General features: G+C 39.8%; 1 protein-coding gene across 1 annotated transcript; it reads right to left on the reverse strand.

Annotated features, from left to right (window-relative positions):
• Positions 1–3,103: 3,103 nt before the first annotated feature.
• Positions 3,104–33,142, reverse strand: LOC140390599 (prefoldin subunit 6-like). Its single transcript, XM_072475823.1, has 4 exons — positions 32,966–33,142; positions 5,069–5,139; positions 4,515–4,639; positions 3,104–3,263 (listed from the first exon to the last, which is right to left on the reverse strand). The coding sequence occupies exons 1-4, from the start codon at positions 33,027–33,029 to the stop codon at positions 3,143–3,145; spliced, it is 381 nt and encodes a 126-aa protein (XP_072331924.1). The 5' UTR covers positions 33,030–33,142; the 3' UTR covers positions 3,104–3,142.
• Between the last annotated feature and the right edge of the window lie 38,947 nt (positions 33,143–72,089).

Genomic DNA, 72,089 nt, shown 5'->3' on the forward strand with positions numbered 1-72,089 from the left:
GTCCGTACTGAGTTAGGAATGTGACACTGACTCCAGTCCGTACTGAGTTAGGAATGTGACACTGACTCCAGTCCGTACTGAGTTAGGAATGTGACACTGACTCCAGTCCGTACTGAGTTAGGAATCTCTGACACTGACTCCAGTCCGTACTGAGTTAGGAATGTGACACTGACTCCAGTCCGTACTGAGTTAGGAATGCCTGACACTGACTCCAGTCCGTACTGAGTTAGGAATGTGACACTGACTCCAGTCTGTACTGAGTTAGGAATCTCTGACACTGACTCCAGTCCGTACTGAGTTAGGAATGTGACACTGACTCCAGTCTGTACTGAGTTAGGAATCTCTGACACTGACTCCAGTCCGTACTGAGTTAGGAATGTGACACTGACTCCAGTCTGTACTGAGTTAGGAATCTCTGACACTGACTCCAGTCCGTACTGAGTTAGGAATGTGACACTGACTCCAGTCCGTACTGAGTTAGGAATGTGACACTGACTCCAGTCCGTACTGAGTTAGGAATCTCTGACACTGACTCCAGTCCGTACTGAGTTAGGAATGTGACACTGACTCCAGTCCGTACTGAGTTAGGAATCTCTGACACTGACTCCAGTCCGTACTGAGTTAGGAATGTGACACTGACTCCAGTCCGTACTGAGTTAGGAATGTGACACTGACTCCAGTCCGTACTGAGTTAGGAATCTCTGACACTGACTCCAGTCCGTACTGAGTTAGGAATGTGACACTGACTCCAGTCCGTACTGAGTTAGGAATCTCTGACACTGACTCCAGTCCGTACTGAGTTAGGAATGTGACACTGACTCCAGTCCGTACTGAGTTAGGAATGTGACACTGACTCCAGTCCGTACTGAGTTAGGAATCTCTGACACTGACTCCAGTCCGTACTGAGTTAGGAATGTGACACTGACTCCAGTCCGTACTGAGTTAGGAATCTCTGACACTGACTCCAGTCCGTACTGAGTTAGGAATGTGACACTGACTCCAGTCCGTACTGAGTTAGGAATGTGACACTGACTCCAGTCCGTACTGAGTTAGGAATCTCTGACACTGACTCCAGTCCGTACTGAGTTAGGAATGTGACACTGACTCCAGTCCGTACTGAGTTAGGAATCTCTGACACTGACTCCAGTCCGTACTGAGTTAGGAATGTGACACTGACTCCAGTCCGTACTGAGTTAGGAATGTGACACTGACTCCAGTCCGTACTGAGTTAGGAATGTGACACTGACTCCAGTCCGTACTGAGTTAGGAATGTGACACTGACTCCAGTCCGTACTGAGTTAGGAATGTGACACTGACTCCAGTCCGTACTGAGTTAGGAATGTGACACTGACTCCAGTCCGTACTGAGTTAGGAATGTGACACTGACTCCAGTCCGTACTGAGTTAGGAATGTGACACTGACTCCAGTCCGTACTGAGTTAGGAATCTCTGACACTGACTCCAGTCCGTACTGAGTTAGGAATGTGACACTGACTCCAGTCCGTACTGAGTTAGGAATGTGACACTGACTCCAGTCCGTACTGAGTTAGGAATGTGACACTGACTCCAGTCCGTACTGAGTTAGGAATGTGACACTGACTCCAGTCCGTACTGAGTTAGGAATGTGACACTGACTCCAGTCCGTACTGAGTTAGGAATGTGACACTGACTCCAGTCCGTACTGAGTTAGGAATGTGACACTGACTCCAGTCCGTACTGAGTTAGGAATGTGACACTGACTCCAGTCCGTACTGAGTTAGGAATGTGACACTGACTCCAGTCCGTACTGAGTTAGGAATGTGACACTGACTCCAGTCCGTACTGAGTTAGGAATCTCTGACACTGACTCCAGTCCGTACTGAGTTAGGAATGTGACACTGACTCCAGTCCGTACTGAGTTAGGAATGTGACACTGACACCAGTCCGTACGGAGTTAGGAATGTGACACTGACTCCAGTCCGTACTGAGTTAGGAATGTGACACTGACTCCAGTCCGTACTGAGTTAGGAATGTGACACTGACTCCAGTCCGTACTGAGTTAGGAATGTGACACTGACTCCAGTCCGTACTGAGTTAGGAATGTGACACTGACTCCAGTCCGTACTGAGTTAGGAATGTGACACTGACTCCAGTCCGTACTGAGTTAGGAATGTGACACTGACTCCAGTCCGTACTGAGTTAGGAATGTGACACTGACTCCAGTCCGTACTGAGTTAGGAATGTGACACTGACTCCAGTCCGTACTGAGTTAGGAATGTGACACTGACTCCAGTCCGTACTGAGTTAGGAATGTGACACTGACTCCAGTCCGTACTGAGTTAGGAATGTGACACTGACTCCAGTCCGTACTGAGTTAGGAATCTCTGACACTGACTCCAGTCCGTACTGAGTTAGGAATGTGACACTGACTCCAGTCCGTACTGAGTTAGGAATGTGACACTGACTCCAGTCCGTACTGAGTTAGGAATGTGACACTGACTCCAGCCCGTACTGAGTTAGGAATCTCTGACACTGACTCCAGTCCGTACGGAGTTAGGAATGTGACACTGACTCCAGTCCGTACTGAGTTAGGAATCTCTGACACTGACTCCAGTCCGTACTGAGTTAGGAATGTGACACTGACTCCAGTCCGTACTGAGTTAGGAATGTGACACTGACTCCAGTCCGTACTGAGTTAGGAATGTGACACTGACTCCAGTCCGTACTGAAACAACGAGGAATAAATAGAGACACTTCCCAAGTTTCAATAGATTTAATATAAAAAAGCACAGAAAACAAGCGTGACCAGAAAGGACTTGTTTGAGGACTCCAATCTTAACTCATTCACCGCCAGGCTGTTGACTAATATTTCCCGTGGTGGAATATGGTTTGCGTTTACAAATCTGCCGAGTAATCTACTCAATCTCGAGTTGATGGTTAAGGAATTGGCTTGAGGGGAGGGTGCCGAGGGGCGGTGGTCGTGCGGGGCTGCAGTTGGGGGGCGGGGGGAGGGGGGGGGGCGGTGAGGGGAGGGTGCTGATGGGCGGTGGTCGTGCGGGGCTGCAGTTGGGGGGCGGGGGGAGGGGGGGGCGGTGAGGGGAGGGTGCCGAGGGGCGGTGGTCGTGCGGGGCTGCAGTTGGGGGGGGGGGGGGGGGGGGGGATTGTCACACTTTGGCGGGGGTCTTCCCCTGGGCTTTCTGAAAATCCTGCTGCAGTTTGGACAGCGTTTCCCGTTTCAGCTCAGATTTATTTTCCAAATCCTTCATCTGTCCTTCATACCGTTTTCTGAAAAATGAAAAACGGTACAACGTAAGAAATAGGTGCAGGAGTGGACCATTCGGCCCGTCAATCCCATTCAATCCCGTCATGGCTGATCTCGGGATCCAACTCCAATTTCCCGCTCGCTCCCCATATCCCGTAATCCCCCGGGGGGCCAAATATCTGCCAATCGCAGAGTGGAATATACTCATCGACGGAGCTCCCACAATCCTCTGGGATGGACAATCCCAAACATTCTAATCGCACAGTGGGCTTAGCAGCTGGTTTGTAATGCGGGGGAGGGGCGGGGGCGGAGGGAGGGGGGGGGGGGGGGGGGGGGGCAGGGGGAGGGGGGCGGGAGCAGGGGCGGGGGGAGGCGGGAGCAGGGGCGGGGGGAGGGGGGGGCGGGAGCAGGGGGGAGGGTGGGAGCAGGGGGGAGGGGGCGGGAGCAGGGGGGAGGGGGCGGGAGCAGGGGGGGAGGGGGGAGGGAGCAGGGGGGGAGGGGGGAGGGAGCAGGGGCGGGGGGAGGGAGCAGGGGTGGGGGGGGAGGGGGGGGGAAAGTTTACCCTCGTCACAGTCACACCGGATGAGATTTGTGACTTCGGTAAGAGCTGCACTGGGGCAGAGAGCTGATTGGAGGGATTCAAACGTTCCCGGGTGATGAGAACGGACCACACTCTGGGAACCTGGAGACGGGAGGTCGGAGACGGGAGGTCGGAGACGGCAGGTCGGAGACGGCAGGTCGGAGACGGCAGGTCGGAGACGGCAGGTCGGAGACGGCAGGTCGGAGACGGCAGGTCGGAGACGGCAGGTCGGAGACGGCAGGTCGGAGACGGCAGGTCGGAGACGGCAGGTCGGAGACGGCAGGTCGGAGACGGCAGGTCGGAGACGGCAGGTCGGAGACGGCAGGTCGGAGACGGCAGGTCGGAGACGGGAGGTCGGAGACGGCAGGTCGGAGACGGCAGGTCGGAGACGGCAGGTCGGAGACGGGAGGTCGGAGACGGGAGGTCGGAGACGGGAGGTCGGAGACGGGAGGTCGGAGACGGGAGGTCGGAGACGGGAGGTCGGAGACGGGAGGTCGGAGACGGGAGGTCGGAGACGGGAGGTCGGAGACGGGAGGTCGGAGACGGGAGGCTGGTTTGCACGGACGGTGCAGTTGTGAGGAAATTCAGTGCGGTGCAGTGTAAATCGTGATGGGATAATGATCTGGATTAAATGTTTGCTCTGAAACCGGATCACCGAATCAGACACTCGGTGCCGTCGAAGCTGCTCACTAACATTTCTCCGTTGATGTATTCCAACCGTTTGGCGACGGTCGACTTTGCTTCCTCCAGGTCCTGCTTGACGAGAACGGGGCCAATCAACTTGAAAACGCTGTTTGTCGATTCCAACAAGTCCAACTCCTGAGGGGAAGGAGAAAACTCAAATTAGGCAGAAGCAGGTGGGCAGCAGAAAGGTCCTCTCCACCTCGTGCAGAGGGACAGCGGGCGCTGCGCGAGGGACAGCGGGCGCTGCGCGAGGGACAGCGGGCGCTGCGCGAGGGACAGCGGGCGCTGCGCGAGGGACAGCGGGCGCTGCGCGAGGGACAGCGGGCGCTGCGCGAGGGACAGCGGGCGCTGCGCGAGGGACAGCGGGCGCTGCGCGAGGGACAGCGGGCGCTGCGCGAGGGACAGCGGGCGCTGCGCGAGGGACAGCGGGCGCTGCGCGAGGGACAGCGGGCGCTGCGCGAGGGACAGCGGGCGCTGCGCGAGGGACAGCGGGCGCTGCGCGAGGGACAGCCGGCGCTGCGCGAGGGACAGCCGGCGCTGCGCGAGGGACAGACTGTGCCTCACCTCCTTAACAATCGTGTTCTCAGTCACCTGAGCCTCCAGTTTCTGTCTTGCCGAGAGGCATTTGCTGAGATCTGTAGGAGAAAGAAGAAGAGAAAAGTTAAAGAAGAATGCGGTCAATGCTGAGGGGGAACTGGAACATCAGAGTCAATACTGGAGCCAATGGAGATCGGGGAAATCTCTCCGCTGGTTGGAGTCAGACCCGGCACAAAGGAAGATGGTTGGAGGTCAGACCTCTCCGCTCCAGGACATCACTGCAGGAGTTCCTCAGGGTCGTGTCCGAGGCCCCAACCATCTTCAGCTGCTCCATCAATGACCTCCCTTCCATCACAAGGTGAGAAGTGGGGGTGTTCGCTGATGACTGCACAATGGTCAGCACCATTCGCCACTCCTCAGGCACTGAATCAGTCCCTGTCCAGATGTGATACGAAGCTGTGGGTTGCGAATTCTCCATCACACAGTTGGAGCAGTATCTCTGGTAATCTCCACAACAATTCCTCTGAATCAACAATTACAATGACACCATCAAACTCCTGTCCAATTTGTCCCCTTCACAACAACTCTGATCAGGGTGCTGTCAACTGTGTGAGCATCAAGGCCTGGACAATATCCAGGCTCGGGGCTGACAAGTGACAAGTTACATTCACACCACACAAGCCCCGGGCAATGACCATCTCCTACAAGGGAGGATCTAACCATCGCCTCTTGACATTCACTGGCATTCCCATCGCTGATTCCCCACAATCCACATCCTGGGGGGTTCCCATTGATCAGAAACTGAACTGGACCCGGCCACGTTAATACTGTGGCTACCAGGGCAGGTCAGAGGCTGGGAATCCTGCGGGGAGTAACTCACCTCCTGACCCCCCAAAGCCTGTCCACCATCGACAAGGCACAAGTCAGGAGTGTGATGGAAAACTCTCCACTTGCCTGGATGAGCTCAGCTCCAACAACACTCAGGAAGCTCCACACCATCCCGGACAAAGCAGCCCCGCTTGATTGGCGTCCCTTCCACAAACATTCCCTCCCTCCCCCTCCGATGGACAGTGTCAGCCGTCTGCACCATCGACAAGGTTCACCGCAGGAACTCACCGAGGTTCCTCAGGCAGCACCTTCCAAACCCACGGCCACCACCATCTAGAAGGACAAGGTTTGCTGCAGCATTTTTAAAATTAATTTACGGGATGTGGGCCTCGCTGGGTAGCCCAGCGTTGATTGTCCATCCCTAATTGCCCCTTGAGAACGTGGGGGTGGGGCAGCACACGGCGCAGTGGCTAGCACTGCTGCCTCGCGGCGCCGAGGACCCAGGTTCGATCCCGAATCACTGTCTGTGTGGAGTTTGCACATTCTCCCCGTGTCTGCGTGGGTTTCACCCCCACAACACAAAGATGTGCAGGGTAGGTGGATTGAACAGGCTAAATTGCCCCTTAATTGGAAAAAGAAAAATAATTGGGTACTCAAAATTTTTTTACATTTAAAAAAAAAAGAAACTGGGGGTGAGCTGCCGTCTTGAAGTCGCTGCAGTCCGAGGCGTAGGTACACCCACCGTGCTGTTAGGGAGGGAGCTCCAGGATTTGGACCCAGCGACAGTGAAGGAACGGCTGATATATTTCATCAAATCATAGAATTTACAGGGCAGAATGAGGCCATTCGGCCCATCGATTATGCACCAGCCCCCTGAACGAGCACCCTACCCCACCTATTTGGACACTAAGGGACAATTATCACGGCCAATCCCTCTAACTTGCACATCTTTGGACTGTGGGAGAAACCGGAGCACCCGGAGGAAACCCACGCAGACACGGGGAGGACGTGCAGACTCCGCACTGACAGTGACCCGAGCCGGGAATCGAACCTTGGAGCTGTGAAGCAACAGTGCTAACCACAAGTGGAGGTGATCGCAGGTGTCCACATTTCCCCAAGACTCCTTCTTCAGCACCTTCCAAACCCACGATCTCTCCCACCGAAAGCGAGACGGGCAGCAGATGCAGGGGAGCCCCACATGGGGGCTCCCTCCAGAGGCTGAACAATAGGCCGGGGTGCGGAGAGCGGCTCCCACACCCTCAAGGCCTTTCCACCTCCAGCCCCCTTTCAAACATGCCTCAAGGGGGGCTTGTGGTGGCTTTGAGGCTGTGTGTGGCCACCATTCAGTGTTCAAGAGCAGGGTTCCCAGCCTCCTCGGCTGTTGGCTATGTCTCTCGAACAAGCTCACAGCCAGTTCTTGTCAAGGGCGAGCCGGCATGGAACAGTGTCAGGAGACACAGCAAATGCAGGATGGTGATCGTCGGAGCGGAGAACTCCGCGATAGTCCTCTCGCTCCACACTACATGGATGTGAGATTGGAGGCGGGCCGGGCGCAGCGGCCCACATGGAGGCTGGACACGGACCTCCTGGCCGACAAGGCCTCCTGTCAGAAAACATCGTGGTCCAGAGGCGAATAGGTTAGTAGCAATCAAAACGGGGAGGTCTCACCCTCCACGTCCTGGGAGGCGCTGAAGGCCGCGATCGGAGGGGAAATGTTTGCCTGCAAGGCAAGCAGAGGCAGGGAAGAGAGGGGGCGGCCAGGCAGCAGCCCATCGACTCCAACTTGGAGCGAGACAGAAAGTACTCCGAGGCCCTGACCGCGGAACTGCAGGCGCAGAGAAAACAAGCTGCTACCCACCAGGCAAGCATTGCACCAACTCTGTCAGACACGGGGGGAAAAGCTGGCCGCCAACTGGTTCACCAGCTGAGAAAGCAGGCAGCCACGAGGGAAATAGCGCAGGTAACAGGACAGAGCTGGAGGGGCTCCCTTTCAAAATAGCCCAAAATCGATTCCGATACCTGGGGATCCAGATAGCCAGAGACTGGACACAGATCCACAAGTGGAACCTGACCAGCCTGGTGGAGGAAATCAAAAAGGACCAACAGAGGTGGAGCGCACTCCCAGTCTCCCTGGCGATCTAAATTAACGTACTGCCACGGTTCCTCTTCCTGTTTATGTCCAAACCAATCGTCATCCCCAAGGCCTTCTTCCAGAAGATAGATAGCTTAATGCCAAACGAGGCAACACTTCGGACTGACCGAGATGCCCCCATGGCCCCCATCTGCGGTGACCAGATTCCCCCAGCCATGCTAGACACCACCGTTACAAAATGGAGACAGGATGGGGGCACACTGACAGTCAGGGATTTCTACGTAGGGCACAGACTAGCGACACTGAACGAACTGACGAAGGAATGGGAACTCCCGACACAACAGGAAGTGAGACAGTAGGGAACCACTGGGCCCCGGAGACCACACTGTCAGAGGACCTGACGAACACGGACAATAAGGGGGAAAATATCCGGACAGCTACTGGACAGAGCTCGAACACCAGTGGACGAGACCAGACGGAAATGGGAGGACGAACTGGGGACAGAGGTGGGATGGGGACTCTGGAGCGAAGCACTGAGCAGGGTGAGCTCCACCTCCTCCTGCGCAAGGCTCAGCCTAATGCAGCTCAAAGTGGTGCACGGAGCGCACCTGACCAGAACCCGAATGAGCAGGTTCTTCCCGGAGGTGGGGGACAAATGTGAGCGGTGCCAGAGGGGCCCGGCCAACCACACCCACATGTTTTGGGCTTGCCCCAAGCCTGCTGGGTTCTGGACAGCCTTCTCCGAGGCAATGTCCAGGGTTGTGGGGGTGAGTCTGAAGCCATGCCCAATAGTGGCAATCTTCGGGGTATCGGAGCAGCCAGAGTTACACATGGGGAAGGGGGCCAACGCCCTTGCTCTCGCTTCCCTAATCGCACGCCGGAGAATCCTGCTCGGCTGGCGATCGGCAGCACCACCCACAGCTGCAGCCTGGCTCACTGCCCTCTCGGAACCTCTCCACCTGGAGAAGATTAAATACGCCGTCCGAGGGTCAGAGGAAGGCTTCCTGGATACTTGGGAGGCACTTCGTCAGCCTGTTCCAAAACCTGTTCGAGGCCAGCAACGATCATAGAGGGGGAAACGGGAAAGTAAGAAAGACAAAGAGGAACGTTAGGGACGCGGGGGGGGGGGTTAGGGAGAGGGGGGCTACGGAGGAGGGGGGGGTTAGGGAGAAGGGGGGTTAGGAGGATTGCGTGCCAAGTCACACAGTGACAAACTGTAAGTATAGAGAGCCAAGGAAAAACCTTTGTACTGTACAATAAACAAAAAACGAACGGCAATGGACACAGTATTGAAAATGCCGATAAAAAGATGATTTTAAAAAGTAAACGCAAGATCGCTTCAAACCCCACCCTGCCATTTGACACTGAGCAGTTTGCAGGTTTGAAATCTGAGCACATCTTATTTTGAGTTCTGTTGTCCCCGATACTGGGCAGAGCAGAGGGAGCGCACGTTACCGGAACAAGTTAACCACTCATTTGCATGGAGGATATAATTAGTACTCGCATGGAAAAATGTGGGTTGATTAGGAAACGTCGGCATTGAAATCGTGTTTAACTAACTTGGGAGTTTCTTGAGGAGGTAACAGGGAGGGTGGATGAGGGGAATGCTGTTGATGTGGTGTACTTGGGAGTTTCAGAAGACATGCAACGCAGTGCCACACGGCAGACTTGTAAGGAAAGTTACACCTCGCGCAATAAAAGTGAGAGCAGTCAGGTGGAAACAGAATTGGCGGAATGATCGGAAGCAGAGAGTAACAATCACTGTACGTTTCTCGGGCTGGAGAAAGGTTTGCAGCGGAGTTCCCCAGGATTTAACCTCCTTGCTTTTCCTGATATATATATATATATATATAAATGCTCTAAGTCTTGGTCTGCAGGAGAAGATTTCAAAGTTTGTAGATGATACGAAACTTTGAAGTATTGTAAACTGTGAGGACAGTGTAGAACTTCAAAAGGATGGAGTGGGCAGAGAGGGGGCAGACGCAGTCCAATGTGGAGAAGTGTGAGGTGATGCATTATGATCGGAAGTACACGGAGAGAATATAAAATTCGGGGTAAAATTGAGCAGAGGGAGCTGTTGTGGGTGTGAATGGATCATTGAAGGTGCCGGGACAGGTGGAGAGAGCAGTGAATAAAGTGAGGAATATTCTGGCCTTTATTAATAGGGACACAGAGTACAAGAGCTAGGAGGTTCTGCTGAACTAGTACAAGTCACTAGTTAGACCCCAGCTGGAATATTGTGAGCAGTTCTGGGTCACACAACAGGAAGGGTGGGAACACATTGCAGAGACGAGCAGGAGAGGATTACAAGACCGTTCCAGGGATGAGAAACTTCAGTGATGAGGAGAGGTTGGGAATGGAGAGGAGGAGGGGATTGGATTGAGATGTTCAAACTCACGAGGGGGCTGGACAGCGTCGATGGGGAGAAACCGTTCCCGCTCGTAAAAAGCTGCAGAGCAGTTAGCGAGGGTGGCCAGGGTGAGTGAGGCCTCTGCGGGTGCAACCTTGCGCCTCTGCGCTGTGGGGCGAATTCGCAGATACAGGAGTCATTTTGGCAACGGGATTTAACAAGGCATCTGTCTGCGAGAATGTCATTGTGCATTTAAACCTTTGCTCCGGTTGTACGGAGGCTGGGTGGCAGAATGAGGTGACACACGAGAGCCCAGCATTCAGGCTCGCACGCAGCTAGCCGATAATGTCTGGGCAGCTTGCTGCGCATTGATCAGAAACTCTTCATGAGCACACTCTCACACACCCGTTTCAGGAAAGTGAGACCACAATTCCCTCCCTCCCAAGATACCTCCCAACACTGCGAGCTTGGCCTGGACGGAAACACAGCACTCGGAATAGCATTCAACAGCCGGTGAAAGGCATTTAACTCCGATGCTGCGAAGATTGCAAGGTCTGCCCATTCAGATAAGCGCTCCCAGCAGCAACAGCACAACTCTACTGACGGCTAAACAGAGACAGAGTGCTTTTAATAAACATTTACATAATTCCGACATTCTGAATGATAAGGCCACCTGCGTGCCTCACAACACAAAACTGACGTGACATCAGATCCACCGCCCAACTTCAACTAATACTTCACCTTCCGCAACTCTCCAAGATCTTTCTGCTCTACATTCTCTGCACACAGTTCCCTGGGGTATTTACAGGCCTGTCTGAGTGTTGTATATATTCTGTGTACACAGTTCCCTGGGGTATTTACAGGCCTGTGTTTCTGAGTGTTGTATATATTCTGTGCACACAGTTCCCTGGGGTATTTACAGACCTGTGTATCTGAGTGTTGTATATATTCTGTGTACACAGTTCCCTGGGGTATTTACAGGCCTGTCTATCTGAGTGTTGTATATATTCTGTGTACACAGTTCCCTGGGGTATTTACAGACCTGTCTATCTGAGTGTTGTATATATTCTGTGTACACAGTTCCCTGGGGTATTTACAGGCCTGTCTATCTGAGTGTTGTATATATTCTGTGTACACAGTTCCCTGGGGTATTTACAGACCTGTCTATCTGAGTGTTGTATATATTCTGTGTACACAGTTCCCTGGGGTATTTACAGGCCTGTGTATCTGAGTGTTGTATATATTCTGTGTACACAGTTCCCTGGGGTATTTACAGGCCTGTGTATCTGAGTGTTGTATATATTCTGTGTACAGAGTTCCCTGGGGTATTTACAGGCCTGTCTATCTGAGTGTTGTATATATTCTGTGTACACAGTTCCCTGGGGTATTTACAGACCTGTGTATCTGAGTGTTGTATATATTCTCTGTACACAGTTCCCTGGGGTATTTACAGGCCTGTGTATCTGAGTGTTGTATATATTCTGTGTACACAGTTCCCTGGGGTATTTACAGACCTGTGTATCTGAGTGTTGTATATATTCTGTGTACACAGTTCCCTGGGGTATTTACAGACCTGTCAATCTGAGTGTTGTATATATTCTGTGTACACAGTTCCCTGGCGTATTTACAGGCCTGTCTATCTGAGTGTTGTATATATTCTGTGTACACAGTTCCCTGGGGTATTTACAGGCCTGTCTGAGTGTTGTATATATTCTGTGTACACAGTTCCCTGGGGTATTTACAGGCCTGTCTATCTGAGTGTTGTATATATTCTCTGTACACAGTTCCCTGGGGTATTTACAGGCCAGTGTATCTGAGTGTTGTATATATTCTGTGTACACAGTTCCCTGGGGTATTTACAGACCTGTGTATCTGAGTGTTGTATATATTCTGTGTACACAGTTCCCTGGGGCATTTACAGGCCGGTCTATCTGAGTGTTGTATATATTCTGTGTACACAGTTCCCTGGGGTATTTACAGACCTGTGTATCTGAGTGTTGTATATATTCTGTGTACACAGTTCCCTGGGGTATTTACAGACCTGTGTATCTGAGTGTTGTATATATTCTGTGTACACAGTTCCCTGGGGTATTTACAGACCTGTCTATCTGAGTGTTGTATATATTCTGTGTACACAGTTCCCTGGGGTATTTACAGACCTGTGTATCTGAGTGTTGTATATATTCTGTGTACACAGTTCCCTGGGGTATTTACAGACCTGTCTGAGTGTTGTATATATTCTGTGTACACAGTTCCCTGGGGTATTTACAGGCCTATCTATCGGAGTGTTGTATATATTCTGTGTACACAGTTCCCTGGGGTATTTACAGGCCTGTCTATCTGAGTGTTGTATATATTCTGTGTACACAGTTCCCTGGGGTATTTACAGACCTGTGTATCTGAGTGTTGTATATATTCTGTGTACACAGTTCCCTGGGGCATTTACAGGCCGGTCTATCTGAGTGTTGTATATATTCTGTGTACACAGTTCCCTGGGGTATTTACAGACCTATCTATCTGAGTGTTGTAAATATTCTGTGTACACAGTTCCCTGGGGTATTTACAGACCTGTCTATCTGAGTGTTGTATATATTCTGTGTACACAGTTCCCTGGGGTATTTACAGACCTGTCTATGAGTGTTGTATATATTCTGTGTACACAGTTCCCTGGGGCATTTACAGGCCGGTCTATCTGAGTGTTGTATATATTCTGTGTACACAGTTCCCTGGGGTATTTACAGACCTGTCTATCTGAGTGTTGTATATATTCTGTGTACACAGTTCCCTGGGGTATTTACAGACCTGTCTATGAGTGTTGTATATATTCTGTGTACACAGTTCCCTGGGGTATTTACAGACCTGTGTATCTGAGTGTTGTATATATTCTGTGTACACAGTTCCCTGGGGTATTTACAGGCCTGTCTATCTGAGTGTTGTATATATTCTGTGTACACAGTTCTCTGGGGTATTTACAGGCCTGTGTATCTGAGTGTTGTATATATTCTGTGTACACAGTTCCCTGGGGTATTTACAGACCTGTCTATCTGAGTGTTGTATATATTCTGTGTACACAGTTCCCTGGGGTATTTACAGACCTGTCTATGAGTGTTGTATATATTCTGTGTACACAGTTCCCTGGGGTATTTACAGGCCTGTGTATCTGAGTGTTGTATATATTCTCTGTACACAGTTCCCTTGGGTATTTACAGGGCTGTCTATCTGAGTGTTGTATATATTCTGTGTACACAGTTCCCTGGGGTATTTACAGGCCTGTGTATCTGAGTGTTGTATATATTCTGTGTACACAGTTCCCTGGGGTATTTACAGACCTGTGTATCTGAGTGTTGTATATATTCTGTGTACACAGTTCCCTGGGGTATTTACAGACCTGTCTATCTGAGTGTTGTATATATTCTGTGTACACAGTTCCCTGGGGTATTTATAGACCTGTCTATGAGTGTTGTATATATTCTGTGTACACAGTTCCCTGGGGTATTTACAGGCCTGTGTATCTGAGTGTTGTATATATTCTCTGTACACAGTTCCCTTGGGTATTTACAGGGCTGTCTATCTGAGTGTTGTATATATTCTGTGTACACAGTTCTCTGGGGTATTTACAGGCCTGTGTATCTGAGTGTTGTATATATTCTGTGTACACAGTTCCCTGGGGTATTTACAGACCTGTCTATCTGAGTGTTGTATATATTCTGTGTACACAGTTCCCTGGGGTATTTACAGACCTGTCTATGAGTGTTGTATATATTCTGTGTACACAGTTCCCTGGGGTATTTACAGGCCTGTGTATCTGAGTGTTGTATATATTCTCTGTACACAGTTCCCTTGGGTATTTACAGGGCTGTCTATCTGAGTGTTGTATATATTCTGTGTACACAGTTCCCTGGGGTATTTACAGGCCTGTGTATCTGAGTGTTGTATATATTCTGTGTACACAGTTCCCTGGGGTAATTACAGACCTGTGTATCTGAGTGTTGTATATATTCTGTGTACACAGTTCCCTGGGGTATTTACAGGCCTGTCTATCTGAGTGTTGTATATATTCTGTGTACACAGTTCCCTGGGGCATTTACAGGTCTGTCTATCTGAGTGTTGTATATATTGTGTACACAGTTCCCTGGGGTATTTACAGACCTGTCTATCTGAGTGTTGTATATATTCTGTGTACACAGTTCCCTGGGGTATTTACAGACCTGTCTATCTGAGTGTTGTATATATTCTGTGTACACAGGTCCCTGGGGTATTTACAGGCCTGTGTATCTGAGTGTTGTATATATTCTGTGTACACAGTTCCCTGGGGTATTTACAGGCCTGTGTATCTGAGTGTTGTATATATTCTGTGTACACAGTTCCCTGGGGTATTTACAGGCCTGTCTATCTGAGTGTTGTATATATTCTGTGTACACAGTTCCCTGGGGTATTTACAGGCCTGTGTATCTGAGTGTTGTATATATTCTGTGTACACAGTTCCCTGGGGTATTTACAGGCCTGTCTATCTGAGTGTTGTATATATTCTGTGTACACAGTTCCCTGGGGTATTTACAGGCCTGTGTATCTGAGTGTTGTATATATTCTCTGTACACAGTTCCCTTGGGTATTTACAGGCCTGTCTATCTGAGTGTTGTATATATTCTCTGTACACAGTTCCCTTGGGTATTTACAGGCCTGTCTATCTGAGTGTTGTATATATTCTGTGTACACAGTTCCCTGGGGTATTTACAGACCTGTCTATCTGAGTGTTGTATATATTCTGTGTACACAGTTCCCTGGGGTATTTACAGGCCTGTCTATCTGAGTGTTGTATATATTCTGTGTACACAGTTCCCTGGGGTATTTACAGGCCTGTGTATCTGAGTGTTGTATATATGCTCTGTACACAGTTCCCTTGGGTATTTACAGGCCTGTCTATCTGAGTGTTGTATATATTCTGTGTACACAGTTCCCTGGGGTATTTACAGACCTGTGTATCTGAGTGTTGTATATATTCTGTGTACACAGTTCCCTGGGGTATTTACAGACCTGTCTGAGTGTTGTATATATTCTGTGTACACAGTTCCCTGGGGTATTTACAGGCCTATCTATCGGAGTGTTGTATATATTCTGTGTACACAGTTCCCTGGGGTATTTACAGACCTGTCTATCTGAGTGTTGTATATATTCTGTGTACACAGTTCCCTGGGGTATTTACAGACCTGTCTATGAGTGTTGTATATATTCTGTGTACACAGTTCCCTGGGGCATTTACAGGCCGGTCTATCTGAGTGTTGTATATATTCTGTGTACACAGTTCCCTGGGGTATTTACAGACCTGTCTATCTGAGTGTTGTATATATTCTGTGTACACAGTTCCCTGGGGTATTTACAGACCTGTCTATGAGTGTTGTATATATTCTGTGTACACAGTTCCCTGGGGTATTTACAGACCTGTGTATCTGAGTGTTGTATATATTCTGTGTACACAGTTCCCTGGGGTATTTACAGGCCTGTCTATCTGAGTGTTGTATATATTCTGTGTACACAGTTCTCTGGGGTATTTACAGGCCTGTGTATCTGAGTGTTGTATATATTCTGTGTACACAGTTCCCTGGGGTATTTACAGACCTGTCTATCTGAGTGTTGTATATATTCTGTGTACACAGTTCCCTGGGGTATTTACAGACCTGTCTATGAGTGTTGTATATATTCTGTGTACACAGTTCCCTGGGGTATTTACAGGCCTGTGTATCTGAGTGTTGTATATATTCTCTGTACACAGTTCCCTTGGGTATTTACAGGGCTGTCTATCTGAGTGTTGTATATATTCTGTGTACACAGTTCCCTGGGGTATTTACAGGCCTGTGTATCTGAGTGTTGTATATATTCTGTGTACACAGTTCCCTGGGGTATTTACAGACCTGTGTATCTGAGTGTTGTATATATTCTGTGTACACAGTTCCCTGGGGTATTTACAGACCTGTCTATCTGAGTGTTGTATATATTCTGTGTACACAGTTCCCTGGGGTATTTATAGACCTGTCTATGAGTGTTGTATATATTCTGTGTACACAGTTCCCTGGGGTATTTACAGGCCTGTGTATCTGAGTGTTGTATATATTCTCTGTACACAGTTCCCTTGGGTATTTACAGGGCTGTCTATCTGAGTGTTGTATATATTCTGTGTACACAGTTCTCTGGGGTATTTACAGGCCTGTGTATCTGAGTGTTGTATATATTCTGTGTACACAGTTCCCTGGGGTATTTACAGACCTGTCTATCTGAGTGTTGTATATATTCTGTGTACACAGTTCCCTGGGGTATTTACAGACCTGTCTATGAGTGTTGTATATATTCTGTGTACACAGTTCCCTGGGGTATTTACAGGCCTGTGTATCTGAGTGTTGTATATATTCTCTGTACACAGTTCCCTTGGGTATTTACAGGGCTGTCTATCTGAGTGTTGTATATATTCTGTGTACACAGTTCCCTGGGGTATTTACAGGCCTGTGTATCTGAGTGTTGTATATATTCTGTGTACACAGTTCCCTGGGGTAATTACAGACCTGTGTATCTGAGTGTTGTATATATTCTGTGTACACAGTTCCCTGGGGTATTTACAGGCCTGTCTATCTGAGTGTTGTATATATTCTGTGTACACAGTTCCCTGGGGCATTTACAGGTCTGTCTATCTGAGTGTTGTATATATTGTGTACACAGTTCCCTGGGGTATTTACAGACCTGTCTATCTGAGTGTTGTATATATTCTGTCTACACAGTTCCCTGGGGTATTTACAGACCTGTCTATCTGAGTGTTGTATATATTCTGTGTACACAGGTCCCTGGGGTATTTACAGGCCTGTGTATCTGAGTGTTGTATATATTCTGTGTACACAGTTCCCTGGGGTATTTACAGGCCTGTGTATCTGAGTGTTGTATATATTCTGTGTACACAGTTCCCTGGGGTATTTACAGGCCTGTCTATCTGAGTGTTGTATATATTCTGTGTACACAGTTCCCTGGGGTATTTACAGGCCTGTGTATCTGAGTGTTGTATATATTCTGTGTACACAGTTCCCTGGGGTATTTACAGGCCTGTCTATCTGAGTGTTGTATATATTCTGTGTACACAGTTCCCTGGGGTATTTACAGGCCTGTCTATCGGAGTGTTGTATATATTCTGTGTACACAGTTCCCTGGGGTATTTACAGGCCTGTCTATCTGAGTGTTGTATATATTCTGTGTACACAGTTCCCTGGGGTATTTACAGGCCTGTGTATCTGAGTGTTGTATATATTCTCTGTACACAGTTCCCTTGGGTATTTACAGGCCTGTCTATCTGAGTGTTGTATATATTCTGTGTACACAGTTCCCTGGGGTATTTACAGGCCTGTGTATCTGAGTGTTGTATATATTCTGTGTACACAGTTCCCTGGGGTATTTACAGACCTGTCTATCTGAGTGTTGTATATATTCTGTGTACACAGTTCCCTGGGGTATTTACAGACCTGTCTATCTGAGTGTTGTATATATTCTGTGTACACAGTTCCCTGGGGTATTTACAGACCTGTGTATCTGAGTGTTGTATATATTCTGTGTACACAGTTCCCTGGGGTATTTACAGGCCTGTGTATCTGAGTGTTGTATATATTCTGTGTACACAGTTCCCTGGGGTATTTACAGACCTGTCTATCTGAGTGTTGTATATATTCTGTGTACACAGTTCCCTGGTGTATTTACAGGCCTGTGTATCTGAGTGTTGTATATATTCTGTGTACACAGTTCCCTGGGTATTTACAGGCCTGTGTATCTGAGTGTTGTATATATTCTGTGTACACAGTTCCCTGGGGTATTTACAGACCTGTCTATCTGAGTGTTGTATATATTCTCTGTACACAGTTCTCTGGGGTATTTACAGGCCTGTCTATCTGAGTGTTATATATATTCTGTGTACACAGTTCCCTGGGGTATTTACAGGCCTGTGTATCTGAGTGTTGTATATATTCTCTGTACACAGTTCCCTGGGGTATTTACAGGCCTGTCTATCTGAGTGTTGTATATATTCTCTGTACACAGTTCCCTGGGGTATTTACAGACCTGTCTGAGTGTTGTATATATTCTGTGTACACAGTTCCCTGGGGTATTTACAGGCCTGTGTATCTGAGTGTTGTATATATTCTGTGTACACAGTTCCCTGGGGTATTTACAGGGCCTGTCTATCTGAGTGTTGTATATATTCTGTGTACACAGTTCCTTGGGGTATTTACAGGCCTGTCTATCTGAGTGTTGTATATATTCTGTGTACACAGTTCCCTGGGTATTTACAGGCCTGTGTATCTGAGTGTTGTATATATTCTGTGTACACAGTTCCCTGGGGTATTTACAGACCTGTCTATCTGAGTGTTGTATATATTCTGTGTACACAGTTCCCTGGGGTATTTACAGACCTGTCTATCTGAGTGTTGTATATATTCTGTGTACACAGTTCCCTGGGGTATTTACAGACCTGTGTATCTGAGTGTTGTATATATTCTGTGTACACAGTTCCCTGGGGCATTTACAGACCTATCTGAGTGTTGTATATATTCTGTGTACACAGTTCCCTGGGGTATTTACAGACCTGTCTATCTGAGTGTTGTATATATTCTGTGTACACAGTTCCCTGGGGTATTTACAGACCTGTCTATCTGAGTGTTGTATATATTCTGTGTACACAGTTCCCTGGGGTATTTACAGACCTGTCTATCTGAGTGTTGTATATATTCTCTGTACACAGTTCCCTGGGGTATTTACAGACCTGTGTATCTGAGTGTTGTATATATTCTGTGTACACAGTTCCCTGGGGTATTTACAGGCCTGTCTATCTGAGTGTTGTATATATTCTGTGTACACAGTTCCCTGGGGTATTTACAGGCCTGTGTATCTGAGTGTTGTCTATATTCTGTGTACACAGTTCCCTGGGGTATTTACAGGCCTGTGTATCTGAGTGTTGTATATATTCTGTGTACACAGTTCCCTGGGGTATTTACAGACCTGTCTATCTGAGTGTTGTATATATTCTGTGTACACAGTTCCCTGGGGCATTTACAGGCCTGTCTATCTGAGTGTTGTATATATTCTGTGTACACAGTTCCCTGGGGTATTTACAGACCTGTCTATCTGAGTGTTGTATATATTCTGTGTACACAGTTCCCTGGGGTATTTACAGGCCTGTCTATCTGAGTGTTGTATAAATTCTGTGTACACAGTTCACTGGGGTATTTACAGACCTGTCTATCTGAGTGTTGTATATATTCTCTGTACACAGTTCTCTGGGGTATTTACAGGCCTGTCTATCTGAGTGTTGTATATATTCTGTGTACACAGTTCCCTGGGGTATTTACAGGCCTGTCTATCTGAGTGTTGTATATATTCTGTGTACACAGTTCACTGGGGTATTTACAGACCTGTCTATCTGAGTGTTGTATATATTCTCTGTACACAGTTCTCTGGGGTATTTACAGACCTGTCTATCTGAGTGTTGTGTATATTCTCTGTACACAGTTCCCTGGGGTATTTACAGACCTGTCTATCTGAGTGTTGTATATATTCTCTGTACACAGTTCCCTGGGGTATTTACAGACCTGTCTATCTGAGTGTTGTATATATTCTGTGTACACAGTTCCCTGGGGTATTTACAGACCTGTGTATCTGAGTGTTGTATATATTCTCTGTACACAGTTCCCTGGGGTATTTACAGACGTGTCTATCTGAGTGTTGTATATATTCTGTGTACACAGTTCCCTGGGGTATTTACAGGCCTGTGTATCTGAGTGTTGTATATATTCTGTGTACACAGTTCCCTGGGGTATTTACAGGCCTGTCTATCTGAGTGTTGTATATATTCTGTGTACACAGTTCCCTGGGGTATTTACAGACCTGTCTATCTGAGTGTTGTATATATTCTGTGTACACAGTTCCCTGGGGTATTTACAGACCTGTGTATCTGAGTGTTGTGTATATTCTCTGTACACAGTTCCCTGGGGTATTTACAGGCCTGTCTATCTGATTGTTGTATATATTCTGTGTACACAGTTCCCTGGGGTATTTACAGGCCTGTCTATCTGAGTGTTGTATATATTCTGTGTACACTTTTCCCTGGGGTATTTACAGACCTGTCTATCTGAGTGTTGTGTATATTCTCTGTACACAGTTCCCTGGGGTATTTACAGGCCTGTCTATCTGAGTGTTGTATATATTCTCTGTACACAGTTCCCTGGGGTATTTACAGACGTGTCTATCTGAGTGTTGTGTATATTCTCTGTACACAGTTCCCTGGGGTATTTACAGGCCTGTCTATCTGAGTGTTGTATATATTCTGTGTACACAGTTCCCTGGGGTATTTACAGGCCTGTGTATCTGAGTGTTGTATATATTCTGTGTACACAGTTCCCTGGGGTATTTACAGACCTGTCTATCGGAGTGTTGTATATATTCTGTGTACACAGTTCCCTGGGGTATTTACAGGCCTGTCTATCTGAGTGTTGTATATATTCTGTGTACACAGTTCCCTGGGGTATTTACAGGTCTGTCTATCTGAGTGTTGTATATATTCTGTGTACACAGTTCCCTGGGGTATTTACAGGCCTGTCTATCTGAGTGTTGTATATATTCTGTGTACACAGTTCCCTGGGGTATTTACAGACCTGTCTATCTGAGTGTTGTATATATTCTCTGTACACAGTTCCCTGGGGTATTTACAGACCTGTCTATCTGAGTGTTGTATATATTCTGTGTACACAGTTCCCTGGGGTATTTACAGACCTGTGTATCTGAGTGTTGTATATATTCTCTGTACACAGTTCCCTGGGGTATTTACAGACGTGTCTATCTGAGTGTTGTATATATTCTGTGTACACAGTTCCCTGGGGTATTTACAGGCCTGTGTATCTGAGTGTTGTATATATTCTGTGTACACAGTTCCCTGGGGTATTTACAGGCCTGTCTATCTGAGTGTTGTATATATTCTGTGTACACAGTTCCCTGGGGTATTTACAGACCTGTCTATCTGAGTGTTGTATATATTCTGTGTACACCGTTCCCTGGGGTATTTACAGACCTGTGTATCTGAGTGTTGTGTATCTTCTCTGTACACAGTTCCCTGGGGTATTTACAGGCCTGTCTATCTGAGTGTTGTATATATTCTGTGTACACAGTTCCCTGGGGTATTTACAGGCCTGTGTATCTGAGTGTTGTATATATTCTGTGTACACAGTTCCCTGGGGTATTTACAGACCTGTCTATCGGAGTGTTGTATATATTCTGTGTACACAGTTCCCTGGGGTATTTACAGGCCTGTCTATCTGAGTGTTGTATATATTCTGTGTACACAGTTACCTGGGGTATTTACAGGTCTGTCTATCTGAGTGTTGTATATATTCTGTGTACACAGTTCCCTGGGGTATTTACAGGCCTGTCTATCTGAGTGTTGTATATATTCTCTGTACACAGTTCCCTGGGGTATTTACAGACCTGTCTATCTGAGTGTTGTATATATTCTGTGTACACAGTTCTCTGGGGTATTTACAGGCCTGTGTATCTGAGTGTTGTATATATTCTGTGTACACAGTTCCCTGGGGTATTTACAGACCTGTCTATCTGAGTGTTGTATATATTCTGTGTACACAGTTCCCTGGGGTATTTACAGGCCTGTCTATCTGAGTGTTGTATATATTCTGTGTACACAGTTCCCTGGGGTATTTACAGACCTGTCTATCTGAGTGTTGTATATATTCTGTGTACACAGTTCCCTGGGGTATTTACAGGCCTGTCTATCTGAGTGTTGTATATATTCTGTGTACACAGTTCTCTGGGGTATTTACAGGTCTGTCTATCTGAGTGTTGTATATATTGTGTGCACAGTTCCCTGGGGTATTTACAGGCCTGTGTATCTGAGTGTTGTATATATTCTGTGTACACAGTTCCCTGGGGTATTTACAGGCCTGTCTATCTGAGTGTTGTATATATTCTGTGTACACAGTTCTCTGGGGTATTTACAGGTCTGTCTATCTGAGTGTTGTATATATTGTGTACACAGTTCCCTGGGGTATTTACAGGCCTGTGTATCTGAGTGTTGTATATATTCTGTGTACACAGTTCCCTGGGGTATTTACAGACCTGTCTATCTGAGTGTTGTATATATTCTGTGTACACAGTTCCCTGGGGTATTTACAGGCCTGTCTATCTGAGTGTTGTATATATTCTGTGTACACAGTTCTCTGGGGTATTTACAGGCCTGTCTATCTGAGTGTTGTATATATTCTGTGTACACTGTTCTCTGGGGTATTTACAGGCCTGTCTATCTGAGTGTTGTATATATTCTGTGTACACAGTTCCCTGGGGTATTTACAGGCCTGTCTATCTGAGTGTTGTATATATTCTGTGTACACAGTTCCCTGGGGTATTTACAGACCAGTGTATCTGAGTGTTGTATATATTCTGTGTACACAGTTCCCTGGGGTATTTACAGGCCTGTCTATCTGAGTGTTGTATATATTCTGTGTACACAGTTACCTGGGGTATCTACAGGCCTGTGTATCTGAGTGTTGTATATATTCTGTGTACACAGTTCTCTGGGGTATTTACAGGCCTGTGTATGAGTGTTGTATATATTCTGTGTACACAGTTCCCTGGGGTATTTACAGACCTGTCTATCTGAGTGTTGTATATATTCTGTGTACACAGTTCCCTGGGGTATTTACAGACCTGTCTATCTGAGTGTTGTATATATTCTGTGTACACAGTTCCCTGGGGTATTTACAGACCTGTCTATCTGAGTGTTGTATATATTCTCTGTACACAGTTCCCTGGGGTATTTACAGACCTGTGTATCTGAGTGTTGTATATATTCTGTGTACACAGTTCCCTGGGGTATTTACAGGCCTGTCTATCTGAGTGTTGTATATATTCTGTGTACACAGTTCCCTGGGGTATTTACAGGCCTGTGTATCTGAGTGTTGTCTATATTCTGTGTACACAGTTCCCTGGGGTATTTACAGGCCTGTGTATCTGAGTGTTGTATATATTCTGTGTACACAGTTCCCTGGGGTATTTACAGACCTGTCTATCTGAGTGTTGTATATATTCTGTGTACACAGTTCCCTGGGGCATTTACAGGCCTGTCTATCTGAGTGTTGTATATATTCTGTGTACACAGTTCCCTGGGGTATTTACAGACCTGTCTATCTGAGTGTTGTATATATTCTGTGTACACAGTTCCCTGGGGTATTTACAGGCCTGTCTATCTGAGTGTTGTATAAATTCTGTGTACACAGTTCACTGGGGTATTTACAGACCTGTCTATCTGAGTGTTGTATATATTCTCTGTACACAGTTCTCTGGGGTATTTACAGGCCTGTCTATCTGAGTGTTGTATATATTCTGTGTACACAGTTCCCTGGGGTATTTACAGGCCTGTCTATCTGAGTGTTGTATATATTCTGTGTACACAGTTCACTGGGGTATTTACAGACCTGTCTATCTGAGTGTTGTATATATTCTCTGTACACAGTTCTCTGGGGTATTTACAGACCTGTCTATCTGAGTGTTGTGTATATTCTCTGTACACAGTTCCCTGGGGTATTTACAGACCTGTCTATCTGAGTGTTGTATATATTCTCTGTACACAGTTCCCTGGGGTATTTACAGACCTGTCTATCTGAGTGTTGTATATATTCTGTGTACACAGTTCCCTGGGGTATTTACAGACCTGTGTATCTGAGTGTTGTATATATTCTCTGTACACAGTTCCCTGGGGTATTTACAGACGTGTCTATCTGAGTGTTGTATATATTCTGTGTACACAGTTCCCTGGGGTATTTACAGGCCTGTGTATCTGAGTGTTGTATATATTCTGTGTACACAGTTCCCTGGGGTATTTACAGGCCTGTCTATCTGAGTGTTGTATATATTCTGTGTACACAGTTCCCTGGGGTATTTACAGACCTGTCTATCTGAGTGTTGTATATATTCTGTGTACACAGTTCCCTGGGGTATTTACAGACCTGTGTATCTGAGTGTTGTGTATATTCTCTGTACACAGTTCCCTGGGGTATTTACAGGCCTGTCTATCTGATTGTTGTATATATTCTGTGTACACAGTTCCCTGGGGTATTTACAGGCCTGTCTATCTGAGTGTTGTATATATTCTGTGTACACTTTTCCCTGGGGTATTTACAGACCTGTCTATCTGAGTGTTGTGTATATTCTCTGTACACAGTTCCCTGGGGTATTTACAGGCCTGTCTATCTGAGTGTTGTATATATTCTCTGTACACAGTTCCCTGGGGTATTTACAGACGTGTCTATCTGAGTGTTGTGTATATTCTCTGTACACAGTTCCCTGGGGTATTTACAGGCCTGTCTATCTGAGTGTTGTATATATTCTGTGTACACAGTTCCCTGGGGTATTTACAGGCCTGTGTATCTGAGTGTTGTATATATTCTGTGTACACAGTTCCCTGGGGTATTTACAGACCTGTCTATCGGAGTGTTGTATATATTCTGTGTACACAGTTCCCTGGGGTATTTACAGGCCTGTCTATCTGAGTGTTGTATATATTCTGTGTACACAGTTCCCTGGGGTATTTACAGGTCTGTCTATCTGAGTGTTGTATATATTCTGTGTACACAGTTCCCTGGGGTATTTACAGGCCTGTCTATCTGAGTGTTGTATATATTCTGTGTACACAGTTCCCTGGGGTATTTACAGACCTGTCTATCTGAGTGTTGTATATATTCTCTGTACACAGTTCCCTGGGGTATTTACAGACCTGTCTATCTGAGTGTTGTATATATTCTGTGTACACAGTTCCCTGGGGTATTTACAGACCTGTGTATCTGAGTGTTGTATATATTCTCTGTACACAGTTCCCTGGGGTATTTACAGACGTGTCTATCTGAGTGTTGTATATATTCTGTGTACACAGTTCCCTGGGGTATTTACAGGCCTGTGTATCTGAGTGTTGTATATATTCTGTGTACACAGTTCCCTGGGGTATTTACAGGCCTGTCTATCTGAGTGTTGTATATATTCTGTGTACACAGTTCCCTGGGGTATTTACAGACCTGTCTATCTGAGTGTTGTATATATTCTGTGTACACCGTTCCCTGGGGTATTTACAGACCTGTGTATCTGAGTGTTGTGTATATTCTCTGTACACAGTTCCCTGGGGTATTTACAGGCCTGTCTATCTGAGTGTTGTATATATTCTGTGTACACAGTTCCCTGGGGTATTTACAGGCCTGTGTATCTGAGTGTTGTATATATTCTGTGTACACAGTTCCCTGGGGTATTTACAGACCTGTCTATCGGAGTGTTGTATATATTCTGTGTACACAGTTCCCTGGGGTATTTACAGGCCTGTCTATCTGAGTGTTGTATATATTCTGTGTACACAGTTCCCTGGGGTATTTACAGGTCTGTCTATCTGAGTGTTGTATATATTCTGTGTACACAGTTCCCTGGGGTATTTACAGGCCTGTCTATCTGAGTGTTGTATATATTCTCTGTACACAGTTCCCTGGGGTATTTACAGACCTGTCTATCTGAGTGTTGTATATATTCTGTGTACACAGTTCTCTGGGGTATTTACAGGCCTGTGTATCTGAGTGTTGTATATATTCTGTGTACACAGTTCCCTGGGGTATTTACAGACCTGTCTATCTGAGTGTTGTATATATTCTGTGTACACAGTTCCCTGGGGTATTTACAGGCCTGTCTATCTGAGTGTTGTATATATTCTGTGTACACAGTTCCCTGGGGTATTTACAGACCTGTCTATCTGAGTGTTGTATATATTCTGTGTACACAGTTCCCTGGGGTATTTACAGGCCTGTCTATCTGAGTGTTGTATATATTCTGTGTACACAGTTCTCTGGGGTATTTACAGGTCTGTCTATCTGAGTGTTGTATATATTGTGTGCACAGTTCCCTGGGGTATTTACAGGCCTGTGTATCTGAGTGTTGTATATATTCTGTGTACACAGTTCCCTGGGGTATTTACAGGCCTGTCTATCTGAGTGTTGTATATATTCTGTGTACACAGTTCTCTGGGGTATTTACAGGTCTGTCTATCTGAGTGTTGTATATATTGTGTACACAGTTCCCTGGGGTATTTACAGGCCTGTGTATCTGAGTGTTGTATATATTCTGTGTACACAGTTCCCTGGGGTATTTACAGACCTGTCTATCTGAGTGTTGTATATATTCTGTGTACACAGTTCCCTGGGGTATTTACAGGCCTGTCTATCTGAGTGTTGTATATATTCTGTGTACACAGTTCTCTGGGGTATTTACAGGCCTGTCTATCTGAGTGTTGTATATATTCTGTGTACACTGTTCTCTGGGGTATTTACAGGCCTGTCTATCTGAGTGTTGTATATATTCTGTGTACACAGTTCCCTGGGGTATTTACAGGCCTGTCTATCTGAGTGTTGTATATATTCTGTGTACACAGTTCCCTGGGGTATTTACAGACCAGTGTATCTGAGTGTTGTATATATTCTGTGTACACAGTTCCCTGGGGTATTTACAGGCCTGTCTATCTGAGTGTTGTATATATTCTGTGTACACAGTTACCTGGGGTATCTACAGGCCTGTGTATCTGAGTGTTGTATATATTCTGTGTACACAGTTCTCTGGGGTATTTACAGGCCTGTGTATGAGTGTTGTATATATTCTGTGTACACAGTTCCCTGGGGTATTTACAGACCTGTGTATCTGAGTGTTGTATATATTCTGTGTACACAGTTCCCTGGGGAATTTACAGACCTGTCTATCTGAGTGTTGTGTATATTCTGTGTACACAGTTCCCTGGGGTATTTACAGGCCTGTCTATCTGAGTGTTGTATATATTCTGTGTACACAGTTCCCTGGGGTATTTACAGACCTGTGTATCTGAGTGTTGTATATATTCTGTGTACACAGTTCCCTGGGGAATTTACAGACCTGTCTATCTGAGTGTTGTATATATTCTGTGTACACAGTTCCCTGGGGTAATTACAGACCTGTCTATCTGAGTGTTGTATATATTCTGTGTACACAGTTCCCTGGGGTATTTACAGACCTGTCTATCTGAGTGTTGTATATATTCTGTGTACACAGTTCCCTGGGGTATTTACAGGCCTGTCTATCTGAGTGTTGTATATATTCTCTGTACACAGTTCCCTGGGGTATTTACAGGCCTGTCTATCGGAGTGTTGTATATATTCTGTGTACACAGGTCCCTGGGGTATTTACAGGCCTGTCAATCTGAGTGTTGTATATATTCTGTGTACACAGTTCCCTGGGGTATTTACAGACCTGTCTATCTGAATGTTGTGTATATTCTCTGTACACAGTTCCCTGGGGTATTTACAGACCTGTCTATCTGAGTGTTGTATATATTCTCTGTACACAGTTCTCTGGGGTATTTACAGGCCTGTCTATCTGAGTGTTGTATATATTCTGTGTACACAGGTCCCTGGGGTATTTACAGACCTGTGTATCTGAGTGTTGTATATATTCTGTGTACACAGTTCCCTGGGGTATTTACAGACCTGTCTATCGGAGTGTTGTATATATTCTGTGTACACAGGTCCCTGGGGTATTTACAGACCTGTGTATCTGAGTGTTGTATATATTCTGTGTACACAGTTCCCTGGGGTATTTACAGACCTGTCTATCGGAGTGTTGTATATATTCTGTGTACACAGGTCCCTGGGGTATTTACAGACCTGTGTATCTGAGTGTTGTATATATTCTGTGTACACAGTTCCCTGGGGTATTTACAGACCTGTCTATCTGAGTGTTTGTATATATTCTCTGTACACAGTTCCCTGGGGTATTTACAGGCCTGTCTATCTGAGTGTTGTATATATTCTGTGTACACAGTTCCCTGGGGTATTTACAGACCTGTGTATCTGAGTGTTGTATATATTCTGTGTACACAGTTCCCTGGGGTATTTACAGACCTGTCTATCTGAGTGTTGTATATATTCTGTGTACACAGTTCCCTGGGGTATTTACAGACCTGTCTATCTGAGTGTTGTATATATTCTGTGTACACAGTTCCCTGGGGCATTTACAGACCTGTCTATCTGAGTGTTGTATATATTCTGTGTACACAGTTCTCTGGGGTATTTACAGGCCTGTCTATCTGAGTGTTGTATATATTCTGTGTACACAGTTCCCTGGGGTATTTACAGGCCTGTCTGAGTGTTGTATATATTCTGTGTACACAGTTCCCTGGGGTATTTACAGACCTGTCTATCTGAGTGTTGTATATATTCTGTGTACACAGTTCCCTGGGGTATTTACAGGCCTGTCTATCTGAGTGTTGTATATATTCTCTGTACACAGTTCCCTGGGGTATTTACAGGCCTGTGTATCTGAGTGTTGTATATATTCTGTGTACACAGTTCCCTGGGGTATTTACAGACCTGTCTATCTGAGTGTTGTATATATTCTGTGTACACTTTTCCCTGGGGTATTTACAGACCTGTCTGAGTGTTGTATATATTCTGTGTACACAGTTCCCTGGGGTATTTACAGGCCTGTGTATCTGAGTGTTGTATATATTCTGTGTACACAGTTCCCTGGGGTATTTACAGACCTGTCTATCTGAGTGTTGTATATATTCTGTGTACACTTTTCCCTGGGGTATTTACAGACCTGTCTGAGTGTTGTATATATTCTGTGTACACAGTTCCCTGGGGTATTTACAGGCCTGTGTATCTGAGTGTTGTATATATTCTGTGTACACTTTTCCCTGGGGTATTTACAGACCTGTCTGAGTGTTGTATATATTCTGTGTACACAGTTCCCTGGGGTATTTACAGGCCTGTGTATCTGAGTGTTGTATATATTCTGTGTACACAGTTCCCTGGGGTATTTACAGACCTGTCTATCTGAGTGTTGTATATATTCTGTGTACACAGTTCCCTGGGGTATTCACAGGCCTGTGTATCTGAGTGTTGTATATATTCTGTGTACACAGTTCCCTGGGGTATTTACAGGCCTGTCTATCTGAGTGTTGTATATATTCTGTGTACACAGTTCCCTGGGGTATTTACAGACCTGTCTATGAGTGTTGTATATATTCTGTGTACACAGTTCCCTGGGGTATTTACAGACCTGTCTATCTGAGTGTTGTATATATTCTGTGTACACAGTTCTCTGGGGTATTTACAGGCCTGTCTATCTGAGTGTTGTATATATTCTGTGTACACAGTTCCCTGGGGTATTTACAGGCCTGTCTATCTGAGTGTTGTATATATTCTCTGTACACAGTTCCCTGGGGTATTTACAGGCCTGTCTATCTGAGTGTTGTATATATTCTGTGTACACAGTTCCCTGGGGTATTTACAGGCCTGTGTATCTGAGTGTTGTATATATTCTGTGTACACAGTTCCCTGGGGTATTTACAGGCCTGTCTATCTGAGTGTTGTATATATTCTCTGTACACAGTTCCCTGGGGTATTTACAGACCTGTCAATCTGAGTGTTGTATATATTCTGTGTACACAGTTCCCTGGGGTATTTACAGACCTGTCAATCTGAGTGTTGTATATATTCTGTGTACACAGTTCCCTGGGGTATTTACAGACCTGTCAATCTGAGTGTTGTATATATTCTGTGTACACAGTTCCCTGGGGTATTTACAGGCCTGTCTGAGTGTTGTATATATTCTGTGTACACAGTTCCCTCGGGTATTTACAGGCCTGTGTATCTGAGTGTTGTATATATTCTGTGTACACAGTTCCCTGGGGTATTTACAGGCCTGTGTATCTGAGTGTTGTATATATTCTGTGTACACAGTTCCCTGGGGTATTTACAGGGCCTGTCTATCTGAGTGTTGTATATATTCTGTGTACACAGTTCCCTGGGGTATTTACAGACCTGTCTATCTGAGTGTTGTATATATTCTGTGTACACAGTTCCCTGGGGTATTTACAGACCTGTCTATCTGAGTGTTGTATATATTCTGTGTACACAGTTCCCTGGGGTATTTACAGGCCTGTCTATCTGAGTGTTGTATATATTCTGTGTACACAGTTCCCTGGGGTATTTACAGACCTGTCTATCTGAGTGTTGTATATATTCTGTGTACACAGTTCCCTGGGGTATTTACAGGCCTGTCTATCTGAGTGTTGTATATATTCTCTGTACACAGTTCCCTGGGGTATTTACAGACCTGTCTATCTGAGTGTTGTATATATTCTGTGTACACAGTTCTCTGGGGTATTTACAGACCTGTCTATCTGAGTGTTGTATATATTCTGTGTACACAGTTCCCTGGGGTATTTACAGGCCTGTCTATCTGAGTGTTGTATATATTCTGTGTACACAGTTCCCTGGGGTATTTACAGACCTGTCTATCTGAGTGTTGTATATATTCTGTGTACACAGTTCCCTGGGGTATTTACAGGCCTGTCTATCTGAGTGTTGTATATATTCTCTGTACACAGTTCCCTGGGGTATTTACAGACCTGTCTATCTGAGTGTTGTATATATTCTGTGTACACAGTTCTCTGGGGTATTTACAGACCTGTCTATCTGAGTGTTGTATATATTCTGTGTACACAGTTCCCTGGGGTATTTACAGGCCTGTCTATCTGAGTGTTGTATATATTCTCTGTACACAGTTCCCTGGGGTATTTACAGGGCCTGTCTATCTGAGTGTTGTATATATTCTGTGTACACAGTTCCCTGGGGTATTTACAGGCCTGTCTATCTGAGTGTTGTATATATTCTGTGTACACAGGTCCCTGGGGTATTTACAGACCTGTGTAACTGAGTGTTGTATATATTCTGTGTACACAGTTCCCTGGGGTATTTACAGACCTGTGTATCTGAGTGTTGTATATATTCTGTGTACACAGTTCCCTGGGGTATTTACAGACCTGTGTAACTGAGTGTTGTATATATTCTGTGTACACAGTTCCCTGGGGTATTTACAGACCTGTCTATCTGAGTGTTGTATATATTCTGTGTACACAGTTCCCTGGGGTATTTACAGACCTGTCTATCTGAGTGTTGTATATATTCTGTGTACACAGTTCCCTGGGGTATTTACAGACCTGTGTAACTGAGTGTTGTATATATTCTGTGTACACAGTTCCCTGGGGTATTTACAGACCTGTGTAACTGAGTGTTGTATATATTCTGTGTACACAGTTCCCTGGGGTATTTACAGACCTGTCTATCTGAGTGTTGTATATATTCTGTGTACACAGTTCCCTGGGGTATTTACAGACCTGTGTATCTGAGTGTTGTATATATTCTGTGTACACAGTTCCCTGGGGTATTTACAGACCTGTCTATCTGAGTGTTGTATATATTCTGTGTACACAGTTCCCTGGGGTATTTACAGACCTGTGTAACTGAGTGTTGTATATATTCTGTGTACACAGTTCCCTGGGGTATTTACAGACCTGTCTATCTGAGTGTTGTATATATTCTGTGTACACAGTTCCCTGGGGTATTTACAGACCTGTCTATCGGAGTGTTGTATATATTCTCTGTACACAGTTCCCTGGGGTATTTACAGACCTGTGTAACTGAGTGTTGTATATATTCTGTGTACACAGTTCCCTGGGGTATTTACAGGCCTGTGTATCTGAGTGTTGTATATATTCTGTGTACACAGTTCCCTGGGGTATTTACAGACCTGTCTAACTGAGTGTTGTATATATTCTGTGTACACAGTTCCCTGGGGTATTTACAGACCTGTCTATCTGAGTGTTGTATATATTCTGTGTACACAGTTTCCTGGGGTATTTACAGGCCTGTCTATCTGAGTGTTGTATATATTCTGTGTACACAGTTCCCTGGGGTATTTACAGGCCTGTCTATCTGAGTGTTGTATATATTCTGTGTACACAGTTCCCTGGGGTATTTACAGACCTGTCTATCGGAGTGTTGTATATATTCTGTGTACACAGTTCCCTGGGGTATTTACAGGCCTGTCTATCTGAGTGTTGTATATATTCTGTGTACACAGTTCCCTGGGGTATTTACAGGCCTGTCTATCTGAGTGTTGTATATATTCTGTGTACACAGTTCCCTGGGGTATTTACAGACCTGTCTATCTGAGTGTATATATTCTATATGGTGTATAGATTCTATATGGTGTATATATTCTATATGGTGTATATATTCTATATGGTGTATAGATTCTATATGGTGTGTATATTCTATATGGTGTATAGATTCTATATGGTGTATATATTCTATATGGTGTGTATATTCTATATGGTGTATAGATTCTATATGGTGTGTATATTCTATATGGTGTGTATATTCTATATGGTGTATATATTCTATATGGTGTATAGATTCTATATGGTGTGTATATTCTATATGGTGTATAGATGCTATATGGTGTGTATATTCTATATGGTGTATAGATTCTATATGGTGTGTATATTCTATATGGTGTGTATATCCTATATGGTGTATAGATTCTATATGGTGTATAGATTCTATATGGTGTATAGATTCTATATGGTGTGTGTATTCTATATGGTGTATAGATGCTATATGGTGTGTATATTCTATATGGTGTGTATATTCTATATGGTGTGTATATTCTATATGGTGTGTATATTCTATATGGTGTATAGATTCTATATGGTGTGTATATTCACCTTTCTGGACGCTCTGGTATTTCTCCACCTCAGCCTGCAGCTTCCTCTGCAGCAGCTCCGCCATCTTCCGCCGGTCACGTGGAGTCCAATGACGTCAGCGCGCCGGCACGTTCGGGACCTCTTCTGCGCCCTTCACGAGGCGCCGTCGTGACGCCTTCCGTTCCCCGCCTTCACGCGCCGCCGCAATCTGGGTGCTTTCAGCACGCTGCTGTGGAAGGGTCGTCACCGCGATGCGTGTCCGACGCCCGCCCGGCGTAGTAGCGTGGCGACCGCGCTCTCTTTGAGGACGTCATCACGCTTCTGATCGCAGACGTCATCGCGCTCTCCCCGGGGGCAAGAAGGCAGGACGCTGACGTCCAGAGGATGCGAGCCTCTGACGTCACAATCGAGACAGGCTCCTGACGTCATCCAGCTTCCCTTCCCCCTCCCTGAGAACCACATTGACCATGAACACACTGGGATAGTATAGTGAATAAACTGGGTGTGTATAGTGAATAAACTGGGATTGTATAGTGAATAAACTGGGATAGTATAGTGAATACACTGGGATTGTATAGTGAATAAACTGGGATAGTATAGTGAATACACTGGGATAGTATAGTGAATAAACTGGGATAGTATAGTGAATAAACTGGGATTGTATAGTGAATAAACTGGGATTGTATAGTGAATAAACTGGGATAGTATAGTGAATACACTGGGATAGTATAGTGAATACACTGGGATAGTATAGTGAATAAACTGGGTGTGTATAGTGAATAAACTGGGATTGTATAGTGAATAAACTGGGATAGTATAGTGAATACACTGGGATAGTATAGTGAATAAACTGGGATTGTATAGTGAATAAACTGGGATTGTATAGTGAATAAACTGGGTGTGTATAGTGAATAAACTGGGATTGTATAGTGAATAAACTGGGATTGTATAGTGAATAAACTGGGTGTGTATAGTGAATACACTGGGATTGTATAGTGAATAAACTGGGATAGTATAGTGAATACACTGGGATAGTATAGTGAATAAACTGGGATTGTATAGTGAATAAACTGGGATTGTATAGTGAATACACTGGGATTGTATAGTGAATAAACTGGGATAGTATAGTGAATACACTGGGATAGTATAGTGAATAAACTGGGTGTGTATAGTGAATAAACTGGGATTGTATAGTGAATAAACTGGGATAGTATAGTGAATACACTGGGATTGTATAGTGAATAAACTGGGATAGTATAGTGAATACACTGGGATAGTATAGTGAATAAACTGGGATTGTATAGTGAATAAACTGGGATTGTATAGTGAATACACTGGGATTGTATAGTGAATAAACTGGGATAGTATAGTGAATACACTGGGATTGTATAGTGAATAAACTGGGATAGTATAGTGAATACACTGGGATAGTATAGTGAATAAACTGGGATTGTATAGTGAATAAACTGGGATTGTATAGTGAATACACTGGGATTGTATAGTGAATAAACTGGGATAGTATAGTGAATACACTGGGATAGTATAGTGAATAAACTGGGATTGTATAGTGAATAAACTGGGATTGTATAGTGAATAAACTGGGATAGTATAGTGAATAAACTGGGATTGTATAGTGAATAAACTGGGATAGTATAGTGAATAAACTGGGTGTGTATAGTGAATAAACTGGGATTGTATAGTGAATAAACTGGGATAGTATAGTGAATAAACTGGGATTGTATAGTGAATAAACTGGGATAGTATAGTGAATAAACTGGGATTGTATAGTGAATAAACTGGGATAGTATAGTGAATAAACTGGGTGTGTATAGTGAATAAACTGGGATTGTATAGTGAATAAACTGGGATTGTATAGTGAATAAACTGGGTGTGTATAGTGAATAAACTGGGATTGTATAGTGAATAAACTGGGATAGTATAGTGAATACACTGGGATTGTATAGTGAATAAACTGGGATAGTATAGTGAATACACTGGGATAGTATAGTGAATAAACTGGGATTGTATAGTGAATAAACTGGGATTGTATAGTGAATAAACTGGGATAGTATAGTGAATAAACTGGGATAGTATAGTGAATAAACTGGGTGTGTATAGTGAATAAACTGGGATTGTATAGTGAATAAACTGGGATAGTATAGTGAATAAACTGGGATTGTATAGTGAATAAACTGGGATAGTATAGTGAATAAACTGGGATTGTATAGTGAATAAACTGGGATAGTATAGTGAATAAACTGGGTGTGTATAGTGAATAAACTGGGATTGTATAGTGAATAAACTGGGATAGTATAGTGAATACACTGGGATTGTATAGTGAATAAACTGGGATAGTATAGTGAATACACTGGGATAGTATAGTGAATAAACTGGGATTGTATAGTGAATAAACTGGGATAGTATAGTGAATACACTGGGATTGTATAGTGAATAAACTGGGATAGTATAGTGAATACACTGGGATAGTATAGTGAATAAACTGGGATTGTATAGTGAATACACTGGGATTGTATAGTGAATAAACTGGGATTGTATAGTGAATAAACTGGGATAGTATAGTGAATACACTGGGATAGTATAGTGAATAAACTGGGATTGTATAGTGAATAAACTGGGATAGTATAGTGAATAAACTGGGATTGTATAGTGAATAAACTGGGATTGTATAGTGAATAAACTGGGATAGTATAGTGAATAAACTGGGATTGTATAGTGAATAAACTGGGATAGTATAGTGAATAAACTGGGATTGTATAGTGAATAAACTGGGATTGTATAGTGAATAAACTGGGATAGTATAGTGAATAAACTGGGATAGTATAGTGAATAAACTGGGATAGTATAGTGAATACACTGGGATTGTATAGTGAATAAACTGGGATTGTATAGTGAATAAACTGGGATAGTATAGTGAATAAACTGGGATTGTATAGTGAATAAACTGGGATTGTATAGTGAATAAACTGGGATTGTATAGTGAATAAACTGGGATAGTATAGTGAATAAACTGGGATAGTATAGTGAATAAACTGGGATAGTATAGTGAATAAACTGCTGGGATTGTATAGTGAATAAACTGGGATTGTATAGTGAATAAACTGGGATTGTATAGTGAATAAACTGGGATAGTATAGTGAATAAACTGGGATTGTATAGTGAATAAACTGGGATTGTATAGTGAATAAACTGGGATAGTATAGTGAATAAACTGTGATTGTATAGTGAATAAACTGGGATTGTATAGTGAATAAACTGGGATAGTATAGTGAATAAACTGGGATTGTATAGTGAATAAACTGGGATAGTATAGTGAATAAACTGGGATTGTATAGTGAATAAACTGGGATAGTATAGTGAATAAACTGGGATAGTATAGTGAATAAACTGGGATAGTATAGTGAATAAACTGGGATAGTATAGTGAATAAACTGCTGGGATTGTATAGTGAATAAACTGGGATTGTATAGTGAATAAACTGGGATTGTATAGTGAATAAACTGGGATAGTATAGTGAATAAACTGGGATTGTATAGTGAATAAACTGGGATTGTATAGTGAATAAACTGGGATTGTATAGTGAATACACTGGGATTGTATAGTGAATAAACTGGGATAGTATAGTGAATAAACTGGGATTGTATAGTGAATAAACTGGGATTGTATAGTGAATAAACTGGGATTGTATAGTGAATAAACTGCTGGGATTGTATAGTGAATAAACTGGGATAGTATAGTGAATAAACTGGGATTGTATAGTGAATAAACTGGGATTGTATAGTGAATACACTGGGATAGTATAGTGAATAAACTGCTGGGATTGTATAGTGAATAAACTGGGATTGTATAGTGAATAAACTGCTGGGATTGTATAGTGAATAAACTGGGATTGTATAGTGAATAAACTGGGATTGTATAGTGAATAAACTGGGATTGTATAGTGAATAAACTGCTGGGATTGTATAGTGAATAAACTGGGATAGTATAGTGAATAAACTGGGATTGTATAGTGAATAAACTGCTGGGATTGTATAGTGAATAAACTGGGATTGTATAGTGAATAAACTGCTGGGATTGTATAGTGAATAAACTGGGATTGTATAGTGAATAAACTGGGATTGTATAGTGAATAAACTGGGATTGTATAGTGAATAAACTGCTGGGATTGTATAGTGAATAAACTGGGATAGTATAGTGAATAAACTGGGATTGTATAGTGAATAAACTGGGATTGTATAGTGAATACACTGGGATAGTATAGTGAATAAACTGGGATTGTATAGTGAATAAACTGCTGGGATTGTATAGTGAATAAACTGGGATTGTATAGTGAATAAACTGGGATAGTATAGTGAATAAACTGGGATTGTATAGTGAATAAACTGGGATTGTATAGTGAATAAACTGGGATTGTATAGTGAATAAACTGCTGGGATTGTATAGTGAATAAACTGGGATAGTATAGTGAATAAACTGGGATTGTATAGTGAATAAACTGGGATTGTATAGTGAATAAACTGGGATAGTATAGTGAATAAACTGGGATTGTATAGTGAATAAACTGGGATTGTATAGTGAATAAACTGGGATAGTATAGTGAATAAACTGGGATTGTATAGTGAATAAACTGGGATTGTATAGTGAATAAACTGGGTTATAATCTCAGTGTGGGATTGTATATTGAATAAACTGGGTTATAATCTCAGTGTGGATTGTATAGCGAATAAACTGGGTTATAATCTCAGTGTGGGATTGTATATTGAATAAACTGGGTTATAATCTCAGTGTGGGATTGTATAGTGAATAAACTGGGTTATAATCTCAGTGTGAGATTGTATAGTGAATACACTGGGTTATAATCTCAGTGTGGATTGTATAGCGAATAAACTGGGTTATAATCTCAGTGTGGGATTGTATAGTGAATAAACTGGGTTATAATCTCAGTGTGGGATTGTATATTGAATAAACTGGGTTATAATCTCAGTGTGGGATTGTATAGTGAATAAACTGGGATTGTATAGTGAATAAACTGCTGGGATTGTATAGTGAATAAACTGGGATTGTATAGTGAATAAACTGGGATTGTATAGTGAATACACTGCTGGGATTGTATAGTGAATAAACTGGGATTGTATAGTGAATAAACTGGGATTGTATAGTGAATACACTGGGATTGTATAGTGAATAAACTGGGATTGTATAGTGAATAAACTGGGATAGTATAGTGAATAAACTGGGATTGTATAGTGAATACACTGGGATTGTTTAGTGAATAAACTGGGATTGTATAGTGAATACACTGCTGGAATTGTATAGTGAATAAACTGGGATTGTATAGTGAATACACTGGGATTGTATAGTGAATAAACTGGGATTGTATAGTGAATACACTGCTCGGATTGTATAGTGAATAAACTGGGATTGTATAGTGAATACACTGGGATTGTATAGTGAATAAACTAGGATTGTATAGTGAATACACTGGGATTGTATAGTGAATAAACTGGGATAGTATAGTGAATAAACTGGGATAGTATAGTGAATAAACTGGGATAGTATAGTGAATAAACTGGGATTGTATAGTGAATAAACTGGGATAGTATAGTGAATAAACTGGGATTGTATAGTGAATAAACTGGGACTGTATAGTGAATAAACTGGGATAGTATAGTGAATAAACTGGGATTGTATAGTGAATAAACTGGGATTGTATAGTGAATAAACTGGGATTGTATAGTGAATAAACTGGGATTGTATAGTGAATAAACTGGGTTATAATCTCAGTGTGGGATTGTATATTGAATAAACTGGGTTATAATCTCAGTGTGGATTGTATAGCGAATAAACTGGGTTATAATCTCAGTGTGGGATTGTATATTGAATAAACTGTGTTATAATCTTAGTGTGGGATTGTATAGTGAATAAACTGGGTTATAATCTCAGTGTGAGATTGTATAGTGAATACACTGGGTTATAATCTCAGTGTGGATTGTATAGCGAATAAACTGGGTTATAATCTCAGTGTGGGATTGTATAGTGAATAAACTGGGTTATAATCTCAGTGTGGGATTGTATATTGAATAAACTGGGTTATAATCTCAGTGTGGGATTGTATAGTGAATAAACTGGGTTATAATCTCAGTGTGAGATTGTATATTGAATAAACTGGGTTATAATCTCAGTGTGAGATTGTATAGTGAATACACTGGGTTATAATCTCAGTGTGAGATTGTATAGTGAATAAACTGGGTTATAATCTCAGTGTGAGATTGTATAGTGAATAAACTGGGTTATAATCTCAGTGTGGGATTGTATAGTGAATAAACTGGGTTATAATCTCAGTGTGAGATTGTATAGTGAATCAACTGGGTTATAATCTCAGTGTGAGATTGTATAGTGAATAAACTGGGTTATAATCTCAGTGTGGGAATTGTATAGTGAATACACTGGGTTATAATCTCAGTGTGGGATTGTATAGTGAATAAACTGGGTTATAATCTCAGTGTGGGATTGTATAGTGAATAAACTGGGTTATAATCTCAGTGTGAGATTGTATAGTGAATAAACTGGGTTATAATCTCAGTGTGGATTGTATATTGAATAAACTGGGTTATAATCTCAGTGTGGGATTGTATAGTGAATAAACTGGGTTATAATCTCAGTGTGGGAGTGTATAGTGAATAAACTGGGTTATAATCTCAGTGTGAGATTGTACAGTGAATAAACTGGGTTATAATCTCAGTGTGGGATTGTATAGTGAATAGACTGGGTTATAATCTCAGTGTGAGATTGTATAGTGAATAAACTGGGTTATAATCTCAGTGTGGGATTGTATAGTGAATAAACTGGGTTATAATCTCAGTGTGGGATTGTATAGTGAATAAACTGGGTTATAATCTCAGTGTGGGATTGTATATTGAATAAACTGGGTTATAATCTCAGTGTGGGATTGTATAGTGAATAAACTGGGTTATAATCTCAGTGTGGGATTGTATAGTGAATACACTGGGTTATAATCTCAGTGTGGGATTGTATAGTGAATAAACTGGGTTATAATCTCAGTGTGGAATTGTATATTGAATAAACTGGGTTATAATCTCAGTGTGGGATTGTATAGTGAATAAACTGGGTTATAATCTCAGTGTGGGATTGTATAGTGAATACACTGGGTTATAATCTCAGTGTGGGATTGTATAGTGAATAAACTGGGTTATAATCTCAGTGTGGGATTGTATAGTGAATACACTGGGTTATAATCTCAGTGTGGGATTGTATAGTGAATAAACTGGGTTATAATCTCAGTGTGAGATTGTATAGTGAATAAACTGGGTTATAATCTCAGTGTGGGAGTGTATAGTGAATAAACTGGGTTATAATCTCAGTGTGAGATTGTACAGTGAATAAACTGGGTTATAATCTCAGTGTGGGATTGTATAGTGAATAAACTGGGTTATAATCTCAGTGTGAGATTGTATAGTGAATAAACTGGGTTATAATCTCAGTGTGGGATTGTATAGTGAATAAACTGGGTTATAATCTCAGTGTGAGATTGTATAGTGAATAAACTGGGTTATAATCTCAGTGTGGGATTGTATAGTGAATAAACTGGGTTATAATCTCAGTGTGGGATTGTATAGTGAATAAACTGGGTTATAATCTCAGTGTGGGATTGTATAGTGAATAAACTGGGTTATAATCTCAGTGTGGGATTGTATAGTGAATAAACTGGGTTATAATCTCAGTGTGGGATTGTATAGTGAATACACTGGGTTATAATCTCAGTGTGGGATTGTATAGTGAATAAACTGGGTTATAATCTCAGTCTGGGATTGTATAGTGAATAAACTGGGTTATAATCTCAGTGTGGGATTGTATAGTGAATAAACTGGGTTATAATCTCAGTGTGAGATTGTATATTGAATAAACTGGGTTATAATCTCAGTGTGGGATTGTATAGTGAATAAACTGGGTTATAATCTCAGTGTGGGATTGTATAGTGAATAAACTTGGTTATAATCTCAGTGTGGGATTGTATAGTGAATAAACTGGGTTATAATCTCAGTGTGGGATTGTATAGTGAATAAACTGGGTTATAATCTCAGTGTGGGATTGTATAGTGAATAAACTGGGTTATAATCTCAGTGTGGGATTGTATAGTGAATAAACTGGGTTATAATCTCAGTGTGGGATTGTATAGTGAATAAACTGGGTTATAATCTCAGTGTGGGATTGTATAGTGAATAAACTGGGTTATAATCTCAGTGTGGGATTGTATAGTGAATAAACTGGGTTATAATCTCAGTGTGAGATTGTATAGTGAATAAACTGGGTTATAATCTCAGTGTGGGATTGTATAGTGAATAAACTGGGTTATAATCTCAGTGTGGGATTGTATAGTGAATAAACTGGGTTATAATCTCAGTGTGGGATTGTATAGTGAATAAACTGGGTTATAATCTCAGTGTGAGATTGTATAGTGAATAAACTGGGTTATAATCTCAGTGTGGGATTGTATAGTGAATAAACTGGGTTATAATCTCAGTGTGGGATTGTATAGTGAATAAACTGGGTTATAATCTCAGTGTGGGATTGTATAGTGAATAAACTGGGTTATAATCTCAGTGTGGATTGTATAGTGAATAAACTGGGTTACAATCTCAGTGTGGGATTGTATAGTGAATAAACTGGGTTACAATCTCAGTGTGGGATTGTATAGTGAATAAACTGGGTTATAATCTCAGTGTGGGATTGTATAGTGAATAAACTGGGTTATAATCTCAGTGTGGGATTGTATAGTGAATAAACTGGGTTATAATCTCAGTGTGGGATTGTATAGTGAATAAACTGGGTTATAATCTCAGTGTGGGATTGTATAGTGAATAAACTGGGTTACAATCTCAGTCTGGGATTGTATAGTGAATAAACTGGGTTATAATCTCAGTGGGGATTGTATAGTGAATAAACTGGGTTATAATCTCAGTGTGGATTGTATAGTGAATAAACTGGGTTACAATCTCAGTCTGGGATTGTATAGTGAATAAACTGGGTTATAATCTCAGTGTGGGATTGTATAGTGAATAAACTGGGTTATAATCTCAGTGTGGGATTGTATAGTGAATAAACTGGGTTATAATCTCAGTGTGGGATTGTATAGTGAATAAACTGGGTTATAATCTCAGTGTGTGATTGTATAGTGAATAAACTGGGTTATAATCTCAGTGTGGGATTGTATATTGAATAAACTGGGTTATCATCTCAGTGTGAGATTGTATAGTGAATAAACTGGGTTATAATCTCAGTGTGAGATTGTATAGTGAATAAACTGGGTTATAATCTCAGTGTGAGATTGTATAGTGAATAAACTGGGTTATAATCTCAGTGTGGGATTGTATAGTGAATAAACTGGGTTATAATCTCAGTGTGGGATTGTATAGTGAATACACTGGGTTATAATCTCAGTGTGGGATTGTATAGTGAATACACTGGGTTATAATCTCAGTGTGGATTGTATAGTGAATAAACTGGGTTATAATCTCAGTGTGGGAGTGTATAGTGAATAAACTGGGTTATAATCTCAGTGTGGATTGTATAGTGAATAAATTGGGTTATAATCTCAGTGTGGATTGTATAGTGAATACACTGGGTTATAATCTCAGTGTGGGATTGTATAGTGAATAAACTGGGTTATAATCTCAGTGTGGGATTGTATAGTGAATAAACTGGGTTATAATCTCAGTGTGGGATTGTATAGTGAATAAACTGGGTTACAATCTCAGTCTGGGATTGTATAGTGAATAAACTGGGTTATAATCTCAGTGTGAGATTGTACAGTGAATAAACTGGGTTATAATCTCAGTGTGGGATTGTACAGTGAATAAACTGGGTTACAATCTCAGTCTGGGATTGTATAGTGAATAAACTGGGTTATAATCTCAGTGTGGGATTGTATAGTGAATAAACTGGGTTATAATCTCAGTGTGGGATTGTATAGTGAATAAACTGGGTTATAATCTCAGTGTGGAATTGTATAGTGAATAAACTGGGTTATAATCTCAGTGTGGGATTGTATAGTGAATAAACTGGGTTATAATCTCAGTGTGGGAGTGTATAGTGAATAAACTGGGTTATAATCTCAGTGTGGGATTGTATAGTGAATAAACTGGGTTATAATCTCAGTGTGAGATTGTATAGTGAATACACTGGGTTATAATCTCAGTGTGGGATTGTATAGTGAATAAACTGGGTTATAATCTCAGTGTGGGATTGTATAGTGAATAAACTGGGTTATAATCTCAGTGTGGGAGTGTATAGTGAATAAACTGGGTTATAATCTCAGTGTGGGATTGTATAGTGAATAAACTGGGTTATAATCTCAGTGTGGGATTGTATAGTGAATAAACTGGGTTATAATCTCAGTGTGGGATTGTATAGTGAATAAACTGGGTTATAATCTCAGTGTGAGATTGTATAGTGAATACACTGGGTTATAATCTCAGTGTGGGATTGTATATTGAATAAACTGGGTTATAATCTCAGTGTGGGAGTGTATAGTGAATAAACTGGGTTATAATCTCAGTGTGGGATTGTATAGTGAATAAACTGGGTTATAATCTCAGGGTGGGATTGTATAGTGAATAAACTGGGTTATAATCTCAGTGTGGATTGTATAGTGAATAAACTGGGTTATAATCTCAGTGTGGATTGTATAGTGAATAAACTGGGTTATAATCTCAGTGTGGGATTGTATAGTGAATACACGGGGTTATAATCTCAGTGTGGGATTGTATAGTGAATAAACTGGGTTACAATCTCAGTCTGGGATTGTATAGTGAATAAACTGGGTTATAATTTCAGTGTGGGATTGTATAGTGAATAAACTGGGTTATAATCTCAGTGTGGGATTGTATAGTGAATACACTGGGTTATAATCTCAGTGTGGGATTGTATAGTGAATACACTGGGTTATAATCTCAGTGTGGGATTGTCTAGTGAATAAACTGGGTTATAATCTCAGTGTGGGATTGTATAGTGAATAAACTGGGTTATAATCTCAGTGTGGGATTGTATAGTGAATAAACTGGGTTATAATCTCAGTGTGGATTGTATAGTGAATAAACTGGGTTACAATCTCAGTCTGGGATTGTATAGTGAATAAACTGGGTTATAATCTCAGTGTGGGATTGTATAGTGAATAAACTGGGTTATAATCTCAGTGTGGGATTGTATAGTGAATAAACTGGGTTATAATCTCAGTGTGGGATTGTATAGTGAATAAACTGGGTTATAATCTCAGTGTGGGATTGTATAGTGAATAAACTGGGTTATAATCTCAGTGTGGATTGTATAGTTCATAAACTGGGTTATAATCTCAGTGTGGGATTGTATAGTGAATACACGGGGTTATAATCTCAGTGTGAGATTGTATAGTGAATAAACTGGGTTATAATCTCAGTGTGGGATTGTATATTGAATAAACTGGGTTATAATCTCAGTGTGGGATTGTATAGTGAATAAACTGGGTTATAATCTCAGTGTGGGATTGTATAGTGAATAAACTGGGTTACAATCTCAGTCTGGGATTGTATAGTGAATAAACTGGGTTATAATCTCAGTGTGGGATTGTATAGTGAATAAACTGGGTTATAATCTCAGTGTGGGATTGTATAGTGAATAAACTGGGTTACAATCTCAGTCTGGGATTGTATAGTGAATAAACTGGGTTATAATCTCAGTGTGGGATTGTATAGTGAATAAACTGGGTTATAATCTCAGTGTGGGATTGTATAGTGAATAAACTGGGTTATAATCTCAGTGTGGATTGTATAGCGAATAAACTGGGTTATAATCTCAGTGTGGGATTGTATAGTGAATAAACTGCGTTATAATCTCAGTGTGGGATTGTATAGTGAATAAACTGGGTTATAATCTCAGTGTGGGATTGTATAGTGAATAAACTGGGTTATAATCTCAGTGTGGATTGTATAGTGAATAAACTGGGTTACAATCTCAGTCTGGGATTGTATAGTGAATAAACTGGGTTACAATCTCAGTGTGGGATTGTATAGTGAATAAACTGGGTTATAATCTCAGTGTGGGATTGTATAGTGAATAAACTGGGTTATAATCTCAGTGTGGGATTGTATAGTGAATAAACTGGGTTATAATCTCAGTGTGAGATTGTATAGTGAATAAACTGGGTTATAATCTCAGTGTGGGATTGTATAGTGAATAAACTGGGTTATAATCTCAGTGTGGATTGTATAGTGAATAAACTGGGTTACAATCTCAGTCTGGGATTGTATAGTGAATAAACTGGGTTATAATCTCAGTGTGAGATTGTACAGTGAATAAACTGGGTTATAATCTCAGTGTGGGATTGTATAGTGAATACACTGGGTTATAATCTCAGTGTGGGATTGTATAGTGAATAAACTGGGTTATAATCTCAGTCTGGGATTGTATAGTGAATAAACTGGGTTATAATCTCAGTGTGGGATTGTATAGTGAATAAACTGGGTTATAATCTCAGTGTGGGATTGTATAGTGAATAAACTGGGTTATAATCTCAGTGTGGATTGTATAGTGAATAAACTGGGTTACAATCTCAGTCTGGGATTGTATAGTGAATAAACTGGGTTATAATCTCAGTGTGAGATTGTATAGTGAATAAACTGGGTTATAATCTCAGTGTGGGATTGTATAGTGAATAAACTGGGTTATAATCTCAGTGTGGGATTGTATAGTGAATAAACTGGGTTATAATCTCAGTGTGGGATTGTATAGTGAATAAACTGGGTTATAATCTCAGTGTGGGATTGTATAGTGAATAAACTGGGTTATAATCTCAGTGTGGGATTGTATAGTGAATAAACGGGGTTATAATCTCAGTGTGAGATTGTACAGTGAATAAACTGGGTTATAATCTCAGTGTGGGTTTGTATAGTGAATAAACTGGGTTATAATCTCAGTGTGAGATTGTATAGTGAATAAACTGGGTTATAATCTCAGTGTGGGATTGTATAGTGAATAAACTGGGTTATAATCTCAGTGTGAGATTGTATAGTGAATAAACTGGGTTATAATCTCAGTGTGGGATTGTATAGTGAATAAACTGGGTTATAATCTCAGTGTGGGATTGTATATTGAATAAACTGGGTTATAATCGCAGTGTGGGATTGTATATTGAATAAACTGGGTTATAATCTCAGTGTGGGATTGTATAGTGAATAAACTGGGTTATAATCTCAGTGTGGGATTGTATAGTGAATAAACTGGGTTATAATCTCAGTGTGAGATTGTATAGTGAATAAACTGGGTTATAATCTCAGTGTGGGATTGTATAGTGAATACACTGGGTTATAATCTCAGTGTGGGATTGTATAGTGAATACACTGGGTTATAATCTCAGTGTGGGATTGTATAGTGAATAAACTGGGTTATAATCTCAGTGTGGGAGTGTATAGTGAATAAACTGGGTTATAATCTCAGTGTGGAATTGTATAGTGAATAAACTGGGTTATAATCTCAGTGTGGAATTGTATAGTGAATAAACTGGGTTATAATCTCAGTGTGAGATTGTATAGTGAATAAACTGGGTTATAATCTCAGTGTGAGATTGTATAGTGAATAAACTGGGTTATAATCTCAGTGTGGGATTGTATAGTGAATAAACTGGGTTATAATCTCAGTGTGAGATTGTATAGTGAATAAACTGGGTTATAATCTCAGTGTGAGATTGTATAGTGAATAAACTGGGTTATAATCTCAGTGTGAGATTGTATGGTGAATAAACTGGGTTATAATCTCAGTGTGGGATTGTATATTGAATAAACTGGGTTATAATCTCAGTGTGAGATTGTACAGTGAATAAACTGGGTTATAATCTCAGTGTGGGATTGTATAGTGAATAAACTGGGTTATAATCTCAGTGTGGGATTGCATAGTGAATAAACTGGGTTATAATCTCAGTGTGGGATTGTATAGTGAATAAACTGGGTTATAATCTCAGTGTGAGATTGTATAGTGAATAAACTGGGTTATAATCTCAGTGTGGGATTGTATAGTGAATACACTGGGTTATAATCTCAGTGTGGGATTGTATAGTGAATAAACTGGGTTATAATCTCAGTGTGGGATAGTATAGTGAATAAACTGGGTTATAATCTCAGTGTGGGATTGTATAGTGAATAAACTGGGTTATAATCTCAGTGTGGGATTGTATAGTGAATAAACTGGGTTATAATCTCAGTGTGGGATTGTATAGTGAATAAACTGGGTTATAATCGCAGTGTGGGATTGTATATTGAATAAACTGGGTTATAATCTCAGTGTGAGATTGTATAGTGAATAAACTGGGTTATAATCTCAGTGTGGGATTGTATAGTGAATACACTGGGTTATAATCTCAGTGTGAGATTGTATAGTGAATAAACTGGGTTATAATCTCAGTGTGAGATTGTATAGTGAATAAACTGGGTTATAATCTCAGTGTGGGATTGTATATTGAATAAACTGGGTTATAATCTCAATGTGGGATTGTATAGTGAATAAACTGGGTTATAATCTCAGTGTGAGATTGTATGGCGAATAAACTGGGTTATAATCTCAGTGTGGGATTGAATATTGAATAATCTGGGTTATAATCTCAGTGTGGGATTGTATAGTGAATAAACTGGGTTATAATCTCAGTGTGGGATTGTATAGTGAATAAACTGGGTTATAATCTCAGTGTGGGATTGTATAGTGAATAAACTGGGATATAATCTCAGTGTGGGATTGTATAGTGAATAAACTGGGTTATAATCTCAGTGTGAGATTGCATAGTGAATAAACTGGGTTATAATCTCAGTGTGGGATTGTATAGTGAATAAACTGGGTTATAATCTCAGTGTGAGATTGTGTAGTGAATACACTGGGTTATAATCTCAGTGTGAGATTGTATAGTGAATAAACTGGGTTATAATCTCAGTGTGAGATTGTATAGTGAATAAACTGGGTTATAATCTCAGTGTGGGAGTGTATAGTGAATAAACTGGGTTATAATCTCAGTGTGGGAGTGTATAGTGAATAAACTGGGTTATAATCTCAGTGTGAGATTGTATAGTGAATAAACTGGGTTATAATCTCAGTGTGTGATTGTATAGTGAATAAACTGGGTTATAATCTCAGTGTGGGATTGTATAGTGAATAAACTGGGTTATAATCTCAGTGTGGGATTGTATAGTGAATAAACTGGGTTATAATTGGTGTGAGATTGTATAGTGAATAAACTGGGTTATAATCTCAGTGTGAGATTGTATAGTGAATAAACTGGGTTATAATCTCAGTGTGGGATTGTATAGTGAATACACTGGGTTATAATCTCAGTGTGGGATTGTATAGTGAATAAACTGGGTTATAATCTCAGTGTGGGATTGTATAGTGAATAAACTGGGTTATAATCTCAGTGTGGGATTGTATAGTGAATACACTGGGTTATAATCTCAGTGTGGGATTGTATAGTGAATAAACTGGGTTATAATCTCAGTGTGGGATTGTATAGTGAATAAACTGGGTTATAATCTCAGTGTGGGATTGTATAGTGAATAAACTGGGTTATAATCTCAGCGTGGGATTGTATAGTGAATAAACTGGGTTATAATCTCAGTGTGGGATTGTATAGTGAATACACTGGGTTATAATCTCAGTGTGGGATTGTATAGTGAATAAACTGGGTTATAATCTCAGTGTGGGATTGTATAGTGAATAAACTGGGTTATAATCTCAGTGTGGGATTGTATAGTGAATAAACTGGGTTATAATCTCAGCGTGGGATTGTATAGTGAATAAACTGGGTTATAATCTCAGTGTGGGATTGTACAGTGAATAAACTGGGTTATAATCTCAGTGTGAGATTGTATATTGAATAAACTGGGTTATAATCTCAGTGTGGGATTGTATAGTGAATAAACTGGGTTATAATCTCAGTGTGGGATTGTATAGTGAATACACTGGGTTATAATCTCAGTGTGGGATTGTATAGTGAATAAACTGGGTTATAATCTCAGTGTGGGATTGTATAGTGAATAAACTGGGTTATAATCTCAGTGTGGGATTGTATAGTGAATACACTGGGTTATAATCTCAGCGTGGATTGTATAGTGAATAAACTGGGTTATAATCTCAGTGTGGGATTGTATAGTGAATAAACTGGGTTATAATCTCAGTGTGAGATTGTATAGTGGATAAACTGGGTTATAATCACAGTGTGTGATTGTATAGTGAATAAACTGGGTTATAATCTCAGTGTGGGATTGTATAGTGAATAAACTGGGTTATAATCTCAGTGTGGGATTGTATAGTGAATAAACTGGGTTATAATTGGTGTGAGATTGTATAGTGAATAAACTGGGTTATAATCTCAGTGTGAGATTGTATAGTGAATAAACTGGGTTATAATCTCAGTGTGGGATTGTATAGTGAATACACTGGGTTATAATCTCAGTGTGGGATTGTATAGTGAATAAACTGGGTTATAATCTCAGTGTGGGATTGTATAGTGAATAAACTGGGTTATAATCTCAGTGTGGGATTGTATAGTGAATACACTGGGTTATAATCTCAGTGTGGGATTGTATAGTGAATAAACTGGGTTATAATCTCAGTGTGGGATTGTATAGTGAATAAACTGGGTTATAATCTCAGTGTGGGATTGTATAGTGAATAAACTGGGTTATAATCTCAGCGTGGGATTGTATAGTGAATAAACTGGGTTATAATTTCAGTGTGGGATTGTATAGTGAATACACTGGGTTATAATCTCAGTGTGGGATTGTATAGTGAATAAACTGGGTTATAATCTCAGTGTGGGATTGTATAGTGAATAAACTGGGTTATAATCTCAGTGTGGGATTGTATAGTGAATAAACTGGGTTATAATCTCAGCGTGGGATTGTATAGTGAATAAACTGGGTTATAATCTCAGTGTGGGATTGTACAGTGAATAAACTGGGTTATAATCTCAGTGTGAGATTGTATATTGAATAAACTGGGTTATAATCTCAGTGTGGGATTGTATAGTGAATAAACTGGGTTATAATCTCAGTGTGGGATTGTATAGTGAATACACTGGGTTATAATCTCAGTGTGGGATTGTATAGTGAATAAACTGGGTTATAATCTCAGTGTGGGATTGTATAGTGAATAAACTGGGTTATAATCTCAGTGTGGGATTGTATAGTGAATACACTGGGTTATAATCTCAGTGTGGATTGTATAGTGAATAAACTGGGTTATAATTTCAGTGTGGGATTGTATAGTGAATAAACTGGGTTATAATCTCAGTGTGGGATTGTATAGTGAATACACTGGGTTATAATCTCAGTGTGAGATTGTATAGTGAATAAACTGGGTTATAATCTCAGTGTGAGATTGTATAGTGAATAAACTGGGTTATAATCTCAGTGTGAGATTGTATAGTGAATAAACTGGGTTATAATCTCAGTGTGAGATTGTATAGTGAATAAACTGGGTTATAATCTCAGTGTGGGATTGTATAGTGAATAAACTGGGTTATAATCTCAGTGTGGATTGTATAGTGAATAAACTGGGTTATAATCTCAGTGTGGGATTGTATAGTGAATAAACTGGGTTATAATCTCAGTGTGGGATTGTATAGTGAATAAACTGGGTTATAATCTCAGTGTGGGAGTGTATAGTGAATAAACTGGGTTATAATCTCAGTGTGGGATTGTATATTGAATAAACTGGGTTATAATCTCAGTGTGGGAGTGTATAGTGAATAAACTGGGTTATAATCTCAGTGTGGATTGTATAGTGAATAAACTGGGTTATAATCTCAGTGTGGGATTGTATAGTGAATAAACTGGGTTACAATCTCAGTCTGGGATTGTATAGTGAATAAACTGGGTTATAATCTCAGTGTGGGATTGTATAGTGAATAAACTGGGTTATAATCTCAGTGTGGATTGTATAGTGAATAAACTGGGTTACAATCTCAGTCTGGGATTGTATAGTGAATAAACTGGGTTATAATCTCAGTGTGGGATTGTATAGTGAATAAACTGGGTTATAATCTCAGTGTGAGATTGTATAGTGAATAAACTGGGTTATAATCTCAGTGTGGGATTGTATAGTGAATAAACTGGGTTATAATCTCAGTGTGGGATTGTATAGTGAATAAACTGGGTTATAATCTCAGTGTGGGATTGTATAGTGAATAAACTGGGTTATAATCTCAGTGTGGGATTGTATAGTGAATAAACTGGGTTATAATCTCAGTGTGAGATTGTATAGTGAATAAACTGGGTTATAATCTCAGTGTGGGTTTGTATAGTGAATAAACTGGGTTATAATCTCAGTGTGAGATTGTATAGTGAATAAACTGGGTTATAATCTCAGTGTGGGATTGTATAGTGAATAAACTGGGTTATAATCTCAGTGTGAGATTGTATAGTGAATAAACTGGGTTATAATCTCAGTGTGGGATTGTATAGTGAATAAACTGGGTTATAATCTAAGTGTGGGATTGTATATTGAATAAAGTGGGTTATAATCGCAGTGTGGGATTGTATATTGAATAAACTGGGTTATAATCTCAGTGTGGGATTGTATAGTGAATAAACTGGGTTAAAATCTCAGTGTGGGATTGTATAGTGAATAAACTGGGTTATAATCTCAGTGTGAGATTGTATAGTGAATAAACTGGGTTATAATCTCAGTGTGGGATTGTATAGTGAATACACTGGGTTATAATCTCAGTGTGGGATTGTATAGTGAATAAACTGGGTTATAATCTCAGTGTGGGAGTGTATAGTGAATAAACTGGGTTATAATCTCAGTGTGGAATTGTATAGTGAATAAACTGGGTTATAATCTCAGTGTGGAATTGTATAGTGAATAAACTGGGTTATAATCTCAGTGTGAGATTGTATAGTGAATAAACTGGGTTATAATCTCAGTGTGAGATTGTATAGTGAATAAACTGGGTTATAATCTCAGTGTGAGATTGTATAGTGAATAAACTGGGTTATAATCTCAGTGTGGGATTGTATAGTGAATAAACTGGGTTATAATCTCAGTGTGAGATTGTATAGTGAATAAACTGGGTTATAATCTCAGTGTGGGATTGTATAGTGAATACACTGGGTTATAATCTCAGTGTGGGATTGTATAGTGAATAAACTGGGTTATAATCTCAGTGTGGGAGTGTATAGTGAATAAACTGGGTTATAATCTCAGTGTGGAATTGTATAGTGAATAAACTGGGTTATAATCTCAGTGTGGAATTGTATAGTGAATAAACTGGGTTATAATCTCAGTGTGGGATTGTATAGTGAATAAACTGGGTTATAATCTCAGTGTGGGATTGTATAGTGAATAAACTGGGTTATAATCGCAGTGTGGGATTGTATATTGAATAAACTGGGTTAGAATCTCAGTGTGAGATTGTATAGTGAATAAACTGGGTTATAATCTCAGTGTGGGATTGTATAGTGAATACACTGGGTTATAATCTCAGTGTGGGATTGTGTAGTGAATAAACTGGGTTATAATCTCAGTGTGGGATTGTATAGTGAATACACTGGGTTATAATCTCAGTGTGGGATTGTATATTGAATAAACTGGGTTATAATCTCAGTGTGGGATTGTATATTGAATAAACTGGGTTATAATCTCAGTGTGAGATTGTATAGTGAATAAACTGGGTTATAATCTCAGTGTGGGATTGTATAGTGAATAAACTGGGTTATAATCTCAGTGTGAGATTGTATAGTGAATAAACTGGGTTATAATCTCAGTGTGGGATTGTATAGTGAATAAACTGGGTTATAATCTCAGTGTGGGATTGTATAGTGAATAAACTGGGTTATAATCTCAGTGTGGGATTGTATAGTGAATAAACTGGGTTATAATCTCAGTGTGAGATTGTATAGTGAATAAACTGGGTTATAATCTCAGTGTGAGATTGTATAGTGAATAAACTGGGTTATAATCTCAGTGTGGGATTGTATAGTGAATAAACTGGGTTATAATCTCAGTGTGAGATTGTATAGTGAATACACTGGGTTATAATCTCAGTGTGAGATTGTATAGTGAATAAACTGGGTTATAATCTCAGTGTGAGATTGTATAGTGAATAAACTGGGTTATAATCTCAGTGTGGGAGTGTATAGTGAATGAACTGGGTTATAATCTCAGTGTGGGAGTGTATAGTGAATAAACTGGGTTATAATCTCAGTGTGAGATTGTATAGTGAATAAACTGGGTTATAATCTCAGTGTGGGATTGTATAGTGAATAAACTGGGTTATAATCTCAGTGTGGGATTGTATAGTGAATAAACTGGGTTATAATCTCAGTGTGGGATTGTATAGTGAATAAACTGGGTTATAATCTCAGTGTGAGATTGTATAGTGAATAAACTGGGTTATAATCTCAGTGTGAGATTGTATAGTGAATAAACTGGGTTATAATCTCAGTGTGGGATTGTATAGTGAATAAACTGGGTTATAATCTCAGTGTGGGATTGTATAGTGAATAAACTGGGTTATAATCTCAGTGTGGGATTGTATAGTGAATAAACTGGGTTATAATCTCAGTGTGAGATTGTATAGTGAATAAACTGGGTTATAATCTCAGTGTGAGATTGTATAGTGAATAAACTGGGTTATAATCTCAGTGTGGGATTGTATAGTGAATACACTGGGTTATAATCTCAGTGTGGGATTGTATAGTGAATAAACTGGGTTATAATCTCAGTGTGGGATTGTATAGTGAATACACTGGGTTATAATCTCAGTGTGGGATTGTATAGTGAATAAACTGGGTTATAATCTCAGTGTGGGATTGTATAGTGAATAAACTGGGTTATAATCTCAGTGTGGGATTGTATAGTGAATAAACTGGGTTATAATCTCAGTGTGGGATTGTATAGTGAATAAACTGGGTTATAATCTCAGTGTGGGATTGTACAGTGAATAAACTGGGTTATAATCTCAGTGTGAGATTGTATATTGAATAAACTGGGTTATAATCTCAGTGTGGGATTGTATAGTGAATAAACTGGGTTATAATCTCAGTGTGGGATTGTATAGTGAATACACTGGGTTATAATCTCAGTGTGGGATTGTATAGTGAATAAACTGGGTTATAATCTCAGTGTGGGATTGTATAGTGAATAAACTGGGTTATAATCTCAGTGTGGGATTGTATAGTGAATACACTGGGTTATAATCTCAGTGTGGATTGTATAGTGAATAAACTGGGTTATAATCTCAGTGTGGAATTGTATAGTGAATAAACTGGGTTATAATCTCAGTGTGGGATTGTATATTGAATAAACTGGGTTATAATCTCAGTGTGGGATTGTATAGTGAATAAACTGGGTTATAATCTCAGTGTGGGATTGTATAGTGAATAAACTGGGTTATAATCTCAGTGTGGGATTGTATAGTGAATACACTGGGTTATAATCTCAGTGTGGGATTGTATAGTGAATAAACTGGGTTATAATCTCAGTGTGGGAGTGTATAGTGAATAAACTGGGTTATAATCTCAGTGTGGAATTGTATAGTGAATAAACTGGGTTATAATCTCAGTGTGGAATTGTATAGTGAATAAACTGGGTTATAATCTCAGTGTGGGATTGTATAGTGAATAAACTGGGTTATAATCTCAGTGTGGGATTGTATAGTGAATAAACTGGGTTATAATCGCAGTGTGGGATTGTATATTGAATAAACTGGGTTAGAATCTCAGTGTGAGATTGTATAGTGAATAAACTGGGTTATAATCTCAGTGTGGGATTGTATAGTGAATACACTGGGTTATAATCTCAGTGTGGGATTGTGTAGTGAATAAACTGGGTTATAATCTCAGTGTGGGATTGTATAGTGAATACACTGGGTTATAATCTCAGTGTGGGATTGTATATTGAATAAACTGGGTTATAATCTCAGTGTGGGATTGTATATTGAATAAACTGGGTTATAATCTCAGTGTGAGATTGTATAGTGAATAAACTGGGTTATAATCTCAGTGTGGGATTGTATAGTGAATAAACTGGGTTATAATCTCAGTGTGAGATTGTATAGTGAATAAACTGGGTTATAATCTCAGTGTGGGATTGTATAGTGAATAAACTGGGTTATAATCTCAGTGTGGGATTGTATAGTGAATAAACTGGGTTATAATCTCAGTGTGGGATTGTATAGTGAATAAACTGGGTTATAATCTCAGTGTGAGATTGTATAGTGAATAAACTGGGTTATAATCTCAGTGTGAGATTGTATAGTGAATAAACTGGGTTATAATCTCAGTGTGGGATTGTATAGTGAATAAACTGGGTTATAATCTCAGTGTGAGATTGTATAGTGAATACACTGGGTTATAATCTCAGTGTGAGATTGTATAGTGAATAAACTGGGTTATAATCTCAGTGTGAGATTGTATAGTGAATAAACTGGGTTATAATCTCAGTGTGGGAGTGTATAGTGAATGAACTGGGTTATAATCTCAGTGTGGGAGTGTATAGTGAATAAACTGGGTTATAATCTCAGTGTGAGATTGTATAGTGAATAAACTGGGTTATAATCTCAGTGTGGGATTGTATAGTGAATAAACTGGGTTATAATCTCAGTGTGGGATTGTATAGTGAATAAACTGGGTTATAATCTCAGTGTGGGATTGTATAGTGAATAAACTGGGTTATAATCTCAGTGTGAGATTGTATAGTGAATAAACTGGGTTATAATCTCAGTGTGAGATTGTATAGTGAATAAACTGGGTTATAATCTCAGTGTGGGATTGTATAGTGAATAAACTGGGTTATAATCTCAGTGTGGGATTGTATAGTGAATAAACTGGGTTATAATCTCAGTGTGGGATTGTATAGTGAATAAACTGGGTTATAATCTCAGTGTGAGATTGTATAGTGAATAAACTGGGTTATAATCTCAGTGTGAGATTGTATAGTGAATAAACTGGGTTATAATCTCAGTGTGGGATTGTATAGTGAATACACTGGGTTATAATCTCAGTGTGGGATTGTATAGTGAATAAACTGGGTTATAATCTCAGTGTGGGATTGTATAGTGAATACACTGGGTTATAATCTCAGTGTGGGATTGTATAGTGAATAAACTGGGTTATAATCTCAGTGTGGGATTGTATAGTGAATAAACTGGGTTATAATCTCAGTGTGGGATTGTATAGTGAATAAACTGGGTTATAATCTCAGTGTGGGATTGTATAGTGAATAAACTGGGTTATAATCTCAGTGTGGGATTGTACAGTGAATAAACTGGGTTATAATCTCAGTGTGAGATTGTATATTGAATAAACTGGGTTATAATCTCAGTGTGGGATTGTATAGTGAATAAACTGGGTTATAATCTCAGTGTGGGATTGTATAGTGAATACACTGGGTTATAATCTCAGTGTGGGATTGTATAGTGAATAAACTGGGTTATAATCTCAGTGTGGGATTGTATAGTGAATAAACTGGGTTATAATCTCAGTGTGGGATTGTATAGTGAATACACTGGGTTATAATCTCAGTGTGGATTGTATAGTGAATAAACTGGGTTATAATCTCAGTGTGGAATTGTATAGTGAATAAACTGGGTTATAATCTCAGTGTGGGATTGTATATTGAATAAACTGGGTTATAATCTCAGTGTGGGATTGTATAGTGAATAAACTGGGTTATAATCTCAGTGTGGGATTGTATAGTGAATAAACTGGGTTATAATCTCAGTGTGGAATTGTATAGTGAATAAACTGGGTTATAATCTCAGTATGGGATTGTATATTGAATAAACTGGGTTATAATCTCAGTGTGGGATTGTATAGTGAATAAACTGGGTTATAATCTCAGTGTGGGATTGTATAGTGAATAAACTGGGTTATAATCTCAGTGTGGGATTGTATAGTGAATAAACTGGGTTATAATCTCAGTGTGGGATTGTATAGTGAATACACTGGGTTATAATCTCAGTGTGAGATTGTATAGTGAATAAACTGGGTTATAATCTCAGTGTGAGATTGTATAGTGAATAAACTGGGTTATAATCTCAGTGTGAGATTGTATAGTGAATAAACTGGGTTATAATCTCAGTGTGAGATTGTATAGTGAATAAACTGGGTTATAATCTCAGTGTGAGATTGTATAGTGAATAAACTGGGTTATAATCTCAGTGTGGGATTGTATATTGAATAAACTGGGTTATAATCTCAGTGTGGGATTGTATAGTGAATACACTGGGTTATAATCTCAGTGTGGGATTGTACAGTGAATAAACTGGGTTATAATCTCAGTGTGGGATTGTACATTGAATAAACTGGGTTATAATCTCAGTGTGAGATTGTATAGTGAATAAACTGGGTTATAATCTCAGTGTGAGATTGTATAGTGAATAAACTGGGTTATAATCTCAGTGTGGGATTGTATAGTGAATAAACTGGGTTATAATCTCAGTGTGGGATTGTATAGTGAATAAACTGGGTTATAATCTCAGTGTGGGATTGTATAGTGAATAAACTGGGTTATAATCTCAGTGTGAGATTGTATAGTGAATAAACTGGGTTATAATCTCAGTATGGGATTGTATTTTGAATAAACTGGGTTATAATCTCAGTGTGGGATTGTATAGTGAATAAACTGGGTTATAATCTCAGTGTGGGATTGTATAGTGAATAAACTGGGTTATAATCTCAGTGTGGGATTGTATAGTGAATACACTGGGTTATAATCTCAGTGTGAGATTGTATAGTGAATAAACTGGGTTATAATCTCAGTGTGAGATTGTATAGTGAATAAACTGGGTTATAATCTCAGTGTGAGATTGTATAGTGAATAAACTGGGTTATAATCTCAGTGTGAGATTGTATAGTGAATAAACTGGGTTATAATCTCAGTGTGAGATTGTATAGTGAATAAACTGGGTTATAATCTCAGTGTGGGATTGTATAGTGAATAAACTGGGTTATAATCTCAGTGTGGATTGTATAGTGAATAAACTGGGTTACAATCTCAGTCTGGGATTGTATAGTGAATAAACTGGGTTACAATCTCAGTGTGGGAGTGTATAGTGAATAAACTGGGTTACAATCTCAGTGTGGGAGTGTATAGTGAATAAACTGGGTTATAATCTCAGTGTGGGATTGTATAGTGAATAAACTGGGTTATAATCTCAGTGTGGGATTGTATAGTGAATAAACTGGGTTATAATCGCAGTCTGGGATTGTATATTGAATAAACTGGGTTAGAATCTCAGTGTGAGATTGTATAGTGAATAAACTGGGTTATAATCTCAGTGTGGGATTGTATAGTGAATACACTGGGTTATAATCTCAGTGTGGGATTGTATAGTGAATAAACTGGGTTATAATCTCAGTGTGGGATTGTATAGTGAATAAACTGGGTTATAATCTCAGTGTGGGATTGTATAGTGAATAAACTGGGTTATAATCTCAGTGTGGGATTGTATAGTGAATACACTGGGTTATAATCTCAGTGTGGGATTGTATATTGAATAAACTGGGTTATAATCTCAGTGTGGGATTGTATAGTGAATACACTGGGTTATAATCTCAGTGTGAGATTGTATAGTGAATAAACTGGGTTATAATCTCAGTGTGGGATTGTATAGTGAATAAACTGGGTTATAATCTCAGTGTGAGATTGTATAGTGAATAAACTGGGTTATAATCTCAGTGTGGGATTGTATAGTGAATAAACTGGGTTATAATCTCAGTGTGGGATTGTATAGTGAATAAACTGGGTTATAATCTCAGTGTGAGATTGTATAGTGAATAAACTGGGTTATAATCTCAGTGTGAGATTGTATATTGAATAAACTGGGTTATAATCTCAGTGTGAGATTGTGTAGTGAATAAACTGGGTTATAATCTCAGTGTGAGATTGTGTAGTGAATAAACTGGGTTATAATCTCAGTGTGGGATTGTATAGTGAATAAACTGGGTTATAATCTCAGTGTGGGATTGTATAGTGAATAAACTGGGTTATAATCTCAGTGTGAGATTGTATAGTGAATAAACTGGGTTATAATCTCAGTGTGGGATTGTATAGTGAATAAACTGGGTTATAATCTCAGTGTGAGATTGTATAGTGAATAAACTGGGTTATAATCTCAGTGTGAGATTGTATAGTGAATAAACTGGGTTATAATCTCAGTGTGGGAGTGGATAGTGAATAAACTGGGTTATAATCTCAGTGTGGGAGTGTATAGTGAATAAACTGGGTTATAATCTCAGTGTGAGATTGTATAGTGAATAAACTGGATTATAATCTCAGTGTGGGATTGTATAGTGAATAAACTGGGTTATAATCTCAGTGTGGGATTGTATAGTGAATAAACTGGGTTATAATCTCAGTGTGGGATTGTATAGTGAATAAACTGGGTTATAATCTCAGTGTGAGATTGTATAGTGAATAAACTGGGTTATAATCTCAGTGTGAGATTGTATAGTGAATAAACTGGGTTATAATCTCAGTGTGGGATTGTATAGTGAATACACTGGGTTATAATCTCAGTGTGGGATTGTATAGTGAATAAACTGGGATATAATCTCAGTGTGGGATTGTATAGTGAATAAACTGGGTTATAATCTCAGTGTGAGATTGTATAGTGAATAAACTGGGTTATAATCTCAGTGTGGGATTGTATATTGAATAAACTGGGTTATAATCTCAGTGTGGGATTGTATAGTGAATAAACTGGGTTATAATCTCAGTGTGGGATTGTATAGTGAATAAACTGGGTTATAATCTCAGTGTGGGATTGTATAGTGAATAAACTGGGTTATAATCGCAGTCTGGGATTGTATATTGAATAAACTGGGTTAGAATCTCAGTGTGAGATTGTATAGTGAATAAACTGGATTATAATCTCAGTGTGGGATTGTATAGTGAATACACTGGGTTATAATCTCAGTGTGGGATTGTATAGTGAATAAACTGGGTTATAATCTCAGTGTGGGATTGTATAGTGAATAAACTGGGTTATAATCTCAGTGTGGGATTGTATAGTGAATAAACTGGGTTATAATCTCAGTGTGGGATTGTATAGTGAATACACTGGGTTATAATCTCAGTGTGGGATTGTATAGTGAATAAACTGGGTTATAATCTCAGTGTGGGATTGTATAGTGAATACACTGGGTTATAATCTCAGTGTGGGATTGTATATTGAATAAACTGGGTTATAATCTCAGTGTGGGATTGTATATTGAATACACTGGGTTATAATCTCAGTGTGAGATTGTATAGTGAATAAACTGGGTTATAATCTCAGTGTGGGATTGTATAGTGAATAAACTGGGTTATAATCTCAGTGTGAGATTGTATAGTGAATAAACTGGGTTATAATCTCAGTGTGGGATTGTATAGTGAATAAACTGGGTTATAATCTCAGTGTGGGATTGTATAGTGAATAAACTGGGTTATAATCTCAGTGTGGGATTGTATAGTGAATAAACTGGGTTATAATCTCAGTGTGAGATTGTATAGTGAATAAACTGGGTTATAATCTCAGTGTGAGATTGTATATTGAATAAACTGGGTTATAATCTCAGTGTGAGATTGTGTAGTGAATAAACTGGGTTATAATCTCAGTGTGGGATTGTATAGTGAATAAACTGGGTTATAATCTCAGTGTGGGATTGTATAGTGAATAAACTGGGTTATAATCTCAGTGTGGGATTGTATAGTGAATAAACTGGGTTATAATCTCAGTGTGAGATTGTATAGTGAATAAACTGGGTTATAATCTCAGTGTGGGATTGTATAGTGAATAAACTGGGTTATAATCTCAGTGTGAGATTGTATAGTGAATACACTGGGTTATAATCTCAGTGTGAGATTGTATAGTGAATAAACTGGGTTATAATCTCAGTGTGAGATTGTATAGTGAATAAACTGGGTTATAATCTCAGTGTGGGAGTGGATAGTGAATAAACTGGGTTATAATCTCAGTGTGGGAGTGTATAGTGAATAAACTGGGTTATAATCTCAGTGTGAGATTGTATAGTGAATAAACTGGGTTATAATCTCAGTGTGGGATTGTATAGTGAATAAACTGGGTTATAATCTCAGTGTGGGATTGTATAGTGAATAAACTGGGTTATAATCTCAGTGTGGGATTGTATAGTGAATAAACTGGGTTATAATCTCAGTGTGAGATTGTATAGTGATAAAACTGGGTTATAATCTCAGTGTGAGATTGTATAGTGAATAAACTGGGTTATAATCTCAGTGTGGGATTGTATAGTGAATACACTGGGTTATAATCTCAGTGTGGGATTGTATAGTGAATAAACTGGGTTATAATCTCAGTGTGGGATTGTATAGTGAATAAACTGGGTTATAATCTCAGTGTGGGATTGTATAGTGAATACACTGGGTTATAATCTCAGTGTGGGATTGTATAGTGAATAAACTGGGTTATAATCTCAGTGTGGGATTGTATAGTGAATAAACTGGGTTATAATCTCAGTGTGGGATTGTATAGTGAATAAACTGGGTTATAATCTCAGTGTGGGATTGTATAGTGAATAAACTGGGTTATAATCTCAGTGTGGGATTGTACAGTGAATAAACTGGGTTATAATCTCAGTGTGAGATTGTACATTGAATAAACTGGGTTATAATCTCAGTGTGGGATTGTACAGTGAATAAACTGGGTTATAATCTCAGTGTGGGATTGTATAGTGAATACACTGGGTTATAATCTCAGTGTGGGATTGTATAGTGAATAAACTGGGTTATAATCTCAGTGTGGGATTGTATAGTGAATAAACTGGGTTATAATCTCAGTGTGGGATTGTATAGTGAATACACTGGGTTATAATCTCAGTGTGGATTGTATAGTGAATACACTGGGTTATAATCTCAGTGTGGAATTGTATAGTGAATAAACTGGGTTATAATCTCAGTGTGGGATTGTATATTGAATAAACTGGGTTATAATCTCAGTGTGGGATTGTATAGTGAATAAACTGGGTTATAATCTCAGTGTGGGATTGTACAGTGAATAAACTGGGTTATAATCTCAGTGTGGAATTGTATAGTGAATAAACTGGGTTATAATCTCAGTGTGGGATTGTATATTGAATAAACTGGGTTATAATCTCAGTGTGGGATTGTATAGTGAATAAACTGGGTTATAATCTCAGTGTGGGATTGTATAGTGAATAAACTGGGTTATAATCTCAGTGTGGGATTGTATAGTGAATACACTGGGTTATAATCTCAGTGTGAGATTGTATAGTGAATAAACTGGGTTATAATCTCAGTGTGAGATTGTATAGTGAATAAACTGGGTTATAATCTCAGTGTGAGATTGTATAGTGAATAAACTGGGTTATAATCTCAGTGTGAGATTGTATAGTGAATAAACTGGGTTATAATCTCAGTGTGAGATTGTATAGTGAATAAACTGGGTTATAATCTCAGTGTGGGATTGTATATTGAATAAACTGGGTTATAATCTCAGTGTGGGATTGTATAGTGAATACACTGGGTTATAATCTCAGTGTGGGATTGTACAGTGAATAAACTGGGTTATAATCTCAGTGTGGGATTGTACATTGAATAAACTGGGTTATAATCTCAGTGTGAGATTGTATAGTGAATAAACTGGGTTATAATCTCAGTGTGAGATTGTATAGTGAATAAACTGGGTTATAATCTCAGTGTGGGATTGTATAGTGAATAAACTGGGTTATAATCTCAGTGTGGGATTGTATAGTGAATAAACTGGGTTATAATCTCAGTGTGGGATTGTATAGTGAATAAACTGGGTTATAATCTCAGTGTGAGATTGTATAGTGAATAAACTGGGTTATAATCTCAGTGTGGGATTGTATAGTGAATAAACTGGGTTATAATCTCAGTGTGGGATTGTATAGTGAATAAACTGGGTTATAATCTCAGTGTGGGATTGTATAGTGAATAAACTGGGTTATAATCTCAGTGTGGGATGTATAGTGAATAAACTGGGTTATAATCTCAGTGTGGGATTGTATATTGAATAAACTGGGTTATAATCTCAGTGTGGGATTGTATAGTGAATAAACTGGGTTATAATCTCAGTGTGGGATTGTATAGTGAATAAACTGGGTTATAATCTCAGTGTGGGATGTATAGTGAATAAACTGGGTTATAATCTCAGTGTGGGATTGTATAGTGAATAAACTGGGTTATAATCTCAGTGTGGGATTGTATAGTGAATAAACTGGGTTATAATCTCAGTGTGGGATTGTATAGTGAATAAACTGGGTTATAATCTCAGTGTGGGATTGTATAGTGAATAAACTGGGTTATAATCTCAGTGTGGGATTGTATAGTGAATACACTGGGTTATAATCTCAGTGTGAGATTGTACAGTGAATAAACTGGGTTATAATCTCAGTGTGGATTGTATATTGAATAAACTGGGTTATAATCTCAGTGTGGGATTGTATAGTGAATAAACTGGGTTATAATCTCAGTGTGGGATTGTATAGTGAATAAACTGGGTTATAATCTCAGTGTGAGACTGTATAGTGAATAAACTATGTTATAATCTCAGTGTGAGATTGTATAGTGAATAAACTGGGTTATAATCTCAGTGTGGGATTGTATAGTGAATAAACTGGGTTATAATCTCAGTGTGGGATTGTATAGTGAATAAACTGGGTTATAATCTCAGTGTGGGATTGTATAGTGAATAAACTGGGTTATAATCTCAGTGTGGGATTGTATAGTGAATAAACTGGGTTATAATCTCAGTGTGGGATTGTATAGTGAATAAACTGGGTTATAATCTCAGTGTGGGATTGTATAGTGAATAAACTGGGTTATAATCTCAGTGTGGGATTGTATAGTGAATAAACTGGGTTATAATCTCAGTGTGAGATTGTATAGTGAATAAACTGGGTTATAATCTCAGTGTGAGATTGTATAGTGAATAAACTGGGTTATAATCTCAGTGTGGGATTGTATAGTGAATAAACTGGGTTATAATCTCAGTGTGGGATTGTATAGTGAATAAACTGGGTTATAATCTCAGTGTGGGATTGTATAGTGAATAAACTGGGTTATAATCTCAGTGTGAGATTGTATAGTGAATACACTGGGTTATAATCTCAGTGTGGGATTGTATAGTGAATAAACTGGGTTATAATCTCAGTGTGGGATTGTATAGTGAATAAACTGGGTTATAATCTCAGTGTGGGAGTGTATAGTGAATAAACTGGGTTATAATCTCAGTGTGAGATTGTATAGTGAATAAACTGGATTATAATCTCAGTGTGGGATTGTATAGTGAATAAACTGGGTTATAATCTCAGTGTGGGATTGTATAGTGAATAAACTGGGTTATAATCTCAGTGTGGGATTGTATAGTGAATAAACTGGGTTATAATCTCAGTGTGGGATTGTATAGTGAATAAACTGGGTTATAATCTCAGTGTGGGATTGTATAGTGAATAAACTGGGTTATAATCGCAGTCTGGGATTGTATATTGAATAAACTGGGTTAGAATCTCAGTGTGAGATTGTATAGTGAATAAACTGGATTATAATCTCAGTGTGGGATTGTATAGTGAATACACTGGGTTATAATCTCAGTGTGGGATTGTATAGTGAATAAACTGGGTTATAATCTCAGTGTGGGATTGTATAGTGAATAAACTGGGTTATAATCTCAGTGTGGGATTGTATAGTGAATAAACTGGGTTATAATCTCAGTGTGGGATTGTATAGTGAATACACTGGGTTATAATCTCAGTGTGGGATTGTATAGTGAATAAACTGGGTTATAATCTCAGTGTGGGATTGTATAGTGAATACACTGGGTTATAATCTCAGTGTGGGATTGTATATTGAATAAACTGGGTTATAATCTCAGTGTGGGATTGTATATTGAATACACTGGGTTATAATCTCAGTGTGAGATTGTATAGTGAATAAACTGGGTTATAATCTCAGTGTGGGATTGTATAGTGAATAAACTGGGTTATAATCTCAGTGTGAGATTGTATAGTGAATAAACTGGGTTATAATCTCAGTGTGGGATTGTATAGTGAATAAACTGGGTTATAATCTCAGTGTGGGATTGTATAGTGAATAAACTGGGTTATAATCTCAGTGTGGGATTGTATAGTGAATAAACTGGGTTATAATCTCAGTGTGAGATTGTATAGTGAATAAACTGGGTTATAATCTCAGTGTGAGATTGTATATTGAATAAACTGGGTTATAATCTCAGTGTGAGATTGTGTAGTGAATAAACTGGGTTATAATCTCAGTGTGGGATTGTATAGTGAATAAACTGGGTTATAATCTCAGTGTGGGATTGTATAGTGAATAAACTGGGTTATAATCTCAGTATGGGATTGTATAGTGAATAAACTGGGTTATAATCTCAGTGTGAGATTGTATAGTGAATAAACTGGGTTATAATCTCAGTGTGGGATTGTATAGTGAATAAACTGGGTTATAATCTCAGTGTGAGATTGTATAGTGAATACACTGGGTTATAATCTCAGTGTGAGATTGTATAGTGAATAAACTGGGTTATAATCTCAGTGTGAGATTGTATAGTGAATAAACTGGGTTATAATCTCAGTGTGGGAGTGGATAGTGAATAAACTGGGTTATAATCTCAGTGTGGGAGTGTATAGTGAATAAACTGGGTTATAATCTCAGTGTGAGATTGTATAGTGAATAAACTGGGTTATAATCTCAGTGTGGGATTGTATAGTGAATAAACTGGGTTATAATCTCAGTGTGGGATTGTATAGTGAATAAACTGGGTTATAATCTCAGTGTGGGATTGTATAGTTAATAAACTGGGTTATAATCTCAGTGTGAGATTGTATAGTGATAAAACTGGGTTATAATCTCAGTGTGAGATTGTATAGTGAATAAACTGGGTTATAATCTCAGTGTGGGATTGTATAGTGAATACACTGGGTTATAATCTCAGTGTGGGATTGTATAGTGAATAAACTGGGTTATAATCTCAGTGTGGGATTGTATAGTGAATAAACTGGGTTATAATCTCAGTGTGGGATTGTATAGTGAATACACTGGGTTATAATCTCAGTGTGGGATTGTATAGTGAATAAACTGGGTTATAATCTCAGTGTGGGATTGTATAGTGAATAAACTGGGTTATAATCTCAGTGTGGGATTGTATAGTGAATAAACTGGGTTATAATCTCAGTGTGGGATTGTATAGTGAATAAACTGGGTTATAATCTCAGTGTGGGATTGTACAGTGAATAAACTGGGTTATAATCTCAGTGTGAGATTGTACATTGAATAAACTGGGTTATAATCTCAGTGTGGGATTGTACAGTGAATAAACTGGGTTATAATCTCAGTGTGGGATTGTATAGTGAATACACTGGGTTATAATCTCAGTGTGGGATTGTATAGTGAATAAACTGGGTTATAATCTCAGTGTGGGATTGTATAGTGAATAAACTGGGTTATAATCTCAGTGTGGGATTGTATAGTGAATACACTGGGTTATAATCTCAGTGTGGATTGTATAGTGAATACACTGGGTTATAATCTCAGTGTGGAATTGTATAGTGAATAAACTGGGTTATAATCTCAGTGTGGGATTGTATATTGAATAAACTGGGTTATAATCTCAGTGTGGGATTGTATAGTGAATAAACTGGGTTATAATCTCAGTGTGGGATTGTACAGTGAATAAACTGGGTTATAATCTCAGTGTGGAATTGTATAGTGAATAAACTGGGTTATAATCTCAGTGTGGGATTGTATATTGAATAAACTGGGTTATAATCTCAGTGTGGGATTGTATAGTGAATAAACTGGGTTATAATCTCAGTGTGGGATTGTATAGTGAATAAACTGGGTTATAATCTCAGTGTGGGATTGTATAGTGAATACACTGGGTTATAATCTCAGTGTGAGATTGTATAGTGAATAAACTGGGTTATAATCTCAGTGTGAGATTGTATAGTGAATAAACTGGGTTATAATCTCAGTGTGAGATTGTATAGTGAATAAACTGGGTTATAATCTCAGTGTGAGATTGTATAGTGAATAAACTGGGTTATAATCTCAGTGTGAGATTGTATAGTGAATAAACTGGGTTATAATCTCAGTGTGGGATTGTATATTGAATAAACTGGGTTATAATCTCAGTGTGGGATTGTATAGTGAATACACTGGGTTATAATCTCAGTGTGGGATTGTACAGTGAATAAACTGGGTTATAATCTCAGTGTGGGATTGTACATTGAATAAACTGGGTTATAATCTCAGTGTGAGATTGTATAGTGAATAAACTGGGTTATAATCTCAGTGTGAGATTGTATAGTGAATAAACTGGGTTATAATCTCAGTGTGGGATTGTATAGTGAATAAACTGGGTTATAATCTCAGTGTGGGATTGTATAGTGAATAAACTGGGTTATAATCTCAGTGTGGGATTGTATAGTGAATAAACTGGGTTATAATCTCAGTGTGAGATTGTATAGTGAATAAACTGGGTTATAATCTCAGTGTGGGATTGTATAGTGAATAAACTGGGTTATAATCTCAGTGTGGGATTGTATAGTGAATAAACTGGGTTATAATCTCAGTGTGGGATTGTATAGTGAATAAACTGGGTTATAATCTCAGTGTGGGATGTATAGTGAATAAACTGGGTTATAATCTCAGTGTGGGATTGTATATTGAATAAACTGGGTTATAATCTCAGTGTGGGATTGTATAGTGAATAAACTGGGTTATAATCTCAGTGTGGGATTGTATAGTGAATAAACTGGGTTATAATCTCAGTGTGGGATGTATAGTGAATAAACTGGGTTATAATCTCAGTGTGGGATTGTATAGTGAATAAACTGGGTTATAATCTCAGTGTGGGATTGTATAGTGAATAAACTGGGTTATAATCTCAGTGTGGGATTGTATAGTGAATAAACTGGGTTATAATCTCAGTGTGGGATTGTATAGTGAATAAACTGGGTTATAATCTCAGTGTGGGATTGTATAGTGAATACACTGGGTTATAACCTCAGTGTGAGATTGTACAGTGAATAAACTGGGTTATAATCTCAGTGTGGATTGTATATTGAATAAACTGGGTTATAATCTCAGTGTGGGATTGTATAGTGAATAAACTGGGTTATAATCTCAGTGTGGGATTGTATAGTGAATAAACTGGGTTATAATCTCAGTGTGAGACTGTATAGTGAATAAACTATGTTATAATCTCAGTGTGAGATTGTATAGTGAATAAACTGGGTTATAATCTCAGTGTGGGATTGTATAGTGAATAAACTGGGTTATAATCTCAGTGTGGGATTGTATAGTGAATAAACTGGGTTATAATCTCAGTGTGGGATTGTATAGTGAATAAACTGGGTTATAATCTCAGTGTGGGATTGTATAGTGAATAAACTGGGTTATAATCTCAGTGTGGGATTGTATAGTGAATAAACTGGGTTATAATCTCAGTGTGGGATTGTATAGTGAATAAACTGGGTTATAATCTCAGTGTGGGATTGTATAGTGAATAAACTGGGTTATAATCTCAGTGTGAGATTGTATAGTGAATAAACTGGGTTATAATCTCAGTGTGAGATTGTATAGTGAATAAACTGGGTTATAATCTCAGTGTGGGATTGTATAGTGAATAAACTGGGTTATAATCTCAGTGTGGGATTGTATAGTGAATAAACTGGGTTATAATCTCAGTGTGGGATTGTATAGTGAATAAACTGGGTTATAATCTCAGTGTGAGATTGTATAGTGAATACACTGGGTTATAATCTCAGTGTGGGATTGTATAGTGAATAAACTGGGTTATAATCTCAGTGTGGGATTGTATAGTGAATAAACTGGGTTATAATCTCAGTGTGGGATTGTATAGTGAATAAACTGGGTTATAATCTCAGTGTGGGATTGTATAGTGAATAAACTGGGTTATAATCTCAGTGTGGGATTGTATAGTGAATAAACTGGGTTATAATCTCAGTGTGAGATTGTATATTGAATAAACTGGGTTATAATCTCAGTGTGGGATTGTATAGTGAATAAACTGGGTTATAATCTCAGTGTGGGATTGTATAGTGAATACACTGGGTTATAATCTCAGTGTGGGATTGTATAGTGAATAAACTGGGTTATAATCTCAGTGTGGGATTGTATAGTGAATAAACTGGGTTATAATCTCAGTGTGGGATTGTATAGTGAATACACTGGGTTATAATCTCAGTGTGGATTGTATAGTGAATAAACTGGGTTATAATCTCAGTGTGAGATTGTATAGTGAATAAACTGGGTTATAATCTCAGTGTGGGAGTGGATAGTGAATAAACTGGGTTATAATCTCAGTGTGGGAGTGTATAGTGAATAAACTGGGTTAGAATCTCAGTGTGAGATTGTATAGTGAATAAACTGGATTATAATCTCAGTGTGGGATTGTATAGTGAATACACTGGGTTATAATCTCAGTGTGGGATTGTATAGTGAATAAACTGGGTTATAATCTCAGTGTGGGATTGTATAGTGAATAAACTGGGTTATAATCTCAGTGTGGGATTGTATAGTGAATAAACTGGGTTATAATCTCAGTGTGGGATTGTATAGTGAATACACTGGGTTATAATCTCAGTGTGGGATTGTATAGTGAATAAACTGGGTTATAATCTCAGTGTGGGATTGTATAGTGAATACACTGGGTTATAATCTCAGTGTGGGATTGTATATTGAATAAACTGGGTTATAATCTCAGTGTGGGATTGTATATTGAATACACTGGGTTATAATCTCAGTGTGAGATTGTATAGTGAATAAACTGGGTTATAATCTCAGTGTGGGATTGTATAGTGAATAAACTGGGTTATAATCTCAGTGTGAGATTGTATAGTGAATAAACTGGGTTATAATCTCAGTGTGGGATTGTATAGTGAATAAACTGGGTTATAATCTCAGTGTGGGATTGTATAGTGAATAAACTGGGTTATAATCTCAGTGTGGGATTGTATAGTGAATAAACTGGGTTATAATCTCAGTGTGAGATTGTATAGTGAATAAACTGGGTTATAATCTCAGTGTGAGATTGTATATTGAATAAACTGGGTTATAATCTCAGTGTGAGATTGTGTAGTGAATAAACTGGGTTATAATCTCAGTGTGGGATTGTATAGTGAATAAACTGGGTTATAATCTCAGTGTGGGATTGTATAGTGAATAAACTGGGTTATAATCTCAGTGTGGGATTGTATAGTGAATAAACTGGGTTATAATCTCAGTGTGAGATTGTATAGTGAATAAACTGGGTTATAATCTCAGTGTGGGATTGTATAGTGAATAAACTGGGTTATAATCTCAGTGTGAGATTGTATAGTGAATACACTGGGTTATAATCTCAGTGTGAGATTGTATAGTGAATAAACTGGGTTATAATCTCAGTGTGAGATTGTATAGTGAATAAACTGGGTTATAATCTCAGTGTGGGAGTGGATAGTGAATAAACTGGGTTATAATCTCAGTGTGGGAGTGTATAGTGAATAAACTGGGTTATAATCTCAGTGTGAGATTGTATAGTGAATAAACTGGGTTATAATCTCAGTGTGGGATTGTATAGTGAATAAACTGGGTTATAATCTCAGTGTGGGATTGTATAGTGAATAAACTGGGTTATAATCTCAGTGTGGGATTGTATAGTGAATAAACTGGGTTATAATCTCAGTGTGAGATTGTATAGTGATAAAACTGGGTTATAATCTCAGTGTGAGATTGTATAGTGAATAAACTGGGTTATAATCTCAGTGTGGGATTGTATAGTGAATACACTGGGTTATAATCTCAGTGTGGGATTGTATAGTGAATAAACTGGGTTATAATCTCAGTGTGGGATTGTATAGTGAATAAACTGGGTTATAATCTCAGTGTGGGATTGTATAGTGAATACACTGGGTTATAATCTCAGTGTGGGATTGTATAGTGAATAAACTGGGTTATAATCTCAGTGTGGGATTGTATAGTGAATAAACTGGGTTATAATCTCAGTGTGGGATTGTATAGTGAATAAACTGGGTTATAATCTCAGTGTGGGATTGTATAGTGAATAAACTGGGTTATAATCTCAGTGTGGGATTGTACAGTGAATAAACTGGGTTATAATCTCAGTGTGAGATTGTACATTGAATAAACTGGGTTATAATCTCAGTGTGGGATTGTACAGTGAATAAACTGGGTTATAATCTCAGTGTGGGATTGTATAGTGAATACACTGGGTTATAATCTCAGTGTGGGATTGTATAGTGAATAAACTGGGTTATAATCTCAGTGTGGGATTGTATAGTGAATAAACTGGGTTATAATCTCAGTGTGGGATTGTATAGTGAATACACTGGGTTATAATCTCAGTGTGGATTGTATAGTGAATACACTGGGTTATAATCTCAGTGTGGAATTGTATAGTGAATAAACTGGGTTATAATCTCAGTGTGGGATTGTATATTGAATAAACTGGGTTATAATCTCAGTGTGGGATTGTATAGTGAATAAACTGGGTTATAATCTCAGTGTGGGATTGTACAGTGAATAAACTGGGTTATAATCTCAGTGTGGAATTGTATAGTGAATAAACTGGGTTATAATCTCAGTGTGGGATTGTATATTGAATAAACTGGGTTATAATCTCAGTGTGGGATTGTATAGTGAATAAACTGGGTTATAATCTCAGTGTGGGATTGTATAGTGAATAAACTGGGTTATAATCTCAGTGTGGGATTGTATAGTGAATACACTGGGTTATAATCTCAGTGTGAGATTGTATAGTGAATAAACTGGGTTATAATCTCAGTGTGAGATTGTATAGTGAATAAACTGGGTTATAATCTCAGTGTGAGATTGTATAGTGAATAAACTGGGTTATAATCTCAGTGTGAGATTGTATAGTGAATAAACTGGGTTATAATCTCAGTGTGAGATTGTATAGTGAATAAACTGGGTTATAATCTCAGTGTGGGATTGTATATTGAATAAACTGGGTTATAATCTCAGTGTGGGATTGTATAGTGAATACACTGGGTTATAATCTCAGTGTGGGATTGTACAGTGAATA

Source organism: Scyliorhinus torazame, chromosome 14 (genome assembly GCF_047496885.1).
Source record: "Scyliorhinus torazame isolate Kashiwa2021f chromosome 14, sScyTor2.1, whole genome shotgun sequence".
NCBI lineage: Eukaryota > Metazoa > Chordata > Chondrichthyes > Carcharhiniformes > Scyliorhinidae > Scyliorhinus > Scyliorhinus torazame.

What these genes read in the sequence shown, in the direction of transcription:
- LOC140390599 (XM_072475823.1), bottom strand. Translation starts at nt 33,029, where the DNA reads ATGGCGGAGCTGCTGCAGAGGAAGCTGCAGGCTGAGGTGGAGAAATAC. An exon ending in AGAACACGATTGTTAAGGAG is followed by an intron (nt 4,640 to 5,068) that starts GTGAGGCACAGT and finishes CCTTCCCCTCAG; the next exon opens with GAGTTGGACTTGTTGGAATC. An exon ending in GAATACATCAACGGAGAAAT is followed by an intron (nt 3,264 to 4,514) that starts GTTAGTGAGCAG and finishes TTCATTTTTCAG; the next exon opens with AAAACGGTATGAAGGACAGA.